Genomic DNA, 72089 nt, shown 5'->3' with positions numbered 1-72089 from the left:
AACCCTCGTACTCCTCTACGCGTGGGCATCCACTGCCGCGTCTTCCCCGGCTCCGCGTCATCCCCTTCCTAGGCCTCGCCGTCGTCCACCGCCCTGGTGCTCTCGGCGCGGCGTGGTTAACGTGGTCAAGGAACGGCTTCCATCGGATGTGGACTGTACATGGAGAGGCTGATAGCTGGGTCCACGGCTGCAGCAAGGAAGTGCCTCCTTATTATGCGCAAAATAATTATTCCTCCACCTGACAGCGGGGACCCACCAGACGGGCGACCATATTTCGCAAAAAAATGTTTCCCCCTGACTGCTGGGACCCACCAGCTACATCTTCGCATGCAAGGAAGTGCGTTCGGGCAAAAAAAACGATTCGCCTCCCTAACTGTTGGGACCCACCAGCTACATCTTCGCACGCAAGGAAGTGCCTGACAGTCGGGACCCACCTGGTCGGAGCGTACGTAGCGTTGTCATTCTGGTTGCGAACGTGTACGTACATACTGGTCGATGTAGAGGCGCGCACGTGTCGTAGTAGAGGCGCGCACGTAGCATGTACACGTATGTCCAGCGGCCAGTGTGCAAGAAAGAAAATACGGCCACGTACGTACATACGGGCAGGGTCTCGAATGCCTGCTCGCGCATACGTACGGCCAGGGCTCGTGTACATGCCTGGGTCAGAACAGAGAAACAGCTTCGTCGTCGTGTTCATGGGGAGCCAACCGGCTCGGTCGGAACGGAATGCGTCGTCGTGTTGATCGGGAGGGCTTGAACGGAACAGCCGATGGAAATGAGGCCTGGCGTACCGCAGAACAAAGGAAACAGCCTTGTGTTCGACCGGCCACGTTCGATACGGGATCCTGTTCATCGGGAGGGGTCTGGCATAACGAAACGTAGGAAACGGACCTCCTACGGTCGAAACGGGGGTCCTGTTGATCGGGAGGGGTGTGCGTACCGTAAAACGGAGGAAACGGACTTGTGTTGGAGCGCTATGGTCGAAATGGGGGTCCTGTTCATCGGGAGGGGTGTGGCGTACCGCAAAATGGGACTCCACGGGATACTGTTCATCTCCACCGTCGACCCCCTCCAGCCTCCACGGGCTACTGTTCATCCACCGTCGACCTCCTCCAGCCTCCACCTGCGACTGTTCATCCACGGGCTCCTATTCATCCAGCCTCCACTGCGCGCTACTCCACCGGCTACTGTTCAACCAGCCCTCTCCACGGGCTCCTGTTCAACCACCCCTCCACGGGCTACTGTTCATCCTGCCCTCCACGGGGTGGTCCTGTTCATCCTACCCTCCACGGGGTCCTGTTCATCCAACCCCAACCGGCTCGATCGATCGGGGTCCTGTTCATCCAGAGGCAACACCACGGGGTCCTGTTCATCCACCCCCACCGGGAACTATTCATCCAACCCCCCCCCCAGCAACGCTCACTGTTCATCTAGAGGCAGCATCCATCGGCTTCAGTTAGCAGCAGTAGCGAAGGAATCGCTCGATCGGGTTCAGTTAACAGCCATCGATCGATCACTCGGGTTCAGTAACGCGTAGCCTGCAGTGCAATCGCTCGGGTTCAGTTAGAGCCCAACGCCTCGCACCCACGCGCGTGTGTGTACGAGAGAAACGCGCATCGCTCGGCCCCGACCACCCACCGTAACCGGGAACACCCCGATATTTTCCTCGCCCTCGCTTCTACCATGGTTTTTTCCGTCATGGACGGCCCAAACAATGTCATGCAGCAGCGTCTCCGGCCCGCCCAGGAAGAAAAGCCCATTTTCTGTCATGATTTTTATCATAGAAGTAGGACCCCACCACATCTATGATGATACCTTGTTTTGTCACAATTATCGTCATAGAAGTGTCATAAGTATGACAGAAAAAAATTCGTTCGCCCCAAAATGTCACGGATGTGTCTTTTTTGTAGTGGGAACTACATTCTCGCCTCTTTATGTTTCCAACACGATAAAATTGCAAGAAACTGCTTATGCTATGTATTGGCCTTTACTTGATGTTCATGAATTGTTTTTGTATGACATGCCAATGGATAGGAAGAGAGTTAGACTTCGTCATTGCTTGATATATGTTGCTTTGTGCTCACTACTAAATGCTAAATCATTGTTGATTCAAATTGGCTTTGATATACCTTGGGATCCAGGCGGATCCATTACTTGAGCACTTTATGCCTAGCTTAATGGCTTTAAAGAAAGCCCTGCCAAGGAGACAACCCAGAAGTTTTAGAGAGTCATTTATTTCTGTTGAGTGCTTTTATGAAGTTTAAAAATAAAACAAAAATATAGAGGGGAACCCAAAACTTTTCAAAAAGAAAAGTGAAAGTGAGAGAGACAAGCATTGTTGAAGTGGGGGAGCTCCTTGAACTTTGTTCATGCTCACGGAAACTTTGTGAATCTTAATTACAGAAACTTTTCAACAAAAATAATTATCCCCTTGTACAATTCCATTGTATTATAAAAATAATGTGCCAAGATTTGCCTTTAGGATGTTTAAATTGCTTGTTGGTTTGTGCGGTGCAAAACAGAAACTTTGGCTGTAGTGCTCGATTTTACATTTTTTACTGGAATGTCAACGGTTATGAAACTTTTTACACTATCTTTCTATACAAATTGTTTAGTTTTCCTAATTTTTTCATAATTTTTTTAGTTACAGAAGTATGATGGATGTTCGAATCTTTACAGACTGTCCTGTTTTCACAGATTGCTGTTATAGCTTCATTATTTGCGTATGTTTGAATTCTTGTTGAAGCCTCCTTCACTTGGGGCCATAGAATTGTGATAGCATACAGTGGATAATGTTTGTTTATAGTTATACAATAATGTTACAGCAGTACATGATGGGATTTCATTGCCATATTCACTAACCCCGCCACTAAAAGTTCAGTTAAGTTTTGTGTGGATGAAGTGTTTGAAGATCGAGGAGGTCTCGATGTGAGGAGAAGGAGGAGAGGCAAGAGCTCAAGCTTGGGGATGCCCAAGGCACCCCAAGTAAATATTAAAGGAGACTCAAGCGTCTAAGCTTGGGGATGCCCCGGAAGGCATCCCATCTTTCTTCAACAAGTATCGGTATGTTTTCGGTTTCGTTTTGTTCGCGTGATATGTGCAAATCTTGGAGCGTCTTTTGCTTTTAGTTTTTACTTTTCTTTTATGCACCATGTTGGTATGAGATAGTCCATGGTTGATATATAGAATGCTCATTGCACTTCACTTATATCTTTTGAGTGTGGCTTTATAGAATGCTTCACGTGCTTCACTTATATCATTTGAAGTTTGGATTGCCTGTTTATCTTCACATAGAAAACCGATGTTCGTAGAATGCTCTTTTGCTTCACTTATATTTATTAGAGCATGGTCTTTTGTAGAAAGAATTAAACTCTCTTGCTTCACTTATATCTATTTAGAGAGTTAACAAGAATTGGTCAATTGCATGGTTAGTCATAAAATCCTACATAAAACTTATGGATCACTGAATATGATATGTTTGATTCCTTGCAATAGTTTTGCGATATAGAGATGATAATATGTGGGAGGTACTAGTAAAAGGTTGTGGTTAGTAGGAATATTGGTGTTAAGGTTTGTGATTCCCGAAGCATGCATGTATAGTCTCTCGTTATGCTATGAAAGTTGGAGCACAATTTATCCTTGATTGTCTATCTTTGTGTGAAGGTCAGGGGCACGGGATGGTTAACTCCTACCAACCTCCCTCCTCGGAGCATGCGTAGTATTACTTTGCTTCGAGGGCTAATAAACTTTTGCAATAAGTATATGAGTTCTTTATGGCTAATGTGAGTCCATGCATTATACGCACTCTTACCTTTCCGCAATTTGCTAGCCTCTACGGTACCGTGCATTGCCCTTTCTCACCTTGAGACGTGGTGCAAACTTCACCGGTGCATCCAAACCCCGTGATATGATACGCTCTATCACACATAAGCCTTATTATATCTTCCTCAAAACAGCCACCATACCTACCTATTATGGCTTTTCCATGGACATTCCGAGATATATTGCCATGCAACTTCCACCGCTTCCGTTTGATGACTTGAGCATTCATTGTCATATTGCTTTGCATGATCATATAGCTGACATAGCATTTGTGGCTCAGCCACCGTTCATCATTTTTATACACGTTATGCTAGATCATTGCACATCCTGGCACTGCCAGAGGCATTCATATAGAGTCATATTTTGTTATAGGTATTGAGTTTAATTTTTTATTTCTTTTGAGTTATAAGTAAATAGAAGTGTGATGGCCATCATTATTCATTTTTAGAGCAGTGCCCCAGTGAGGAAAGGAAGATGGAGACTATGATTCCCCCACAAGTCGGGATGAGACTCCGGACAATGAGAGAAAAAGAAAAAGACAAAAAATAAAAAAGAAGAAAAAAAGAAAAAATATAAACAAAGAGAGAAGGGGCATTGTTAGTATCCTTTACCACACTTGTGCTTCAAAGTAGAACCATGTTTTTCATATGGAGAGTCTCCTATGTTGTCACTTTCATATACTAGTGGGAATTTTTCATTGTAGAGTTTGATGCACACCCACTTAGTTTCATGTTGAGCTTTCATACACTTATAGCTCTTAGTGCATTCGTTGCATGGCAATCCCTACTCCTCGTATTGATATCGATTGATGGGCATCTCCGTAGCCCCTCGGTTAGCCGCGTCGGTGTGAGACTTTCTACTTTTTTGTCTTCTTTATATTTACCCCTATCATCATACTCTATTCCACCGATAGTGCTATATCCATGGCTTGCGCTCATGTATTGCGTGAGGGTTGAAAATGTTGAAGTGCGTTAAAAAGTATGAACCAATTGCTTGGTTGACACCGGGGTAGTACATGATTTATACTTTGAGCTGAGAAGACAGAGCATGACAAGATTATATGATTTTGTAGGGATAACGTTCTTTAGCATTTGATATTTTGAAAGACATGATTGTTTGTTGGGATGCCGGAGTATTGATGTCTTTATGTCAAATTATAGACTATTGCTTTGAATCACTTATGTCTTAATATTCATGCCATGATTAGATATATGATCAAGTTTATGCTAGGTGGCATTCCACATCAAAAATTATCTTTCTTATCATTTACCTACTCGAGGACGAGCAGGAATTAAGCTTGGGGATGCTGATACGTCTCCGTCGTATCTATAATTTTTGATTGTTTCATGCCAATATTATTCAACTTTTACATAATTTTGGTAACTTTTTATATGATTTATTTGGACTAACTTACTTATCCAGTGCCCAGTGCAAGTTCCTGTTTGTTGCATGTTTTTTTTCACAGAAAATCCATATCAAACAAAGTCCAAACGCGATAAAAATTTATGGAGAATTATTTTGGAATGTATGAGATTTTTAGGAGGTGGAATCAACGCAAACGGGAGCCCATAGTGCCCACAACCCACCAGGGCGCGCCAGGCACCCCCTGGCGTGCTCAGGTGTCTTGTGCCCTCCTCTAAGGTCGGTTGGGGCCCTTCTACTGTCGCAAGAAAGATAATTTATGGAAAAAATCGTGTAAAAATTTCAGTGCAATCGGAGTTACGGATCTCCAGGAATTTAAGAAACCGTGAAGGGCCAGATCTGGGGAACGCGAAACAGAAGAGGACAGAGAGACGGATCGAATCTCGGAGGGGCTCTCGCCCCTCCACAGCCATGGAGGCCATGGACCAGAGGGGGAACCCTCCTCCCATCTAGGGGGGAGGCCAAGGAAGAAGAAGAAGGAGGGGGCTCTCTCCCCCTCACTTCCGGTGGCGCCGGAGTGCCGCCGGGGCAACAATCGGGACGACGATCTACATCAACAATCTTGCTACCGTCAACACCAACTCTCTCCCCCTCTATGCAGCGGTGTAACACCTCTTCTCCCCGCTGTAATCTCTACTTAAACATGGTGCTCAACTCCATATATTATTTCCCAATGATCTATGGTTATCCTATGATGTTTGAGTAGATCCGCTTTGTCCTGTGGGTTAATCGTGATCTTGGTTGGTATGATTATATATTTTATTTATGGTGCTGTCCTACGGTGCCCTCCGTTCTCGCACAAACGTGACGGGCCCCCGCTGTAGGGTGTTGCAATATGTTCATGGTTCTCTTATGGTGGGTTGCGAGAGTGACAGAAGCTTAAATTCGAGTAGGTAGGGTATGACGTATGGGAGTAAAGAGGACTTGATACTTAAAGCTATGGTTGGGTTTCACGACCTTAATGATCTTTAGTAGTTGCGGATGCTTGCTAGGGGTCCAATCATAAGTGCATATGATCCAAGTAGAGAAAGTATATTAGCTCATGCCTCTCCCTCATATAAAATTACAAGCATGATTACCGGTACTTGTTATCGATTTCCTAGGGATAAATAACTTTCTTGTTGACACAAACCCTTTTACTAAACACCGAACTTTTATTATCTTGCAAAGTACTTCTAGTTTTATTCTTGCAAAGTAGTTCTAGCATCACACCTACAAAATAGTTTCATACTTGTTCTAGGTAAAGAAACGTCAAGTGTGCGTAGAGTTGTATCGGTGGTCGATAGAACTTGTGGGAATATTTGTTCTGCCTTTAGCTCCTCGTTGGGTTTGACACTCTTATTTATCGAAGAATGCTACAAACGATCCCCTATACTTGTGGGTTATCAAGGGTTTTTGTGATGTGGGGATGGCGAGATTTTCTTTTTTGAATTGGGTGGTGAGGGTTTTCTGTCCCACAAAGAATTTCGGAGGCAACGGTTTGCTAGAGCCAACCGTGTGTGATTGACTCAACGGGCAAAATGAAAGTCATTGCACACGGTTCCAATTTTGGGAACCGTGTGTGATTGACGTACTACCTTCGTCCTGATTTATTGGTCCCCTTTATAATTTGCACCAAATTTTGACCAAATATTTAACTAAGAAATGTTTATGCATGTCATCAAAAATTATATCATTGAACACTATGTTCAAACACGCATCCAACGATATAATTTTTGCTGACCTGCACTAACATTTTGTCAGTTAAATCTTTGGTCAAAATTTAACACAAATTACAAAGGGGACCAATAAACTAGGACGGAGGTAGATTCCATCAACCGAACTGATTGCATCCATATCCCACATTTAGACCTAAGTAAACATAGATTAAACATACTCAGACATAGATAATAAGCATACACAAGCATAGTTCAACCATAAGTACATAGTTCAACCGTCATTAAGCATACTCAAGCGTGCATAGTTTGATCCCACATCTCATCTCATCTGCCGGCACAATCCCGAAGCTTCTTCAGGTACTCGGCGTACGCGGCGTGCACCACCTTGCGAGAATACTTCTGCTTGAAGGAGCCAACGGCTCGTCCTCTTGCATGCGCTAGAACACTTTCATACGCGTGATGAAGTTTTTGGTTGCAAAATGGGCATCGATAGCCGCCGTCCCAAGTCATAATATGCCTGTTATGCATTTCCGCATAAAGCTCCCTCAGGATTTGCCTCTTGTACCTCCTTTGGCCATCTTCATCCTCGCAATCCACATCATCACACAACGCCTATACAAATAGTAAAAAAATGTGGCGTCAAATTAATATTTACAAACTAATCTCTAGCAAACATTTGGCAGTTGCCAAAATTTGGCATCAAATCAATGTTTACATGCTGTGAAGTAGGATTAGGAATTTATGGCTATTTTTCTATACATATCCAGAGATTATGGATCAATTTTTAAGCACAGTCGTCTATGTACAGACCAATCTTAAAGAAAATAATGGCACAAACATATATGTAGGTCATTCAAAATCAATTTTCAAGTCCTGGCTAGGAATTATTAGCACGAACACTAACCCTAGTCGGATTACTAGCAGAAATCATTTGCAGAGATGATACAACTAATCACTTATCACTTGTACCATTCAAAAAATCAATACACTACACTGATCTAACGAAACTTACTCAGATTTCATGGATTGGGAGAACATAAACATAGGATTTCTATTCCAAAAAGGGGGAGGCAGGAGTAACCAGAGAAACCCTAGGATCTATTTGACACATAAATGGGTATAGATGACTAACCAGCTGTCCGTCGTTGTCGAAGTCGTCGCCGGAGTGGTCGTCGGAGTCGTCGCCCGAGTCGTCACCAGAGTCGGTGTGGAACTCCGCCTCCGGCTGTGGAAGCTCCATGCCGTCAACGACGTCAGGGTGCAGCGATACCTGGCCGGCGGTGACAGCAACCTCTGTCTCCATCTTCACGCCGTGCTCTGGTGCTTCAGCAGCCCCGGCATCGCCACTCCCTCCGATGGGGCGCTTCAGCGGCATCCACATACACTAACGGCTTTGAGGACTGAGAGCGGCGTCGAGGATGAAAGAAGAAGATAGGATTGTGTGTGTGGCGAGGATGGGGGTGCGGCCGCTCGGGCGCAACATTAATATGGAGTAGTGGGAGAGAGGCGGGCGGCGGTCAAACCGCTGACTCGCCTCCCGGTGAGCCTGCGCACCGGACTGCTGGCACGCCCACCGTCGTTTCACACAGATACTCGCACGCCTCCCGATGACAATGCGCAGCGAGCACACCTCCGTTAATTCACACACCTACACGCATGCCTCCCGGTCTGCCTCGCGGCAGACTGCTTGCATGCGTCCCGTCAACTCACGCCTGCTCGCACGACACACGGGTAGCGTGGCGGCACGTATATTGTTTTTCTATTTGGATGATTAATGCTGCCGCTTTATTGCTTAATCGAAGCATGGCATGTATCCATTGTTTGTCTAACGCTTACGGTTCGAATAAATAATCTGTTTGGGATATTGGTTCTCAATTATTAATAGTCTCCCGTTTGTAAGAAGATAAAGATTACATCAAAACTGATTTCAAATTGGACAAAAGAAGTACAATGCCACTTTGTATTGGTGTCCATATGACAACATGATAAGTTTCATGAACTTCAAATAAGTTTTGGATGTACTAGAATTTAAAAATCAAGATTCTCAATGCTTCAAATTTCTTGCATGGGGAGTAAACATGCACCCAGTGAGACACATGTGTTTTTGTAATCCATTTAGGTACACTGTCACTTGTGCGTGCAACTCAAATTTAATTTTTGCACATTATACCCCTAGAAAAATCAATCAATGTACTAAAACGTCTTAATGATCTCTGTTTTTTCTGAAATTAAAACGTCCCTCCATTGGTAACATAAGTTCACCGCGGGATAATTTAACATGCATCGTAGTTGCCGTGGATTCGCGGTGTGTGGGGGGGTGTGCGTCTGGGGGTGGCGGGTGGCTCGCAGTACACTACGAGTTGTGAGCCACCGTGTGGGTTGGCCGTTTTGTTATGCAGGTGCCACATCAGAGTTGTGAATTTGTTATTTAAAACATTACACAACCCTTTCATACATACATGTTTGGGCCACATGCAGTCGATGGTTGTCCTACACGATACTTGATACTCGCGTGTGACGCTTTCTGTGGGCCCGCGAGGTCGTCGTCCATCACTTTGACGAACAGCCGGCAGTGAGGTTAATTTGACCAGCAAGGTAGAATATTTTTTGTTTATGTTATGGTGGGAGTATATATATAGTACGCATCGAAGAGGTGGGAGGGGACTAGCATATATACTATACGTACGTGTCCGTGAACAAGTACACCTCACCCAGTGTCGGGACTTTTTGGTTTCCGAGGCACGTGCCACATCAAAGTTGTGAACTTGACTATTCAAACATCACACAACACCTCTTTGGTCCACATGCATGCAGGCGGTGGTTATCCTAGCTAGGACACTCACGTTTCACGCTTCCATCTTTGGGCCCACGAGGCCATCGTCGATGCATGCATCACTTTGACCTACATCGAGAGAGGTTAATTAATTTCACCATCGAGGAGGATTCTTTTTGGGTTGTATTACGGTAGGAGCATATAGTATGCGTCAAAGAGGGGGAAGGGGACCATCATATGTAGTACGCTTCAAGAACCTTGCTCTGTGTGGGGACTCTATGATTTTTGAGGCATGTGGCACATGAATCTTGTGCATTTTGGGTATTCAACATATGTTTAGCCCACATGCAAAGCCATGGTGGTTGTCCTCTCGCACCCACTTAAGCGGTTATCAGCGATATCGATGCTTTCCATCTGTGGGCCCGCTTGGTCCATCACTACTTTTTTCCTAACAATGAGAGAGGTTAATTTGACTTAGGAGGGGATTATCTTTTTTTTTGTAATATAGTATATATATAGGTCATGCTCTGGGATGACATGATACAGTTTGAGCACACACACATGCATGTGTACGCATGAATCCCTCCCATCGAGTCGAAGTGGCTAGTACAACGACACGTCATGAACAGATCTCGCTCTGTGTGGGGACTGCACGATTTTCGACGCACGCGCCACATCGATGTTGTGAAATGGTATTCAAACATGCATGCACGCATCACCTCCATACATATGCATGTACTGGTTGTCTTCGAATGGTACACTCCCTCACGTGGTTATCGGCGACAAGCCTATATATTTGTGGGCCCGCGTGGACATCCATGATCACCTTGACCGACAACAAGATAGGTTACCATGGCGGATTCTTCCTTTGGTTCGTGTTATCGTAGTATAGGTCATGGTGAGATTCAGACCTAATTAAGTTTTATCGTAGTATAGGTCATGGTGAGGTTCAGACCTAATTAAGTTTGAGCGCATACTATGCGCGCATGCATGCATGTATCCCCGTGATCGGCTTGAAGTGTGGTGTGACATACATATGCATCGTCAACCTAACCCTCACTCAGTGTGGGGATTTCTGGTTCGAAAGCACAGTGCCACATCAAAGTTGCTCCATTGTGTATTCAAAACACACCTCTCCATACATATGCTTGGGCCACACGCATGCAGTGGTTGTCTTTGGGGACTAGCTACTTGCGTGATTATTGGCGAGCTAGCCCATCCCCGGGGTCGCAGGACGGCCATCACTTTGACCAACAACAAGAGAGAGGTTGTACGACCAAGGTGGATTATTCTTGATCCGTTTTACGATCCATGTTGGTGAGATACCTCTCTAGCCCGCCGACTGAAAGTGGGTGTGTGGGGGGGGAGGGGGGCTGCTACTTCGCAGTTTCCTAGGTGAACCTCGGTTGGGGGGCATGCATTCATAGCTTAGGATTCCCTTCGTGCCGACATGAGGGGGAGGGCAAGCAATACTGTGCCCTTTGCTAGATAGGTGCCACATCGAAGCTGCATCTGGTATTTGAACATCAAACCACCCTTTTCATACATAAATTTGGTCCACATGCAAGTGTGTTCGTGTTCTGACCCTCTCCCGCGTTACTTTTCGCCAAATTTATGAACATTAGACAAGTCGGATGACGCAACAGACACGGTTCACTCACACTAACCGTGTGCCACATCGGTGCCCCTGTCACGCACATCCGCATAGTACATTGGGCTCCATGGGGCTTCCCTTCTCAAAAATATCTACCCGCCTGCAGCTTTTTTTGATAACACATGGTTATAATGTTTCGACCGTGTGTGATGTTTCTTGTTCCCAATCCCCCCTGCATCCCTCGAAAATATCTGCCCACCTCGAGGGTTTTTCTGTTTCATAACACACGGTTGTTTTCTCCGGACCGTGTGAAATGCACCATCATCCAAATTTTCAATAGCCCAGGCATTTCACTCCCACGTTTGACTCCCGCGTAGTAAAAAATTCAGTAGCCGCGTCATTTCCTCAAACACACCCCCGCCGCCCCCTCCACACACACACACACCAAAACCTCCTTGGGCGCGGGCGCACACACACACACCCCCTCCCTTGCTCGAAACCCTAGCAAGGTCCCTGCCGCCACCGCTGCAATGCCTTTGTTGTCAACATCTGCCGGTTTGCCCGTGCAGCTTACCCACGATCTCCATACCCAAGCCGCCCTAAGTTTCTTAGATGACGCCTGCCACATGCCCCTTTCCCACAGATCTCCATCCCCATCCCCATCGCCCACTCCAGAGCGTCGCAGCCTAAGCCCGGCTACGCTTCTCGTGGAGCTCGAGGAGCGACTGGCCCAAAAGAGGTGTATCGCGGTCTCTTCGCCCGACGTCGCCGAGGAAGCTGACAACCATTACTGGCCACAGGCACTCAATCAGCAGGCTAGAGTATGCGGGTATGTTGCGGACGCCCGCTACAACATCGTGGTCGTCGACAGCGACGGCCTGAGGCGGGCTATGTCATACGTTAAGTGGCCCACCCCCAACCCCTCGGGTTCAACCGTTGTCGATCTCATCCATGGCCCCGCCGCTGATCTCCTCTGGCTCGCTGTCAAGAATTTGCCATCCTACATCGTCATCGAGCCCCTTTTGTCATTTCTGAAGGACACGTTCTGCGACGCTGGCTTGGGATCCACAGCTTCCAAGTCGACCTCATCGACGACGACCACGAGGAGGGCACCCTCTCCGGCTCTTCCAAGGGGAAAGAGCCCATCTGCTATTCCAAGGGGAAAGAGCCCATCTGTGACATTAGGGAGGGCACCCTACAGCCGCGCTCTTCTGAGGGGAGGGAGCCCATCTGTGACAACATGGAGCGCATCCAGGGTCCGTGCTCTTCCCACGGGAACGAGCCCATCTGTGACAAGTGAGGAAACCCATGATTTGTTTTGTCGTGCCTCTTCACAGGGGGAACCCATGATTTCTTTTGTCGAGTCCCTTTTGTACTTTAGTAAGAATATGTCCAGTTTTAATTGCTATATTTGGTTGTTTGCAGTATGCCTTGTTTATTTCAGTTGTTCACAATGTGATGCTCTATATGTGCAATTATTTACTGTGCGATACATTTCATCAATCCAGTTTTAAACATACCGATAGGAATGCATATATTTGCTTGCTGTTAAGCCTGTTATAGCTAGCATATGCCTCTTTTAAACATACCGATTGTTTGTAGTTAGCATATGTCCAGTTTCAAATGCTATCTTTGGTTGTTCATAGTATGCCTTGTTTGTTCCAGTTGTTCACAACGTGATGTTCTATATGTGCAAGTATGAACTGTGCAGTTCAATTTCATCAATACCAATTTCAACAATACCTCTATGAATGACTACATTTGGTTGTTGCATCTTGTAGTTAACACAACTTTCCATTTTTATTTAACAATAACCAGTGTACTTAGACCGGCACAATACCAGTTTGAATGACTATGTTTGCTTGTTGTTAAATGTTAGGCATGTTGCAGTTAACACACCTTTCCACTTGTTTTGCTTTATTGGCATGCATAAACCTGCACACTGAAGCTATCTTTTGGAGATTATTTTGTCTGCCTTGGATAATTTTGGTTGATGTTTAGCCTGTTGTGCTTAACATGCCTCTCGATGTACCTATACAGGACAATTTTGGGAACGACTGCAGTTTTCATCGAGGTTAGTTTCATTCCATGGCTTATATATACTCACTGTTCAGGATATCGGTAGCTGGTACCATATAGGCCGGGGGCTGATAAGGGACTAATCGGTGAATCGGACTTTTAACTGAATATATCTGTAACCCATTTATCGTTAGGTTAACTAGGGCCATATGTAATATATCTGAGGCTACATAGCAACATGCAATGTACTTAATGTCTAAATATGCAATCCTCGGCTACGTAGCAACAAGGAAGAGTGTTACCTTAATGTTCTGATGATGTCTAGATATACATAGAAGAGCAGCAGCGGCAACAACAACAACACTGCCCTGTTTGGATACTCAACTTAGCTAGAGGTTAAAGTTAGTTTCTAGTTCATGACTAACCCTGAACTAACTCCATCCAAAGAGGTGTTTGGATGACAGGGTTAGATTGACAATAAATGCACTAGGAGAACTAGCTCCAATTAGCACCTCTTGGGTTGGATAGTTTTTTGGGTGGGTTAGATGCAACTAGCTCAAACTAGCCCTCATGTTTGGATACACTTTAGGGCTATTTGAGCCTGAACTAGATCAAACTAACTCTAGCCCATGGATACAGCAGCAGTTAATCAGCCGATAATTTGTAATAATGCAATAAACTCCTTCCGTCCCATAATATAATATGTTAATTCATCTAATATGTGAGTATATTGGGTGTTATAAGATATTATAAAAGAGTGTTGCACTACATCATTGTGCAATTGTTGTTTAGCTTCTAATATTTACTTGGTGCTTTTAGGTACATAAGGCATTGGTAAAGATCCGCGCTTTGACCTTTCTGCGTATGGCGCAATGAGATATCGATGAACCAGCATCAAGTGAGGAAGCTGATAAAGATTGTTAGTAAAATGGGTCAAAAGATGGCAATTAAACTATTTATTTACACTTTATCCAAGACAACGGCGAACTGCAGGATGGTAAGTAAGAACTCTGCAGCCTTCTTTTTACTGTCCATAATGAGTTGTGTTAGATGACAATGTCTGAATCTTTTTCCTTTGCAGTGGTTCACAAAGCAGTTTATTCAAGATTACCTCTCAAACTACATGATTGGTGGGCATGCAAAGGTTAAAGTATTTCTACCAGAACACGATGATTATCTAGATGTTTTCATGAAGACCGTGAAGGATGGGCGGTCGCCCATCACAAGGGGTTGGACTAGAGTCGTGCGTGCCTTCTGCATGGAGGAAGGCACAATATGGGCATTCCGCTTCACCTTGTTCAGCAACTAGAATGTATTTCGCCTCTTTCTTTACCGTCTTTAATAGTACAAGTATACAACTGTGGTTCATCATTCTTTATTTGGTTCTTATGTAATTCTTGAACATATGTACCTATGAATCGAATAATGCATTGGTTGTTTGAACCTGATGGATATGAATAAAGCTATAGCATACATTCAAATTCAAATTCAAATCCGGTACAATTTGAAATAGCAGCAATTAAATTACGGTGAAATTACGCTCTCCAGGTCGTTACGGCACACACGGTTGGTAAAACACAAACATTTGCGATATACACCATAATCCGACACGGTTCACAAAGACGAAACGTGTGCAAGCATGCACACAATTGCCATTTGCAAAGCGTGTGCGATGTTAGACAATATCACAAACGGTGCGGGTAAACTAAACGTTTGTGATAGTTTCCTTATCGTACACGATTCGCAACCATGAACTGTTTCTGATGAAGTATGCGCCGTAAACGTTGCACCACAGAATAGTGTGTGCGATACTTGTCGTGTACGACGATGTTACGACGGTCCGACGTTTCGTAATCTTGTCCGACACTCGTACGACGATTAACTAATCTTCTTAATTAGTTATCACATACGGTTTAGGAAAAGCGAATGTGTGCAATTGTCTGCTTACCATACACGTTCTATAATAGTGAACCGTTTGTGATGGGCCGCGCATCTTAAACGTAGCACCACAGAATACCAACTGTGATGGCAATGCGAGCACAAACAAGTAGGAGTACTGTATATGCATCTCGGCTCTCTATCCCCGACGGTTTCTGGGTCGTGTGGGAAGGACCCCCTATCGCCCACACTCACTTGGTGACGGTTCCAAATGCCGTCGTGGAAAGGGGTTAAAAATCGTTTGTATAGCACCTCACTGTACCAGTGCTAATTGGAAAACTTATGCAAGGCTTATGGATTTGATGAAGGTATGATTATAACCTTTGATATTAGCATCCCTCAAGACACCTTTCCTCATTTTGATCAAGACATTTGGGTGGAAATAGACATGATTCCTATTTTACCTCCACGTGAATTTCTTAAACACATTTTTTATGTAATCTATCATAAAATATTTGTTATTCACTCATAACTTAACATTTTAATAAAAATATATAGCTTATTTTCTATCTCGAAGAAAAATGTGTAGTATAGTAGACGAGACCTATTACACTGCTGGACCCGAACTTACTTCGGAGGAGAGGAATTATCTTGTGTCCTTTGTTAACGATGTTGAGTCGTTACGGGCACTTACGGAGCTGGTCCAAATTCTACACCATACGTGCCACTAGTCCACAAGCTGAGCAATACCAACATTCATAAAAATTGCATGGTATGATTTTGTACTATTACTGTGCCACTAGTCCATCTTAAATAAACTACACTTATTACTATGTTACTATGTTGTTCTTCAACAGAAGCTCCCAAGAGTTGTTGTGCATGCAACGATGGATGCGACAGGTGAGATGACATTTATTTTCCATTAGAAGACAAATTTCAAAGGCACCTACTCGACTGCAAACCCACGGGATGGACGCCCCAAAATTGATGAATGACGGCAAATATTGAATGAGTGCAGACCAGAAACTAGAGATCGGTGGATCTCTGTGATTCACCTGGAGATGCAGGGGCATTCTTATTTTTTTCAATTTATCCTAAAAGAGAGGAGTAGGTCGTAGTCCTTTGTCATTATCACGACTAATTAACTGATGGATGTTTGTATCGTCAATCGTGTTTTACCTACTATGTGTTGGTTGCTACCTAGCTATGAATACTTACACTACTAGAAAAGGGCTATAGGCAGATTCTTAGTAGTAGCGCGGTTTAAAAACAGGTGTTGTTGTTAAGTAACAATAGCGTCTATTCTGAACAGGCGCTACAGGTAGTATTTAACAGTAGCGCGGGTGCCCAGAAATGCGTTGCTGCTAAGTGGGCTCCGCAGTGCCCCCACGGGCTGGCCGCAGCGGTGGTCACCTGACCGCACTACTGCTAAGCCTGTTAGTAGTAGCGCGGTTCTGCCACCCCTGCTGCTACTGTGGCCAGCCCATGGGGCACTAAGTAGCCCACTTAGCAGCAACATGTGTTCTGGCCACGCGCTACAACTAGTGGGATTAGCAGTAGCGCAGGCCGAGACCCCGCACTAATACTAACCAAGCCCTATCTTCTTCCCCGTGGCCCGTTCCACTACCTCTCTCTACCTCACTATCCCCTCACACTCTCTCGCTCGCTCTCTGTGCCATGCCGCCGTCGCCCGTACGCCATCGCACCCAAGGTATCTCCTTCTCCCTCCCTTCCTCCCTCCTCTCGCCACCCTCGCCGCCCGCCGTCCGCCGTCCACGCCCTCCTCCCTCCTCCTCTCGCCGTCATCCTTCTCCCTCCCTCTCTCCTCTCTCCTTCTCTCCCCCCATCTCGGCCTCCTCCCTCCCTCCTGCATGCCTCCCTCCCTCCTACCTCCCTCCCTCTCCTCCCTCCCTCATGCCTCCCTCCCTTCCTCCCTTCCTCCCTCCCCAATCTACGTTTTTTTTGAATAAAATAGAACATATAGGTTATATGAACAGAATGTCGTATTTTGGATAGAATAAAATGGAAAATAAATTAGAATGGAGGTTTTATGAATAGAATAGATAGGTAGAATTTTGTTGTAGAATGTAGCTAGGCACGTAGAATGGTATTTTGAATAGAATAGAAAACCAGTGAATAGGTTTTTTGAATATAAAAAAGTTTAAATAATAGAATTTTTTAGGTATAGAAAATTTCCAATTATAGAAATGTATTGGAATGCTATATGAGAAATTTTTAGGTATCAAATTTAGTAATAAAATGTTTTAGTAAGAAAATTAGGTATAGAAATTTTTAGTAATTTTATTTTTAATATAGAAATGTATTGGACAATTTAATTATTTTTATGTCATTGTCACTTTGTCATCAAAGAATGCTATATGAGATTTAATGATCTAAAATTTTCACTCGGTGGAATATGCAGGCATTATAGAGTCGCATCTCCCTGGAGTGATCGTTATCGGAGCTACCTCTACTTCCTCTACACCCGAGTCAGTGAGCTAAAAGTCCACCTCCTCCTTCTCCACTCCTCGGTGTTGAATAGAACCATTGAGAAATGCAATGAGCACCAGTTTGAATGCTCATGTGCTAATGCTTGTGATAATTGATCCGGATAGAATTTCAAGTTTAAAAATTGTTGTGTGTATGGACATCTTTGTATCGCAGGGAAAATCCGAGTGGCCTATGTTTTGCCGGAGTGTTGATTCATGCTTTCAATTTTCATTTTTGGTCATTCCTATTGATACATGATGACTTTTCTTGGAGAACAAAAAACGAGTTGAAGAGAAGATTAATGGTGAAGAATCGGCCAAAACCATTTCTAAGAATCAAAATATCCAATAGAAAGAGAAAGGACGATAGACAGGAAGAGGAAGAAGAACAAATGTTGATCCATGAAATTTTTAACCTGGACATGGGTTTCTACACACACCAAAAAAGACGACCTGTTGTAGAAGATGTACGGAAGACTGTCTATAGGGGACGTGGAGAGTCACTATATAGCTGGCTGTCTGTACCTTCGTACATGCCCTAAGGCCTAATCTTGCAGAATAACAGAGGCCGTTGAGGGAATGTGAGAGATTGCGCCTATTAATAACTGCCTGTGTTAATTACGGGATTAATTTTCTTCCGAAAATAGCTGAAAAAGAAAACTGTTTCACACCCGTGAGAATAGGAAGGAAAAGGAAACCGTGAGGACGGCAGAGGAAATTGCTCGGGAGGGGAAGGGGAGGAAATCACGTCTTGATTACTCCATAATAAGTTAAATACATTGCAGGTGGCCTAACTGAAGGAAATATGCCCTAGAGGCAATAATAAAGTTATTATTTATTTCCTTATATCATGATAAATGTTTACTATTCATGCTAGAATTGTATTAACCGGAAACATGATACATGTGTGAATACATAGACAAACAGAGTGTCACTAGTATGCCTCTACTTGACTAGCTCGTTGATCAAAGATGGTTATGTTTCCTAGCCATAGACATGAGTTGTCATTTGATTAACGGTATCACATCATTAGGAGAATGATGTGATTGACTTGACCCATTCCGTTAGCTTAGCACTTGATCGTTTAGTATGTTGCTATTGCTTTCTCATGACTTATACATGTTCCTATGACTATGAGATTATGCAACTCCCGTTTACCGGAGGAACACTTTGTGTGCTACCAAACGTCACAACGTAACTGGGTGATTATAAAGGCGCTCTACAGGTGTCACCGAAGGTACTTGTTGGGTTGGCATATTTCGAGATTAGGATTTGTCACTCCGATTGTCGGAGAGGTATCTCTGGGCCCACTCGGTAATGCACATCACTATAAGCCTTGCAAGCATTGTAACTAACGAGTTAGTTGCGGGATGATGTATTACGGAACGAGTAAATAGACTTTCCGGTAACGAGATTGAACTAGGTATTGAGATACCGACGATCCAATCTCGGGCAAGTAACATACCGATGACAAAGGGAACAACGTATGTTGTTATGCGGTTTGACCAATAAAGATCTTCGTAGAGTATGTAGGAGCCAATATGAGCATCCAGGTTCCGCTATTGGTTATTGACCGGAGACGTGTCTCGGTCATGTCTACATAATTCTCGAACCCGTAGGGTCCGCACGCTTAAAGTTCGATGACGATTTGTATTATGAGTTATGTGATTTGATGTACCAAAGGTAGTTGGGAGTCCCGGATGAGATCGGGGACATGACGAGGAGTCTCGAAATGGTCGAGACGTAAAGATCGATATATTGGACGACTATATTCGGACATCGGAAAGGTTCTGAGCGATTCGGGTATTATCGGAGTACCGGGGAGTTACGGGAATTCACCGGGAGAAGTATTGGGCCTTATTGGGCCATACGGGAAAGAGGAGAGAGGCCAAAAGGAAGGAGGCGCCCCCCCCCCCCTCTGGTCCGAATTGGACAAGGGGTGCATCCCCCTTTTCCTTCTCCCTCTCCCCCTCTTTCCTTCTCTCCTATTCCGGAAAGGAAAGGGGAATCCTACTAGGACTTGGGTGTCCTAGTAGGACTACCCACACTTGGCGCGCCCCCTCTAGGGCCAGCCTCTCCCTTGCTCCTTTATATACGGGGGCAGGGGGCACCCCATAGACACAACAATTGATCTCTTGATCTCTTAGCCGTGTGCGGTGCCCCCCTCCACCATAATCCACCTCGATCATATCGTAGCGGTGCTTAGGCGAAGCCCTGCGTTGGTAGCAACATCATCACCGTCACCATGTCGTCGTGCTGAAGGAACACTCCCTCAAAGCTCGGCTGGATCGGAGGTCGAGGGACGTCATCGAGTTGAACGTGTGCAGAACTCGGAGGTGACGTACGTTCGGTACTTGATCGGTCGGATCGTGAAGGCGTACGACTACATCAACCGCGTTGTGCTAACGCTTCCGCTTTCAGTCTACAAGGGTACGTGGACACACTCTCCCCTCTCGTTGCTATGCATCACCATGATCTTGCGTGTGCGTAGGAAATTTTTTGAAATTACTACGTTCCCCAACAGTGGTATCAGAGCCTGGTTTTATGTGTAGATGTTATATGCACGAGTAGAGCACAAGTGAGTTGTCGGCGATATAAGTCATACTGCTTATCAGCATCTCATACTTTGGTTCGGCGGTATTGTTGGATGAAGCGGACCGGACCGTCATTACGCGTACGCTTACGCGAGACTGGTTCTACCGACATGCTTTGCACACAGGTAGCTGGCGGGTGTCAGTTTCTCCAACTTTAGTTGAACCGAGTATGGCTATGCCCGGTCCTTGAGAAGGTTAAAACAGCACTAACTTGACGAACTATCGTTGTGGTTTTGATGCGTAGGTAAGAAAGGTTATTGCTCAGCCCGTAGCAGCCACGTAAAACTTGCAACAACAAAGTAGAGGACGTCTAACTTGTTTTTGCTGGGCATGTTGTGATGTGATATGGTCAAGACGTGATGAGATATAAGTTGTTGTATGAGATGATCATGTTTTGTTGAAGTTATCGGCAACTGGCAAAAGCCTTATGGTTGTCTCTCTATTGCATAAGATGCAAGCGCCAAATAATTGCTTTACTTTATCGCTATGCGATAGCAATAGTTGCAAGAGCAATAGTTGGCGAGATGACCATGTGACGACACATTGATATAGATCAAGATGATGGAGATCATGGTGTCATGCCGGTGACGATGGAGATCATGACGATGCTTTGGAGATGAAGATCAAAGGCACAAGATGATGATGGCCGTATCATGTCACATATTATGATTGCATGTGATGTTTATATTTTATACATCTTATTTTGCTTAGTTCGGCGGTAGCTTTATAAGATGATCTCTCACTAAATTTCAAGGTATAAGTGTTCTCCCTGAGTATGCACCGTTGCGAAAGTTCTTCGTGCTGAGACACCACGTGATGATCGGGTGTGATAAGCTCTACGTTCAAATACAACGGGTGCAAAACAGTTGCACACGCGGAATACTCAGGTTAAACTTGACGAGCCCAGCATATGCAGATATGGCCTCGGAACACTGAGACCGAAAGGTCGAGCGTGAATCATATAGTAGATATGATCAACATAGTGATGTTCACCATTGAAACTACTCCATCTCACGTGATGATCGAACATGGTTTAGTTGATACGGATCAGGTGACCACTTAGAGGATTAGAGGGATGTCTATCTAAGTGGGAGTTCTTAAGTAATATGATTAATTGAACTTTAATTTATCATGAACTTAGTCCTGGTAGTATTTGCATATCTATGTTGTAGATCAATAGCTCGCGATATTGTTCCCCGTTTATTTTTGATATGTTCCTCGAGAAATATAAGTTGAAAGATGATAGTAGCAATGATGCGGACTTGGTCCGTGATCTGAGGATTTTCCTCATTGCTGCACAGAAGAATTATGTCTTTGATGCACCGCTAGGTGACAGAACTATTGCAGGAGCAAATGCAGATGTTATGAGCGTTTGGCAAAGCTCGATATGATGACTACTTGATAGTTTAAGTGCACCATGCTTTACGGCTTAGAACCGGGACTTCAAAAATTGTTTTGAACGCCACAGAGCATATAAGATGTTCCAAGAGTTGAAATTGGTATTTCATACTCATGCCGGTGTCGAGAGGTATGAGACCTCTGACGGTACTTTGCCTACAAGATGGAGGAGAATAGCTCAACCAGTGAGCATATACTCAGATTGTCTGGGTACTACAATTACTTGAATCAAGTGGGAGTTAAACTTCCAGATAAGATAGTAATTGACAAAGTTCTCTAGTCACTAGCACCAAGTTACTAGAACTTCGTGATGAACTATAATATGCAAGGGATGACGAAAGTAATTCCCGAGCTCTTTGCAATGCTGAAATTGGCGAAGGTAGAAATCAAGAAAAACATCAAGTGTTGATGGTTGACAAGACCACTAGTTTCAAGAAAAAGGGCAAAGGGAAGAAGGGGAACTTCAAGAAGAACGGCAAGCAAGTTGCTGCTCAAGTGAAGAAGCCCAAGTCTGGACCTAGGCCTGAGACTAAGTGCTTCTACTGCAAAGGACTGGTTACTAGAAGCGGAACTACCCCAAGTATTTGGTGGATAAGAAGGATGGCAAAGTGAACAAAGGTATATTTGATATACATGTTATTGATGTGTGCTTTACTAGTGTTTATAGCAACCCCTCGGTATTTGATACTGGTTCAGTTGCTAAAAGTAGTAACTCGAAACGGGAGTTGCAGAATGACCAGAGACTAGTCAAGGGTGAAGTGACGATGTGTATTGGAAGTGGTTCCAAGATTGATATGATCATCATCGCACACTCCCTATACTTTCGGGATTAGTGTTGAACCTAAAATAAATTTTATTTAGTGTTTGCGTTGAGCATGAATATGATTGGATCATGTTTATTGCAATACGGTTATTCATGTAGGCTAGAGAATAATTGTTGTTCTGTTTGCATGAATAAAACCTTCTATGGTCATACACCCAATGAAAATGGTTTGTTGGATCTCGATCGTGGTGATACACATTTTCATAATATTGAAGCCAAAAGATGCAAAGTTAATAATGATAGTGCAACTTATTTGTGGCACTGTCGTTTAAGTCATATTGGTGTAAAGCGCTTGAAGAAACTCCATGCTAATGGACTTTTGGAATCACTTGATTATGAATCACTTGATGCTTGCGAACCATGCCTCATGGGCAAGATGACTAAGCTCCGTTCTCCGGAACAATGGAGCGAGCAACAGATTTGTTGGAAATCATACATACTGATGTATGTGGTCCGATGAATATTAAGGCTCGCGGCAGGTATCATTATTTTCTGACCTTCACAGATGATTTGAGCAGATATGGGTATATCTACTTGATGAAACACATGTCTGAAACATTTGAAAAGTTCAAAGAATTTCAGAGTGAAGTGGAGAATCATCGTAACAAAAATAAAAGGTTTCTACGATATGATCGCAGAGGTAAAATATTTGAGTTACTAGTTTGGCCTTCAGTTAAAACAATGTGAAATAGTTTCACTACTCACGCCACCTGGAACACCACAGTGTAATGGTGTGTCCGAACATCGTAACCGTACTTTATTAGATATGGTGCGATCTATGATGTCTCTTACCGATCTACCACTATCGTTTTGGGGTTATGCATTAGAGACAGCTACATTCACGTTAAATAGGGCACCATCTAAATCCGTTGAGACGACACCGTATGAACTATGGTTTGGCAAGAAACCTAAGCTGTCGTTTCTTAAAGTTTGAGGTTGCAATGCTTGTGTGAAAAAGTTTCAACCTGATAAGCTCAAACCCAAATCGGAGAAGTGCGTCTTCATAGGATACCCAAACTGTTGGGTACACCTCCTATCACAGATCCGAAGGCAAAATCTTTGTTGCTAAGAATGGATCCTTTCTAGAGAAGGAGTTTCTCTCGAAAGAAGTGAGTGGGAGGAAAGTAGAACTTGATGAGGTAACTATACCTGCTCCCTTATTGGAAAGTAGTTCATCACAGAAATCTGTTCCTGTGACTCCTACACCAATTAGTGAGGAACATAATGATGATGATCATGTAACTTCAGATCAAGTTACTACCAAACCTCATAGGTAAACCAGAGTGAGATCCGCACCAGAGTGGTATGGTAATCCTGTTCTGGAGGTCATGTTACTTGACCATGACGAACCTACGAACTATGAGGAACCGATGATGAGCCCAGATTCCGCGAAATGGTTTGAGGCCATGAAATCTGAGATAGGATCCATGTATGAGAACAAAGTGTGGACTTTGGTTGACTTGCCCGATGATCGGCAAGCCATAGAAAATAAAAGGATCTTCAAGAGGAAGACGGACGCTGATAGTAGTATTACTATCTACAAAGCAAGATTTGTTGAAAAAGGTTTTGACAAAGTTCAAAGGTGTTGACTACGATGAGATTTTCTCACTCGTAGTGATGCTTAAGTCTGTCCGAATCATGTTAGCAAATTGCCACATTTTATGAAATCTGGCAAATGGATGTCAAAACTACATTCCTTAACGGATTTCTTAAAGAAGAGTTGAATATGATGCAACCAGAAGGTTTTGCCGATCCTAAAGGTGCGAACAAAATATGCAAGCTCCAGCGATCCATCTATGGACTGGTGCGAGCATCTCGGAGTTGGAATATACGCTTTGATAAGTTGATCAAAGCATATAGTTTTATACAGACTTGCCGTGAAGCCTGTATTTAGAAGAAAGTGAGTGGGAGCACTACAGCATTTCTAATAAGTATATGTGAATGACATATTGTTGATCGGAAATAATGTAGAATTATTCTGCAAAGCATAAAGGAGTGTTTGAAAGGAGTTTTTTCAAAGAAAGACCTCGGTGAAGCTGCTTACATATTGAGCATCAAGATCCATAGAGATAGATCAAGACGCTTGATAAGTTTTTTCAATGAGTACATACCTTGACAAGATTTTGAAGTAGTTCAAAATGGAACAGTCAAAGAAAGAGTTCTTGCCTGTGTTGCAAGGTGTGAAATTGAGTAAGACTCAAAGCCCGACCACGGCAGAAGATAGAAAGAGAATGAAAGTCATTCCCTATGCCTCAGCCATAGGTTATATAAAGTATGCCATGCTGTGTACCAAATCTGTTGTATACCCTACACTGATTTTGGCAAGGGAGTACAATAGTGATCTAGGAGTAGATCACTGGACAGCGGTCAAAATTATCCTTAGTGGAATAAGGGTATGTTTCTCGATTATGGAGGTGACAAAAAGGTTCGTCGTAAAGACGTCGATGCAAGTTTTGACACTGATCCAGATGACTCTAAGTCTCCATCTGGATACATATTGAAAGTGGGAGCAATTAGCTAGAGTAGCTCCGTGCAGAGCATTGTTGACATAGAAATTTGCAAAATACATACGGATCTGAATGTGACAGTCCCGTTGACTAAACTTCTCTCACAAGCAAAACATGATCACACCTTAGTACTCTTTGGGTGTTAATCACATAGCGATGTGAACTAGATTATTGACTCTAGTAAACCTTTTGGGAGTTGGTCACACGACGATGTTAACTATGGGTGCTAATCACATGGTGATGTGAACTATTGGTGTTAAATCACATGGTGATGTGAACTAGATTATTGACTCTAGTGCAAGTGGGAGACTGAAGGAAATATGCCCTAGAGGCAATAATAAAGTTATTATTTATTTCCTTATATCATGATAAATGTTTATTATTCATGCTAGAATTGTATTAACCGGAAACATGATACATGTGTGAATACATAGACAAACAGAGTGTCACTAGTATGCCTCTACTTGACTAGCTCGTTGATCAAAGATGGTTATGTTTCCTAGCCATAGACATGAGTTGTCATTTGATTAACGGGATCACATCATTAGAAGAATGATGTGATTGACTTGACCCATTCCATTAGCTTAGCACTTGATCGTTTAGTATGTTGCTATTGCTTTCTTCATGACTTATACATGTTCCTATGACTATGAGATTATGCAACTCCCGTTTACCGGAGGAACACTTTGTGTGCTACCAAACGTCACAACGTAACTGGGTGATTATAAAGGTGCTCTACAGGTGTCTCCGAAGGTACTTGTTGGGTTGGCGTATTTCGAGATTAGGATTTGTCACTCCAATTGTTTGAAAGGTATCTCTGGGCCCACTTGGCAATGCACATCACTATAAGCCTTGCAAGCATTGTACCTAATGAGTTAGTTGCGGGATGATGTATTACGGAACGAGTAAAGAGACTTGCCGGTAACAAGATTGAACTAGGTATTGAGATACCGACGATCGAATCTCGGGCAAGTAACATACCGATTACAAAGGGAACAACGTATGTTGTTATGCGGTTTGACCAATAAAGATCTTCGTAGAGTATGTAGGAGCCAATATGAGCATCCAGGTTCCGCTATTGGTTATTGACCGGAGACGTGTCTCGGTCATGTCTACATAATTCTCGAACCCGTAGGGTCCGCACGCTTAAAGTTCGATGACGATTTGTATTATGAGTTATGTGATTTGATGTACCAAAGGTAGTTGGGAGTCCCGGATGAGATCGGGGACATGACGAGGAGTCTCGAAATGGTCGAGACGTAAAGATCGATATATTGGACGACTATATTCGGACATCGGAAAGATTCCGAGTGATTCGGGTATTTTCGGAGTACCGGGGAGTTACGGAAATTCACCGGGAGAAGTATTGGGCCTTATTGGGCCATACGGGAATAGAGGAGAGAGGCCAAACGGAAGGGGGCGCCCCCCCCCCCTCTAGTCCGAATGGACAAGGGGTGCAGCCCCCTTTTCCTTCTCCCTCTCCCCCTCTTTCCTTCTCTCCTATTCCGGAAAGGAAAGGGGAATCCTACTAGGACTTGGGAGTCCTAGTAGGACTCCCCACACTTGGCGCACCCCCTCTAGGGCCGGCCTCTCCCTTGCTCCTTTATATACGGGGGCATGGGGGCACCCCTTAGACACAACAATTGATCTCTTGATCTTTTAGCCGTGTGCGGTGCCCCCTCCATCATAATCCACCTCGATCATATCGTAGCGGTGCTTGGGCGAAGCCCTGCGTCGGTAGCAACATCATCACCGTCACCACGCCGTCGTGCTGACGGAACTCTCCCTCAAAGCTCGGCTGGATCGGAGTTCAAGGGACGTCATCGAGTTGAACGTGTGCAGAATTCGGAGGTGCCGTACGTTCGGTACTTGATCGGTCGGATCGTGAAGTCGTACGACTACATAAACCGCGTTGTGCTAACGCTTCCGCTTTCGGTCTACGAGGGTACGTGGACACACTCTCCCTCTCGTTGGTATGCATCACCATGATCTTGCGTGTGCGTAGAAATTTTTTTGAAATTACTACGTTCCCAACACTAACTTGTCCAGCACGGGTGCCAAAACTTGAAAAATACACAAAATCCCCCGACTATAATTAATTGTCGCGGAGGAAATTGCTCGGGAGGGGAAGAAGAGGAAATCACGCCCTGATTACTCCGTAATGATTAAATAGACTGCAGGTGCCCTAACTTGTCCGACACGGATGCCAAAACCTGAAAAATACACAAAAGCCCACAGACAATACTTAATTGTCGCAAAATATAATGACGGAACTAGCATGGAGTGAATTCGAACCAAAGACCTCCTCTCTACCGACAAACGAGTGGACCAAATGCCCAAGCATTGTTATGTGTTTAACTCCAAGCAAGCTGTTTATATAGACGATTCCACATGTCGCTTTGCCAATGTTTTCTACAAGTTTCTTTTTGTTTCCAAGTTCCTATCTAGCATGATACATAAATTTTCTCATAAAAAATAAAATGATTATTAATATGCAATTATTGTTCGTTTTATATCTTTATTTTATTTTCATTATTGTGTACTTTGAAGATATAAACATGAACTTTTATATTAATGTGGATTTGAAAAGGTTGAATGTATATTAAAAACACAGTGAGCATTTTTTGAAATATTCGTCCAGTTTCATGTTCATTTTTTAATTTCATGTTATTTTAGAAAATGCTCACCGTGTGTTTAGAAAATGTTGAACGTGTATTAAAATATATTGTGTAAAATTATTCTTACAATTCTACAAACACTCTTGACATGTTAGTACATTTCTAGAATCTTTTATTATTACACAATAATTTTTAATACACAATGAACTGTTTTTAAAACACAATATGATCAATTTTTAATAATTGTGTATTGTGAAAATACAATGATGGTACACAATAATTGTGCGTGTTTGTGGTCCGGCATGAAAACACAGTGAGCAATATAAAATAAGATAGAATAAAGTACAATACCATCATTTTTCACGATACACCATATTTTTAATATATGTTCAACTTTTTAAATCCACATGAGTTTTAGGAAAAGTTCATGTTTATCTATTCAAGATACACAATAATGAAAATAGAATAAATATGTAAAATAAACAATAATTAAATATTGATAATCAAATTATTTTTTCCGTACGAGAAAACTTATGTATCATGAAAACTAAACAGAAACTTCACTAAAAAAAGAAAGCGGTACTTGAAAAAAAAACTGGTACGTGGAAAACATGTGCAGAGCAATACGTGGAATTGCCCATATAAATTGCCAGTAGCTTGTATTTAAACGCAAACCAAAGCATGGCCTGGTTGTCCGCTCATTTGTCAGGCAGGCGAGGAAAGTCGGGCAGGCGAAGAAAGTCGCTTGAAAAAAAAAACTGGTACGTGCAAAACTTGTTGGGTATTTTTTTGGGACAATTAATTAAAGTCCAGGGGCTTTCTCATAAAAAATACTGTGCTCAAAGCTCACAGCGCACGTTCGGCGTCACAGCTTCGGGCATGCCACGCAGACACTCTGTACGGCGGTATACATTCAGAGGCACCATATTTGAACCTTCTAACAAGTTACGACACTAATTCCATGTATTTTTTAAGTTTGGGCATCAAACTGACCGCGCCGGACAAGTTAAGGCATCTGCAGTGTATTTAACTCCTCCGTAATTAATGATAATTATGCCTTATGAATCATGACGGAGTGAGTATATAGGTTCATACAATCATATCTGCCAAATATGATCACCCAATAATATCTTTGCCATTAATATTTCATTAATTTACCATTAGGTCACATCATCCATGGCTAAAAGAGATGGCATAGACTATTTGGATGTGCATCAGTTTTGTTGTCACTTACATTTCTTCGTGTCTTCAGAATCGTTGAGAGATGGGAGTCTTCAAGGTTCCAAACCTGCTATGCTTGCTATTTCTCATGCTACTCGTCTTGGCTCCTGGTAAGTTTTGTATCAAAATATCATTTAAAGAACAAGGAACTTCCTCAATGCATCATCTATACATTTGCTAGTCATATGTGAAGTTTATACTCCGTGCCTCATATATTATCTTGTATCTTTGTAGAACACTATAGGATAAATTTTTTCATACGCCATATTGTGTTATTTGTTTTGTAGGCTTTGATGCCAAGACTTGCTACAAGGACAGCACGACCTATACCACTAATATTTGCAGTCCTGATCCATGTGTTGAGGCATGTCACAAGGAGGGATTTACTGATGGGACGTGTGTCCTATTCTTGCCAAGACCCATTATCGAGAGATGTTTATGCAAAACATGTTGAAACTACCGCATGATGATCCATGTCTTGCTGAATAAAAACATGTTTAAACTACCGCATGATGATCCATGTCTTGCTGAATAAAATATGTTTAAACTACCGCGTGATGTGTGATGCAAAACATAATAAGATTCTTTTTAAAAATTACTGGAGATGAGCAATTGCAAAAGTGTGGCTCTGCAAGATATTCCTTATTTCTTTCGGCAGAAATTAAATTTGAAGCAGAACATTGCTCTTCATACAGAAATATAGTAACTCATGTCCATGTGCTACAAATTCATAAGCTAGAAATATCACATGGATGATACCATTGATCCTAGTTTGCCTACCTAGTAAAGTGCATGTTCATAGGCATACTTTTCAGATTCAGTTGGGATATCTATAAAAAACTGGCGAGTCTTAGATCAGTGGAGATTTGCTTAAGCGGGAACCACTAGGCATCAGACTACCGAAATATTGTTTCCCATCAGACCAGTCATAAGTTGTCGTATCAGAATCATCGTGGCCGTCTGATTTATAGTAAGGCTCCACATGGGGTTTCCTTGATTTAATTTGTTTATTGATTGTTTCCTGTCGGACCCGTAATCCCTTAAATTCCGGCTCATTTCATTGTAGGTTTACAAAACAAATTAACCACATTTTAAGAGAGCAACTAGTTAATGAGCGCTCCTTCGGGAGCCTCGCAACGATCAGCACCACTTGGCGCGCTCTTAGCCATTCGCCACGTGTCGCGCTCTGGACGCTCCCTATGGATTTTGTTCTTTTATTTTTTCGCACGCGTTTTCGGCTTTTTAAACGGTTTTTTTCTCCTTTTTTCGATGTTTCAGTTTTTCACCGGTCTTCCTTAGCTTTTCAATCAAAAAATTTGAAAAAAAAATTGCGCGAAAAAACGCGTTTTCTTTTTTTTTCTTTTCGCGAGAGTCACGGCTCTCGAAAACGAAAAAAACCGTTTTCTGGTTTTTTTGCTTTCGCGAGAGTCATGGTTTTGCTTTCGCGAGAGGCACGGGTGTGCTTTCGCAAGAGTCACGGCCGTGCCTCTCGGAAATGAAAAAGCGTGTTTTCTGTTTTTTTTCTTTCGCGAGAGTCACGGTTTTGCTTCCACGAGAGTCACGGCCGTGCCTCTCGGAAAAGGAAAAAACGCGTTTTCCGTTTTTTCCTTTCCCGAGAGTCACGGTTTTGCTTCTGCAAAAGGCACGGTTGTGCTTTCACAAGAGTGACGGCCGTGCCTCCTCGAAAAAGGGGAAAAAGGGCTTTCTCTTTTTTTTCCTTCCGCGAGAAGCACGGTTGTGATTTCGTGAGAGGCATGGGCGTGCCTCTTTCGGAAAGGGAAAAAACCCGTGCTCCCGGTTCGTTTTTTTGTTCTTTTTTTGTGAAAAAAAGTTCGTCAAAACCTATCAACACAAGATCTAGTTTTGAAGATCTCAGCGCGAGGAATCCAACGGTGAAAGCGGTTCGAGATTTGGATGCACGGTTTGAGAGATAAAACATTTTGAATAAATGGATGTACGAAAAAAGGGAAAACTCGCAGGTTGCGACAAGTGGCGCGCTGCATGTGCACCAATTGTCGCAATCAGGGGAGTTGGAGTGATCTTTGCAACGAGTACTCCTTAATTAGTGATTTCGACATTTTAATCACGTTCCGATCTTCATGCCAGATCCAAATGAGATTCGCTATAATCACGTTTACTTCCATAGGAGGTGATATCACGCTAGTTTCCTTAATTGCCAGGCACAATGCTTCCTTTATATTACGTATTTGTTTCCATCATATAAAACTCGTGCTTCCAAATCCGCAAAAAAGGTCATGGGTCCAAACACTTGAAATCGTGCTTCCGATATATGTATTTGTATCCATTATATGAAATTCATGCTTCCAGGACTAGAAACCATGTTTCATAAATCACAATCAATTTTCTCTCTGAAGCACTACATGTGGTGTGCTTCCTTTATTTTTCACTAGCAAAAGGGCCCCTGAATTGCAATGGCAGAAAAAAATCATAGTCCTCTATCGCCATGACCACATTTTATTGCATCGCCGAGATACACTATCTCTCTCAATTTCGTGAATTCATGAACATTTCCTTAAACTCGTACACATAATTGACATCATGAATATTTTCCAAGTTTGCGAACACTATTACAAATTTCTGAAAATTTCTAAAATCAAGAACATTTTTTGATTTCATGAATATTTTATACTATTTGCAAAAAAAATTGTGAAGTTCTTTTTAAACAATTTTCTTGAATCGGCGAACATTTCTAGAATCGACGAATTTTTTTTTGAAATTGGTGGAACAATTTGTGAAACTCACGAATATTTTTTGATTTATTAAACATTTTTTGAAATGCTTGATCAATTTTCGAGTCAGCAAACATTTTATGAATGAATAAATTATTTTGTAAGTCATGAATAGTTTTTGGATTTTTATCATATTTTTCCATTCATGAACAATCTTTATATTTCCAAAATTTTGTTCAATTTCATTAACATTTTTAATTCACAATATTTTTCAAAAAATCATGAACATTTTTTGATTTCCCAAACATTTATTTTCAAAATTTTGAATATTTTTGAAATACGAAAAGTTCTTTTTTTTTACAAAATTACGAACATTTTTTAAAAACAAAAACGGAAAAGAAGAAGGAAAAAATAAAAAAAAAGTTGAAAAACAGGCTGCCCGGACATTGGCCGGCCCAAACGGGCGCGCAGCGTCTTCTCCCAGCACGCAGAGCACAATATAGGAGGTCTCTACTGTATGGGCCAGCCCAGGCGGGGGATTCGACTGTGGGAATCTTTTTTTTTATCACTTACAGATGGCATTGGTGGGTAAAATTTTGCAACTTTGGGGGCAATTTCCGTGACGTACCGCCAGAAGCAATAGCCCCTCTATTATTAGGCATAGATATATGAATCTAGGTGATATGCTTGCAGTTTACTTAAATACATTATAACTGAGCACTTTTTTAGCCCTCTCAGACAATTAAATTTTCAGCCGTTGGATCCTCAGTTTGGTGCATTTCTGGCCATCAGATTTGCTCTCAAACGCCCATAATCAGCCTCAGTTCATATAGGCCGCTGCTCCGGTCGCATTTTTCCGCGTATGTGGTAAACTTCGGCCTAATGGGTCTTTGCAACCTTCCGAACCTGCACCAGCGTAAGTGCCTCTTTTTCAAAAAAGGGCAGTAATCTGCGCCGGTGCGCCGGCCGAAAGTTTCGGCCGGTCGCACCGCAGCCGCCCGATTTACCTCTGTATTAACCGTCAGATCTAATCCTCACCAAGTCAAACGCAGCTCATTCTCTTCCTCCGCGGGTGTACACATCTAGCCGCCATGGATGAGCGAGGCACCCAGACTCGAAGCACCACCGGGCTTGGCCGCCCCCGGCGCCGGTCACCGCCCTCGCCACCGGTTGCCGCCCTCGCCGCCGGTGGCCACCTGTGTTTCATGCTGGCTCGGCGCATGCAGCAGCGTGTGCGCCGGTTGCAGCTCCCCCGGCGATGGTCGCAATTCCACTGCGACGGTCGGAGCTGCGGCGGCGAAGATCACCGGACGCGCGCCCTCGAAGACGAGCTCACGTCTGAACCGAGGCAAGGCTTGAACCGTCGCACACCCTCTGTGTTGCAAACGTTGTTAAAAAAGCTTCAACCCCTGGATGGAAAAGCTTCAAGCCCTAGATGAAAAAGCTTCAACTGGCACTGCGATTCACGAGGAGATACAACCGCTGACGCAAAATGCTTTAACCTTAGATGAAAAAAGTTTCAACCAGATGATGAAGAGAGCTTTAACCAAGGGCTGCTCAAAACAAAACAAAAAAGTTTCAATCGTTTACACAAAAGCTTCAACCGTGGACGGAAAAAGCTTCAACCGTGTATGTAGCAAAAAATGAAAACAGTTGTAGCAAAATGCGACACTGGTTGTAACAAAAACGCGACCGACTTGTGCATTGTAGCAAAACATGACGCCGGTGGCAGCAGTATGTGATGCCGTTTGTAGCAAATTCAAACGCTGGTTGAAGCATGTAGCAAAAACTGCGACATCGGTTTTCCTCGGAGGAGCGGAGGAGCGTTGCCCCATCCTCGCCGTCCTGCGGTGACCATGCTCGCCATCTCATGGTCGGTCGCAGCCTCCTCCAGCACTGGTTGCAGCCTCTTTCCCGGACCGTGCGTCGCCATGAACTGTGGCTTATTTGAGAGAGAGAAGAAGAGATGTGTTTTGAGGAAGAAGATGTGTGGAGGAGGACGAGTCAAAGTAGATAAGGCAGGCTACGGGGACGTGGGGCCACCAAAAAGCGTGGTTTCTACGCGAGGGACGCGAGACATGAGGCGTACGATCTAAACGATCGAGTGACGCGCGTTGGACCGGCGGAGCATTCCGCCGGCCTGCCGTCCAGAAACGTTTCCCTCCAAAAAAACATTGTCTCGAGCTGCAGAGTCGCGTGCCTCCCATACCTTTGCCTGTCGCCTCTCTCCAGAGGCGAACGAGTGATGACCGATGCTGGGCCGGGGCAACAAATCCATGGCAACCGCGCTGGTTCGAGCAGCGCCTCGCCGGACGATGAGGCACGAGTTCGGCTGGATTTACTCGATTCGTTCGGTTGCACGCTTTGGCAGGATGGTCTGTGGCGGCAAACAAGCATGCGTCCTTTCAAGTTGTATCACCAATCCAAGGATGATTGATTGGGAGTTTAACCAACCATTACTCACAGTCGATGCGCTGGATGCCAATTGTTGCAGGTCAGTTACAATTGACGATTCATAATTTTCATTCAATTCATGCAAGCCCATATAATCCCAACCTTGCCGTTACTCGTTCCCCACTCTCCTCACTTCTGCAAATCATCCCGCATCAACTATGGGTGATTCTTAGGTCTGCAATTAGTTTCAATTCTTCCTCGTTCCTGCATCTCCTCTTACCCCAATTATTCCTCCATCTGTGGAGTTTGTTTTGTTCACTGATGTTGTTCTTTGTGCCAACAAAAAAAATGCAGATTGTGTGCAAGGGCGAATTCAAGCAACATACTGCTCTGGGTCAAGCAGCACATCAAGTAAGTTATCTTGGCAAGCTAGCAAGGTCTGTACTTTTGCTTTTACGATATACATTTTTTTTACCTAATGTATAATTTCACTGTTCATGATTGTCAGCCTGTATCCAACTCAATCTTTGGTGCTCCTGCGGATGGCAGCAATGTAATCACTCAAAAAATAGAACTAAATAGTTTCACTTGTCCTTGCTCAATTTGTACTACACTAAACTATCACTATATGTATTTGATAGGTAAACACAAGCAGTAACAACTAAGAACTCAGGACAAGGAGATGGATAACACCGACGAAAATGACAACTGTGGAGTGCAGATTTCTCCTATACTTGATACAACGGTACAACCATTTCTTACTTTGTTATACCACTGACTAAAATTATTTACTTCGTTATCACCATGATTTTTCTTTGAATAACTAAAGGAACACACAACACCATCTTCTGCCAAGGAACAAGAAGCACCATCTTCTGAAATTGGTACTGCAACCAAAAATGATTCACCCAGCACTAGCAAGAAGTCCTACAAAAGGTCTAAACTCCAAACTGCAACTTTGAACCTAAAATTTTACATGTCCACTTAATATTTATTTGCAAACAATCCCGCGGATTACAGTACTGGAACTGAAGCCAACAAATCACCATCAGCAAAGAAGAAGATGCACTAATCCAAAAAGAGCTTGGATCAACATTTGAAGCGCTAATTAAAGGAATGGTGACGTTCTGCATACGTTCATCTTTTTGAGTGATTTAGTTTGCACTAATAAATATATTGCCTGCGTGCAAATACTACTGCATGATCAGATGATCAGCAACTTTGCCTTCACAAGTAACTGTGTTTTGGTAATATGTTTGCAAAAACTACTCTTGTGTGCCCTGAATAATTAAGCATGCAATTCTATACATATGGTTACTCTATCTATAAATAATTTTTGTTTTGAAAGCCCTGGTGTCTATTCCTATAAGAAAATGAAATGATCAGATATTCTACTATTCTGCCAAGAATGTTTAAGTCTCCATGCTATATTATCACAAATTGTATTAGCATAACAAAATTAACCTTTTCAGTTTCCAAGTTAAACTTTCTCCTCACATGAGCATAAGCTAACATCTGACCTAACCATATTAGGCTCTGTTTGGTTCAGCTTTTATCGACGGATTCCGCTGCCGTGCAGCAGAATCTGAACCAAAGGGCGAACCCAGCAGAATCCGGTTCCAGAAATCCGCTGCCAAAATCTGAACCAAAAGCGGAAGCAGCCCAGGACGTGCTTTCCAAAATCTGATTCCGCTGCGGGCCAAAATCTGAAAAGGCTGTATCAGCTGGTTTGCCAAATGACCTACATCTTTTTCACATCAATTTTCCACAGCTGTTTTTCCACAGCAGATTTTTCGCAGCTGCTTTTAGAAATCCACAGCCGAACCAAACAGGGCCTTAGTCTCTAAATTCATATATAGAATCAGAATTCTTGCCGAGAATTCAGCAGTGCAAGCAGCAGACCTGTAGTGTCCACCACTAAAAAAAATTCAGTCTGGAGCTTCTTCTTCCTGTCCTGTATCATCGGTTCTCCTCTTCTTTTCCGGGCGAAAGTGGGTGGAGTCACAGTAAATAGAGACAACTTTATTCATCAGTTACCACAAATTTATTTATTAGGTATCAAAAAATATTTACTAATTTACAGATACATGGGGCAAAATGATAACTAAATTATAAGTGCTTGAATAATGCACACCAATTAAACACCATATAATGACCAATAAGCTAACCTCTCTGACACCATTCTTAAGTATAGGACATCTCCAATACAAGGTAAAATTCCAATACAAAATTCATCAACAAAATGTCTATATATATCTTCATATATTTTTATTATTGCCTAACATTAGACCGCAACAATAGACGGGCGCAGCAACCCGCGCTGGCATGATCTAGTTGGCACAATGTTCAAGCATGATACATGAGTATCTCTATTCCTAATGGACGAGTTGGTTGAATAGTATCCCGGTTTATTTTCGTCCTGTTTATTTTCGTCTGGTTTATTTTCGTCTCACCTCCCACCACCCCTCCCATGCTAAAACCGAATCGCGTCTGATACTCCTTCCATTTATTCGTAATGTATTTATGTGAAAAAATCAATTATGATTAATCTGTAATCAATCTCTAAAAATCAAATCTAAATTAATCAACTATACCATAAGTTCCTCAATCACATTAATTAATTTGTCCATACGTCTCGAAAATTACATTAATTAACGTTACCATACCTTGCCCAAAAAACAAAGTACATGCCCTCCTATGGCACACCACCGTCGCGACTGCCCTCCTCCCCTCGACCCGCCTGCCACGCGACGTCATGGCGCCTCTGCATCCTCGTCGAGCTCCTCCTCCTCATGCCCCAGTCCTACATGCAACTCCAAGGACCACACCGGTCTCGTCGGTGCCGTACTCCGATGCGCCTCGTTCTAATCAACATCGGGGCCTCCGCCGCGTCCAGGCTCGTGGCGGCGCACAGTCGTCGAGGCCATGGCCGGTACCGCGACCACATCAGCTTTCGTCTTACTCTAGGTCATCGTCCTCGTCGACTTCGCCTTCGCCATGGTGCTGGCGTCCTCCTCCGAGGATTCCTGCATCGGAGCTGGCAAGCAGCAAGCTACCAGGCGAGCATGGGGAACTACCTGATAGCAGCAGCGGCCGTTGAGAGCCACGTGAAGCAACAGCTAAAGCTCGATAGCCACATCCTCCTCCAGATCCCATCTCTTTTTTCCTCACCTGACGCCCAAGCGCCACCATCCGCGTTGGACCTCCGTCGTCCGCTAGCATCCTCGTGGTATTGAAGATCCTCCGCATGCTGTACTCTCCATCTCTCACCTCTTTTGGGTGGCAATGACTGTAGATCGAGGGCAACGGCGGTGGGACCTAGGCCAGCACCGGTGGCGACCCAGGTATTTTTCATGTAGATGCAAAGTAAAATTAGTTGTCTTGATCAGATTTTTTTAGAAAACTAATTAGGCACACTTTCTACTCGAGGTCTGGCAGAAGGCCAAGTACTCCTATTGTAATTTGTAATTGGTGCACACAAGATGACGATAATGGCCACCAACGACACAAGCACATCAGAGCATCTCTAGCAGACCCCGCATAAGTGGTCAAACCCGCAAAATTTTGGCGTTTTACAGTTTTGGGCGAAAAAGTGTTCAGAACAGAAACCGTAAAAGTGGTCCAACCCGTAAAAATTTTAAGGGCCACAGCAAATGCACACCCGAAACCCTTATCTTTAAAGGTTGGAAGGCCGAATTTAGGGGCCCCCGTATACCGGTCAAACTTCGTCGGAGCAAACACGCCGCCGCGGAGTTTGCCAGAATCCGCCCTAAACTCGCCGGAATTCATCACCGCACATCGGAAAAGGCCGCTAGACGCCGCAATCGCTCGCCGCCGGTTCGAATTGGACGACCTCGACATCGTCGTGGCCTCCTATGACCTCAGCATGGCCGCGGGAATCCTCCCGACGCGGCAAGCAAAGGGGCACAGCTCGCCTGGCAATAGAGCAAGGCGCGAACGACGGAGGCGACGGGGCGTGGCCGGCAAGGCTAGGGACGACGGAGGCGACGGGGCGTGGCCGGCAAGGCTACGGACGACGGAGGCGACGGGGCGTGGCCGGCGAGGCTGGGCGCGACCGGCACGGTGATGGGGCGCGACCGGCAGGGACGGGGCGTGACCGATGGACGATGGGGCGCGGCTGACGGGCGACGGGGCGCGGCCGACGAGGTTGGGCGCGGCCGGCTGGAGGAAGGGGCGTCAACAGCCGGACTGGAGAAAGGAGCTCTTTATTTCAGTTTTGCAGTTTGTTTTACAATATCTGTTCTGGCGCGCTAGTTTTCGACCCGCAAACGTGATCTTCGTGAAACTGCAAATGCGTTTTGCGGGTCAAGTTTTTGCGGGCTCTGCTAGAGTTGCTCTTAGATCTGTGAATATATATTGCATTTTGATAAAATTCTACTGCCATACACATCTATGGTTGTGTGCTTGCCTCCTTCAACCAAATGGAACCAAAGTTTGCATTGTGCCGGCTGGCATATGAAATCCTAAGATAACCATAGTTGTGGAAGTCCTATTTTTTTATCCGGCGATGCTGTATAGAAAAGCTGCAGGAGCAAAATCCTCAGCTTCTCACGTAATTTTATAATCTAACAATTCCAACTTGTTGCATGCATCAGGTAATCTGCCACTCAAGCCTCTATGCATCTTTGTTTGCCATTTTATTTGCTCCATTGGAGTTATGACGCTCTCCATGCATACATGTAGCTATCTTTTTCTTGTCTTCCGTCTATGGTTATAAAGGTTTGGTCTGAAGGCGTTGAAGGAGTCCCATGCACGCATGCACAATGCTGACATATACGCATGTTCCTTTTAAACACTTGCATGTTCATCTGCTATTATTCATCTGAAGATGATGATGTAACATGTACTACCTTTAATTTTGCTTCACTTTCACTGAATTATTGAAAACTAAGCACTGACATTCTCTGTAAATCGCTATAGTGTTCTCCTAAGATGATGAGGTTGTGAATCTGAAAATTTTGACTCCTCAGACGCGAAACACATTTATGGGAAGCCATCAGATACCCGAAGCCAAGAATCCGATGGGTTTTCTCCTTGAAATGCAAAAAATATGGGTTAGCGTTTAATCTACCATGTTCACTGTAATTGTGTGTCTAATCTGTTGTCTTCCCTAAATAGTTTGATTGAAATATTAGCAGCACATTTATTCTCAAGATTGTCAATGACATGGTTGTGCTGTTTGTCAAACAAGCAATATTCCAGTGCCTCGAGCACACAAAAATGGTAAAATGCGGTCAAGGGGCTGTTCGTCTCCTGGTAAGCTTTCAAAACCCAAAAGGATCCACATTTTATCCATTTTTACCATCTCTGTGCAGTTTGACACGATCCACTGATTTATCATATATATTTTTCTAAGTGATGTACTGCACAGTTCATTGTTAGTCTGAAATTTCGAATGCTTTAGCACCTACATCAGAGATGTTCATCATGCACATTCTTGACCCTGCAAACATGTGGGTCCAGTGTGAAGGCCCATCCTATAGCGCCTTCCAACTTTAAACTCCATCTGGATATAGCTACACTCTTATTTGATTCATAGTTATGTGGAATGGTTGCAGATAGAAGGTCTCATTTGTGATGTTCTGGAATTATAGGTATGTAGGTCATTGTGTCCATGGTTCTTTTGAGTGAGCACTTACCTGCTGAGAATACAATATGACTTCTTATGGATTTAGGTGAAACTTATGTATGTACCCGTGTGTTATTGTAGTATATTGTAGCACTTATCTACTAGAAAAACATGTTCTTGTTGAGTTGCTTCTTTGGCAGGTGTGTCTTTTTAATAAATTTTCTGTCAGATTTTATTGTGATCATTAATATTTTAGAGGTGTATCGTTCATATTGGCTAGCTAGCAAAGCATCTGATTTGTTATTTTCTTGTCATTTTTGGGGCAACTCTTATGACTGTCTCCAGCAGTACAAGGATAAACCTACATAGGTGGTATTCGTTATTCTTTATGTTCCATGTAGGTAACTGATGGTGTACATCTCCTGTTGCAAAGAAAAAATTTAAGGGGTGGCTTCATTGACAATGGCACTTCAAGTATACATCTCTTGTTGTCAAGGAAAAATTAAAAGGATTGAATACTCGATACCTGTACAACACCGGGATGACAATGGCACTTCGCTGATCTTTAAGGTTCGTCTTCACGTTTTATTTTTTAAATGGAATTTTAATGCCAATTCTGTAGGAAATGTCTTTATGAGTACAGAGACATTACAAACAAATATATGTAAAGTCCATCATGGAACAATGGATGTGAATGGGATTTCAGTAGAATATTTTTACTAAGATGGAATTGAGTGTTCTTGACCACTCCATTTTGAATATAAATTGTATTCCATTTTGATTAATTGACTGTGCCTTGCAATCTGGGAGATATATTCTTCCCATTTATGCATGTTCTTGCTGGGAGAGAAAAACAAAGTATTGATTAAGTTATGTATAACTTGTGTCTTGCAAACTGGAAATGGAAACAATCGTTGTTTTGTTTTCTGACTCGAAATGCAGAATGTGAAATCTTGCTACCATCTAGGTGAAATGTCTCGGAAGTACTATCCAACAGCTCGAGATCTTGGTCAACAGGGAGGAGCCCCGCCGCGGCATGACGTCCTATGTCAGCGCTTATAGCTACGACATGATTACGCAATATCTTTTCTTATAGGAAGCATCAAATAAAAGTCAGTGCACATTTGATCATTCCATTCTACCTAGCTTCTGATTTCTATTATCAGAAAGACATTGTTTGTTATTACAGGAAACATCTATAAATAGAAGATTGACCAAAAAATATTGAATCCCCGATGCATACTAACTACAGTAATAAAACTACCTATTTTATGCATGATAACATCTGGAAAACTGCTCCAGAAAATAACACTTAAAAAGGTAAAATAACAAAAAGTAAGAGTTCCATTCTGAATTCTGAAAGAATCCTTCAAAGTATGTAGTAAATTGCTTCCTCTATGATCTGATGAAACCTTGGGCTCACCTCCCATGTTGTGTGTTACGTCTGTTCAATTACGTCTTAAAATAAACTCTGGATGGGGTTGGGGTTGGTCTATTGAGTTACGTTTGAGCAGAATAATTTCTCTACTTTAGAAAATAAAAAAATTGTATTTCATTAGAGATGGTTGAGCGGTTCTTTTTTTCCATCGAGCTGTGCAATTTTTTTGTTAGGATAGAAGGGTAAATACATTGATTTCTTTAAGAGTTAATAAGTACATTACAATGTTGAAATAGTTTAACAGACATCAGATCTACATTCTTGGCTTGGGGGTGTCACGGGCGACGCACTCCTCCTCCCCCTTGATGGCGGTGGCGAATCAGCCCAAAACACGGGCGGAGGGTATTAGGGCAGAAAGCGGGCCGGTTGGCGGGGGGACTCCTTCTTGGCGGTCTGTGTGGAAGTCAGTGGCGAATCTAGCAGAACATTGGAGGGTAGGCTTAAAACACAAATTTCCTAAGTCTAATTAGCAAATGCATTGCAATTGTTGCATGTAAAGCACCAGAATATACTTGTCAAGTGGTATGTTTAGATTAAATAGGATTTTGGAGGGTAGGCTTAAGCCTATTGAAGCCTCCCTAGTGGAATCGCCACTGGTGGAAGTACGGTGTGAAGAAGAGATGGTGCCATGTTGAAGGTGAGGTGGACATCATCCGGTTTTAAAGGAGAGGGCTCTAGCGAGAAATGTCCTGCTACGGCGTGAAACTGAGAGGGAAGGGGAGGGTTCGCCACGAGAAAGAAAGGATGCATCATGGGGTGGGGTTTTTGCGTTGGGCCCGCCAGTTGAAGATAACATGGCGGATAGTCCGGACAATCACATATCTCTCTCACATGGTCTGGCTTTCAGGGTGCCCGGACTGTCTAGACCGTTGACTTTTTTGAATTTTCACGGGGGGAGTTTTCCCCACCTGAATTTTATCACTGATGGGGCCAAACGCCTAGATGAGCAACAGATGAGCAACATGTACAATATGGGAAGCCATGGAGGAGGGGTAGAGAGAGGTGGGGGACGCAAGATTAGACCTAAACTAGGAAGGCGGAGAGCATGCAAACCAGACAAACCACGTATCAGACGATTGAATTCTGAGGAGCCTGCTGGGCACCCATTTGATGTTCGAACACGCTCGAACGTACGAGGGAGAAATAAGCTTCGACCTTGGAGACAACCTTAGTTATTTGTTTGATCATTTATACGCATTGTAGCCCGTAGCAACGCACGGGCGTTCTACTGTACATGGTAGGAAGCAACTAGTAGCGCTACATGTACTAACGAAGCAGGAAATCATATGTAAGGAAGCAAAGTTGTTTCCATCTAGAGATTTTATTTCCAGAGTGAATGAAATTTGTTTGATTAGTACAAAAATATGTAGGACAGATATTTTAACTTGAAAGCATTGCATCTTGTTTCCATTGATTAGAGAATTTCTTCCAATTGAATAGCAGTTTCCTTTTGTGAAGTAGAAAAATAATTCCAACTTTTTCAAAAGCATCACTTCTTGTTTCCATCGACTAGAAAATTCCTAATCAAATAGTAGTTTGCTTCCATCGTAGAGAAAAGAAATTCAGAAGCATCTCTCTCTTGTTTCCATCGACTAGAGAATTGCTTCCAATACAATAGTAATTTGTTTGCTTTAAAAGGGGAAGAATAGTAACCTGATTACAATTACATATGCTTCAAAGGAATTATGGAGTAGTCTGCAAAGAAGAGCAAATGGCCACTGACAATTCTTTTTGCAACAAAAAAATAAGAAAAAGGCATGCAACGTTATTTTCACTCTAATCTAGCAGCATCGTATCAATGTCATGGAAGAGATCCATATATTTTCTTGTTTGTCACCAATAAGGAATCCGCTCGACAAAGAGTGGCGCCTCATCTCCGCCACAGTGCTCTAGACATCATTACAATATCCTTGATGTGTGCCAGCTACAATTTCCTACTGCAAAAATGGACATATAACAAAAACATCATTCAGACATACTGAAGCATGGTCAGGACTCAAGAAAATTTGAATATGCAATTCATGAACCAGAAAATTCACAACAGCCACATCTCTAAGAAGCATCCAAATCATACATGAATATATGGAGCAGAACCCATACCTGCTTGTGTTGTGGATGGTGATCGGAGCAGTTTCCCTTGGTAGAAAACTAGGAAAGGATTAGGAGAAGGCATGTGTAGCTGCTCTCGATCTGTTGCTCTTTCCAGGAGATGGAAGAGGAAACAATTACCTGCGTGAAGATGCATGGACAAGGCGAGCTCAGCAGCTCCATAGCCTTAGCCTGGTATAACACCGTTCCGCCTGCTTCACCTCTCTGACTGGTTCTCCTCGATTGAATCTTGGAATGATGGGAAAGGGGATGCGAAATCAGGGGATTGCGGGCGAATTATTAGGGAGGGGGTTACTGCAGAGGGCGCTGATGGTTGGTTGAGCCGACGAGATTTTTTTCCAGGAAAACTATTGTTTTGAACCGACAGATCTTTGCTTGGCGTCAACCGCGTCCTGAGCCGTCGGATCAAGTTGAATCGTGCGGTTTTTCAGAACGATGCATGCGGTTATTTTATTGATAAAAAAAAGTTCAACAAAGTTTTCAGGTCTCAAAAAGGTTAAAAAATGGCTCCCAAAGAGCGAGATAAACATGGAACGGGATAGCCACAACCGGCGGAATAAAAATAAACAGGCAACTAAACATCTATCCTATTACATGACCGCCATTCAAACCAGTTGAAGATAGCCCGTGCTACCGTCTCCCACCAGATAGACCCAGTAACTATACGCTCCCTGGCATCCATCGGAGTGAGTAGCGACCACATACAGAGCAGTGTAGTCGGATAGACCCAGTAACCATACGCTCCCTGGCATCCATCGGAGTGAGTAGCGACCACATACAGAGCAGTGTAGTGGCCCGAAATATAACCTGCAAGAAATGAATATGTGTTGTTCCGTTAAAAACCAAATCGTTCCTGCAGTCCATACTGCCCAAAATAAAGCACATACTCCTACACGGATATGTTTCGCTATTGCTGACTCTACTCCATTAAGCCACGTCCCAAATAACGTGTGTATATTAGTCATAGGAGTAATGTTAAATGCTATGTGAACTGTCCGCCATAAATTTTTTGCCATTGGGCAATCAAGAAGAGGTGTTTGATTAGATTCATTATGATCACAGAAGCTACATTTTCGAGATCCTCTCCAGTTTCGTTTTGCCAAATTGTCCTTGGTAAGAATAACTTGTTTATGGATGAACCACATAAACACTTTAATTTTTAAGACACTTTGACTTTCCAGATATGCATCGATCGCGGGATAGAGCCAGAGTTGATAATATCCAAGTACATGAATTTTACCGAAAACACTCCATTCTTGGTTAGTTTCTAGTGCAACTGGTCTGGCTGTTGAGAGAGTTGAACATCCATCAATCTTCTCACAAGATGGAGCCAAGCTTCCCAACGGTTTCCCGCTAAAGTCCTCCTGAATTGAACATTGAGAGGATTGGACTGTAATACTGTTGCAACATAAGCATCTCTACGCTGAACAATATTATAGAGAGAAGGATATTGGATAGCTAGAGGCGTGTCCCCTAACCATGTATCCTCCCAGAATCTCATGGTAGTACCATTTCCAACGATAAATTTTGTCCTTTGGAAGAAGGTTGATTTCACTCTTATCAATCATTTCCAAAACGGTGAATCAGTTGGTCTGACCATCACCTGGGATAGGGTCTTAGAGTGTAGGTACTTATTACGCTGAATCTGGACTCATGTGGCATCGGTCTTTACAGATAGCTTATACAGCCACTTGCTGAGAAGACATCTGTTCTTCACCTATAGATTTTCAATACCAAGCCCCCCTTTCGCGAGTCTGTACTTGCATTTTAACTCATTGCTCTGCCAGAAGAAGCGCGATCGATAGAAGTACAGTCTTTTCCGAACTCCAACTAGTACCTTGAAAAAGGACAAGAGAAACATTGGCATACTCGTGAGCACCGAATTAATGAGAATTAGTCGGCCTCCGTATGACATGAGCTTGCCCTTCCAGCAGCTTAGTTTCTTTTCAAATCGATCCTCAATGCACTTCCATTCTTTGTTTGACAGCTTACGATGATGAATCGGTATGCCCAAATACGTAAAAGGCAAAGAACCTAATTCACATCCGAACAGTTGTTTGTAAGCTTTTTGTTCGTCTTTAGCTTTTCCAAAGCAGAACAATTCACTTTTATGGAAATTAATCTTTAACCCCGACAACTATTCGAATAAGCATAAGACAAGCTTCATGTTTCTTGCTTTTGCCAGATCATGCTCCATGAAGATGATAGTATCATCAGTGTACTATAAAATGGACACCCCTCCGTCCACTAAATGCGGAACGAGCCCACCTGCCTGAAAATTTTCCTTAGCTCTCCCTATTAGTATCGTCAACATGTCTACTACTATGTTGAACAAAATAAGTGACATCGGGTCTCCTTGCCTCAGACCCTTGTGTCTGGAAATAATGACCTATGTCATCATTCACTTTGATTCCGACATTCCCTTTTTGCATGAAAGAATCTACTTGCTTTCTCCAGGACTGATCAAATCCTTTCATCTGCAGAGCCTGTTGGAGAAATGGCCATTTAACCTTATCATACGCTTTCTCAAAATCCACCTTAAAAGTCACCCAATCTAGTTTTTTTGTGTGGATTTCATGGAGCATTCCATGTAGGACCACAACCCCTTCTAGGATGTTTCTGTCCGGCATGAAAGCAGTTTGAGATGGCTGCACTACAGAATGTGCAATCTGCGTAAGCCTATTAGTTCTCACCTTGGTTAAGATTTTAAAGCTGACATTAAGAAGACATGTCGGTCTAAACTGCTCAATTCACACCGCTTCTGTTTTCTTCAGAAGTAACGTAATCGTTCTGAAGTTTAGGTGAAATAGTTGCAAATGTCCAGAAAACAAATCATGGAACATTGGAAGCAAATCACCCTTAATGATGTGCCAACAATTTTTATAAAACTCTGCCGGAAAATCACCTGGCCCAGGAGCTTTATTATTCTTCATCTGCGATATTGCCTCAAACACCTCTTTCTCTGAAAATGGGGCGGTTAAAATATCATTCTCATCCGTTGAAAGTTGAGGGATATCCTGAACCCGAGACTCATCTAGGGCTACAAAGTTATCCTCAGGAGCCCCAAAAAGCTGCTTGTAATAATTCGTTATGTAAAGTTTTAGGTTCTCCAGTCCTATAATCGTCCCCTCATCTTGTTCGAGCTGAAAGATTTTCTTCTTTCGATGTTTGCCATTCGCAATCATATGAAAGAATTGAGTATTATCGCCCCCTTGGACGACTTGTCGTACTTTAGCTCTTAGCGCCCACTTCAGTTCCTCCTCTCGGAGCAGTTCTTTCAGTCGCATTTCCGCCTCCATCTTAGCTTCCAGCTCCCTGGAATCTAAGATACCGGACTCGGCTTTTAATTCGAAGGAATTAATAAGGTCAAGGAGCCTTTCCTTTTCAACCTTATAAATCCCGCTCAAATGTTTGGCCCAACCACGTAAGAATTGTTGTAAGTGCCAAATCTTATTCTGCCATCTTTCTACACTCGATCTCCCTCCTGAATCTTTAGCCCACTCGCGTGCTATCAGATCCAAGAAACCTTCTCTTTCAAACCATGCTAATTCAAAAGTGCAGATGTTTTTATTTCCCACATGAGTTGCCTGCCCCGAGTCAACCAGCAACGGGGTATGGTCGGAGATCGCGCGCGACAATGCTTGGACCGTCACCAGAGGAAACTTCTGCTCCCATTCGAAGCTGGTGAGGACACAATCCAACTTCTCATATGTTGCATTTGGTAGCGTGTTGGCCCAAGTAAATTTTCTACCTGAAAGGTCGATTTCTCTAAGATGCAGGCTTTCAATAATTGTATTAAACATGAACGACCACCTGCCGTCAAAGTTATCATTGTTTTTTCATCCCGTCTTTGAATGATGTTAAAATCGCCCCGACCAGAATTGGGAGCTGCTCACTTCCACAAATAGGAACTAAGTCCGCCAAAAATTCTGGTTTATGCTCAGGCTGTGCAGCACCATATACTGCCACTAGCGCCCATTGGAAGCCATCAACCTTCGACTTAACCCGAAACTTAACCGCAAAATCTCCCATGACAACATTGCGAACTTCCAAACGTGTCGCATTTAAACCCTAGTAAAATCCCACCGGATCTTCCTCTTGGGGTAGGCAGTGCCAATCAAATTCTACTCCTCCCGATAAGGTGCTAAGAAACTGAAAAGTAAAATTGTCCAGTCCCGTCTGAAAGAGGGCAATAAAATCTAACTTGTGCTCAATAGAAGCATCCGCTAGAAACCTTCGTTTAGCCAAGTCAGTCAGACCTATGCTATTCCAAAAGATTCCTTTCATATTTCATATTTCATGCTGAAATTTTTTAGTGGTCCGGATCATAACACTTCTGCGCACAGCTGAAGCTGGGAAAATCTTTCGGTTCCACTTGCGCTTAGGCTTAGTTTGGTCCGCTCCCCGGTCCACACAACCGGGCTCAGTGAGCCTAACCGCCTGAGAATGTGGTGCTTGCTTCCAGTGCGTGCGACGTTAACCGGCTTTAAGCTTGACACGCTGTCCTATGGGCCCGCGCACCGTCCCAACCTTATCCTTGTCCCCTCTCTCTTCCCCAAAGAAGGAGTCAATTGTAGAAAACTACCACATCTGTGGCTAGCTTTGCAGAAAACCACCAAGTCGCTAATCCGGTGCAAAAAACACCACATTAGCAGTAAACTTGTTGCAAAAAGCATTGATCGCTCACTTTGCTTCATTTAATCGCGTTTCTGACAAGTGGGGCCCGCTCGTCAGGAGCTGACTTGGCAAAAATCGCCACGTGTGTGCATTGACTGAGTCTTCTTCCTTCTTTTCTCTTCCCCTTCTATCACACATTGATGCCATGGCGATGCCGGGAGATGCCCTCAACATGTTTGATAAAATGTGTGATAGAAGGGAAAGAGAGGAGAGGGAAGACGACTCAGTCAACACGCACACGTGGTGATTTTTGCCAAGCTCCCGACGAGCAGGCCCCATTTGTCGGAAACACGATTAAATGAAGCAAATTGAGTGATCAGTTCTTTTTGCAACAAATTTAGTGCTAATGTGGTGTTTTTGCAACGGCTTAGCGACCCGGTGATTTTCTGCAAAGCTAGACGCAAATGTGGTAGTTTTCTGCAATTGACTTCCAAAGAAGACGTGATTCCGTTTCTTCTCTAACCTGTCCGTGGTCCTCTCATATTCTTTTCCTCCATGAGCGGTGTAGCCCAAGTCTGCACTACTCCACTCAACGATGCAAAGCCCACGGTTGTGTTACACAATACAACACACATCGGCGCCGCGTTGTAGCGCTCACGATGCTTCATATAAACAACGGTGCTTCGATGCAGCACCCGGCGAGGACCGCCGGTGATGCGACGCACCACTCGCCGGTGCTATGGGGCGTGACGCTGCAATGCAACAGTCACGACGCTGCAGAGAGGAACCTGCCGGCGGCTGTCGGTGCTGCAACGCAGTGCTCGTTGGCGCTGCTGGAGCTGCTACTGCTATGCAGCGGCCTCGACGCCACAGAGAGGGACCGGTGCTCCAATGCAGAGCTTTCCGGCCGCTGCCCTGCTGCAACGCATCGCCCGTTGGCACTGTCGGAGCTGCGATGCAGCGGCCGTGACACCGCAGAGTGGAGCCGTGCTCCGATGCAACGGCTGTGCCTCCGAAGAGAGGGACCGGTGCTTCGATGCAGAGCTTCTCGGCGGCTTCGATGGTGCAACCGGACGACTGGCTAATCGGATGATTTTTTTCCCGCGTAGGAAGCAATCAGATAAGACGTCTCTATTACCGGGAGATTAAAATAGAATTGATGGCAGTCCACAGGTCTGATGATAGCCCTGGTATCAGACTACAGATAGAAAGGTTTTCCCTCTGCTTATTAACAAACATGTGTATAGAATGAAAGCATGATCCCAGTTAATACTGATCTATACTAGTACTAGCAAACGTGCCCATGCATTGCTATGGGAAGAAAAAAACCGTGTCGGAGAGATGTACAAGGATGTTTTCGCAGGACACAATCATGATGTAGTTTTGCATAAAATACCATAGTTGCGGGTTAGTAGTTACAAAAGACATAATTTTTGCCATCAATATCTTGTACCTGAATTAGGCACGTCAGTCCTACCCGAGAGCTACGGCACGCTTGTCTGCCTTCTTGCTCGGAATTTTTTTCGGGCTTGTCGCTCCCGATAGCTGAATCTACGGGTTTTAGTCAATATTGATGTTGAGCTTGAGCCTTGGGAGAAGCCGCCCGCTTAAGACAGGATGCCGCTCCATAGCGCTGTCAGTTTTCTAAGGCGTGGCCTACTTTCTTTCTCACTACTAGATGACCCGTTGTGTCAAATGGTGCGTAGTCCTATTTGAAACCATGTGCGCGTTGAAAATATTTGCTTTTTTTCAATAATCTTATGTTTAAGCAAACACAAAGACCATGTCACTACTGGAATTTTCGTTACGCCGGGTGTTTGGCTCTTCGCTGAGAGCCAAATCACGGGCACTCGGCGAACGTACATATGTCGAGAGCCACACTCGACAATCATGGGTTCACGGCAACTACCTAATGTTGCCAACACAGAATCACAGCGAACAGATTACGGATGACAAATAGCACAGATGCCGAGGCACCATACACAAAGAGTAGCCACATGGCATGCCCATTCGCAACAGACGGCTCCGTCAGTTTCTGTTATCTATGCCGAGAACCATGAGGTACCGCTTGGTAATCACAGAAACATTCTAACCTGACATGTGGACCCACTCGACCCAGTTATCAGTGAAACATTCAAATTACTTGTTAAATTATCAAAAATAATAATATGACGCGCTTTCTTTACCGAGAGCTGCCGCTCGGCATACAACCGTTGACTGGAGCGTTTGGACCTGACATGTGGGCCCCAGTGTCCCACATGTCAGCGGTACTTTTACCGAGTGTCGTCGCCCTTGGAAAAGAATGGCACTACTGGAGTGGCTTTTTTTCTGAGAGTGTCCCTAGGAAAAGAATGCCACTTTTGTAGTTAAAGTGCTCAGACGACCCCTTCTCCGAGAGCCACTGTCGTTAAATTGAGTTTTTCCACTTGTTGCTCTCGGAAATATGTCCCATTGCTCCTATTGTGAATCTATTACTTTCCTAATCCCTGCAATTGAAAACAACTAGATACATTTTCTGTCTATATCTTTAGTGCATAAAATGTTATCATATAAAATGAATGTGGGAGCTCCTAGCTCCCTAGAAATTCCTTGAGCACATCACACACATCGACATAATTCAAACTAGTTCACATAAGCACAACTCAAACTAGTTCACATAGTCCAATGTTTCATACAAGTTCACAGAGCAAAAAAAATGCTTGAGCACATCACACAGAAGTTCACATATTCATACATAGGGTTAATTCATGCAAGTTCACATATTGCAAAACACATGCACATCACACACAAGTTCACATCTTCATACACCGCCTTGAGGAGGAGGAGGGGCATCATTTCCATAGGATTAAGCTGAGGAGGAGGAGGAGGGACATCATTTCCACCGCCTTGAGAATGCATTAGGGCCGATAAGAGTAGAGTCATGTGAGTATTGTTCATTGCTATATAATGAACGGAGCCAAATTAAGAGAATGTTCTACCTCTAGTTTTTGCTCCAACATCTTGAACCTTTCGTTCGTTTCTGCTCATTCATTATCTCTTCACTTTGCCTCAGCCTGCTGCCGTTGCTCCTCTTCAACATTCCGCTTGTCCAATAAAGCATGTAATATGGCATTAGGGTCATATAGGTTGCAAGGGTGCTATTTTGAGGCATCGACATAAATGAATGGTTATGGTGCTAACCTTGAGACGCGTGATCTTACGCGACGCGCCAGTCGGGCGACTTCGTATGGACGAAGTTGAGCTTGTGCTCGACGCCCGTATCTCATGGAGCTTGCGATGCGAGGAGGTGGCGATGACCCCATTGCAAAGGAGGTGGCGGCCATGGCTCTTCCCCTCACCAGCAATGAGGATTAGCTCAGGATCAAGTGGCTGGTGTTGGAGATATGCCCTAGAGGCAATCATGTATGTCTCTCTCCCTCATGAGGGCATTGTTTTGGAGCAGTTGCTGGACGGAGGACGCAAGGAGTGGAGCGGTGTACATCCACTGCGACGACGACGGTGAGTCCCGGCGGTGTGGCGCGGGAGGGTCTCGGTGACGGACGTGAGTTGATGGAATCGCGCGGGGCGGGGGGGGGGGCTGTCTGGCGTCGTGGGGGTGTCGACGGCAGGCCTGACAAGGCCGATGCTTTAGTCTAGCTCTAAAGAAGTTAGTTTTTTCCTAATTTCAATAGGAAAGGGGTATAAAGACATCAGCAACAAAGGAATATTGGTGAAACAACATTGTACTAGAATCACTCTACCAGCAATATTCAGTAATTTTCCTTGCTAACAAGCACACATGTTCTCAATTTTCTCAGTAACCATTTTCCACTATTTATTTATAGTTATGATATTAGAGGAAGGAAGCGCCACATATTTTAAAGACACATCTCCCAGTTCACAAGTAAAAAATCTCCTGGGATATGTGGGTCGTATGAACAACATCCCCAAATAGGAAAATCTCTCTCTTGTGAAAACTTATCGTAAGTCCATACATTTGCTCATGCACATAATATAAATTTTAAATTTCTAGGACCACTTTCATCATGTTGTATCATGAAAATAGTATCATCTACATATTGGAGCATCCGAACTCCTTTATTTAAACTTTCACTCGACACCCCTTTTACAAAGTCATTCATTGTAGTTTTTTTCTAAAATAATAGGGAAGGCATCCACAGCTAAATAAAATAACACGCGAGACAATGGATTCCCCTGTCTCAATCCTTTATATGTCTCAAAATAAGGACCAATCACATCATTAACTTTGATACACAAAGGGCCATTTAATCTTATCATAAGCTTTTTCAAAGTCAACTTTAAAGAGCAAAGCACTCAACTTCTTATGATGTATAGAATTCAAGGATTCATGTAAAACAACAACACTTTCCACGATATATCTACCTTTAACAAAGGAAGTTTGGGTCTATGATATGATGGCACTACCTTACTAAGTTTGTTCCTCAAAACTTAGTACTCCCTCCGATCGATATTGTACTAAATCAGCGGCAATTAATATGGATCAGAGGGAGTAATGATTTTAAAGCTCACATTCAGTAGACAGATGGATCTGAATTTTTGGATCGGCTTAGCATCTTTGGTTTTCAGGACCAAAGTAATAATCCCGTAATTTAATATAGCCATATCCAAAAACTACTTATGAAAATCATCTAATAGATCTTTCAAATCTCCCTTAACAACCTCCCAGAAGTGTTGATAAAAATCAACATGGAGTCCATGAGGTCGAGGGATCTTATTTTTTTCCATAGGAAAAACTACAGATTTTAGCTCTTCCATAGAGAAGGGCTCAATCAACATCTCAGCCAACCTCCTAGATATCTTTTGAGCTTCTTGTAAGAAATAGTAGATTCATAAGCATGTCCAAACAATTTCTTAAAGAAATCAGTGATATATTTTAAAAGATTAACCTCTCCCTCAATAACACCATCTTCTTGCTCTAATGAAACAATTATGTTCTTCCTTTTCCTCCCATTCCCGTTGGCCTATCATGATAGTACCAAGTGATTACCCCCCCCCCCCCCCTCTCTAATCTCTTATCATTATTTCTCTGGAGCCATTTCATCTCTTCCTTTTTCAGAATCATCCCTAGTTGTTCTCTAAGCTCTCTTTTGTTCAGTCCTATCTTGTGAATAGCATATAACTTTGCAAGAATCTCATTTTCAAATTTTCTATACCAGGCATTAGCATTTTTGGTCCACCCTTTGATTTTCTTCCATAGAACCCTTAATCTATTTTGCCATTTTTCTATATTAGACCCCTCATAATTATTGGTCCAGATCTTAGTAACAAATTCTTTAAAGCCATCTCTAAGCATCTAGGATTTTTCAAGTCTAAAAATGGGTTGAGATATATTATGTGAGCCCGTGTCCAACAATAAAGGAGTGTGATCAGAGACTTCTCTTTCTAAAGCTTCATGAAAGGCCATGGGGTAATGTTCCTCCAGATCAGGGCAAAATGAAACTCCATCCAACTTCTCAAAGGTGTGATCCGTCAAGTTATCAGAACAAGCATTGGAGACAAAGCTCCAATGGTCAGTTTTAGTGGGATTTTCTTTCCAGAGCTATTTCTAATAAGGTTGAAATCACCACCCACCACACAAGGTAGAGATTATCTTGATGAACTCTTGACAATGTTGATAAATCTTAATGAACATAATTATACTTTTCTAATTAGAATGACAAAAATCAAGGATGCGGTCATCTTCGGTGACTATTGGTCCATTATATTCACTTTCTTCTCAATCTATCTGAATGGACGTTTGAACAACTCCTACGTGAACGATAGATGTGACGTGGGGGGCGAACTTAGCCATGCATCCACCTATATTCAGCATCTTGAGAATGGTCTCATGATCTCCCAAAAATATCTTTCGCCATAGAAGAAAAGAAATACGTGCCACACAATACTACTTTTCCATGTTGATCAGTTGGGGCATTTGGCGCGAGAGGAGTGAAAGGGTGTTTAACAGTCGCTTCATGCCGTTGCAAAGTGTCGTTGATCAAATCAAGAATGGGAAATGCCAAGCTTAGGACGTCTTATCCTTGAAGCTTATTAGTGATGGTCATCATGTTAACCTTTTGTGTCTTGTCTTGTCGTTTTAGCCGGTTTGTAGCTTTGATTTGTTGGACTTGTAGCTGCTGAACTGGTCGTGCTTCCGTTCCTCTCTCTTTAATGCATGAAGCTCTCCTGAATGATTCGAAGAAGAAAAGGCCACACGTGCTTTGACAGTAGTACGCAACGATGACTTGAACACCTAGTCCGAATGTGTAATTTTGGTCAGCGTGTAAGAAGATTGGCGCAGGCTCGCCTGGTGGATTACGTCAGCGTGACGAGGTGCTGCAGCGCCCGCGGCACCGGCGGCGCGTTGACCTGAACGGCGCCCTCCAGCGCCTGCACAACCTGCGCCATGGTCGGCCGCTGCGCCTCCTGGTCCTGGATGCACCAACACGCCACCCAGCACGCCCGCTCCACCTCCTCCGGCCTCACGTTGCCGCGCAGCCGCGGGTCTGCCACGGCGGCCACCTCCCCTTCCACCACCTTCCCCGCAGCCCATACGGGGAAGAAGGTCCACGAATCACTGCTCCAGCTCCCTATCGCCTCCACCTCGCTGTATCCGTCGGAGTTTCGTCGGCCCGAGATGAGCTCGAATAGCACCATCCCGAAGCTGTACACGTCCGCCTTAGCGCTGATGGGCTGCCCGGAGATCCACTCCGGCGCCAGGTACCCGATGGTGCCCCGCATCGTCGTCAGCGCGCGGCTAAAGTCCCTCCCCACCAGCTTCGCCATCCCGAAGTCGGCGATCCTCGGGGACATGTCATTGTCCAAAAGGATGTTCTCCGGCTTGATGTCGCAGTGTATGATGCACTCATGACAACCGTGGTGCAGGTATGCCAACCCTCTCGCCACGCCAACCATGATGCAGTACCGTTCGGGCCAGGTCAGGGTTGCGCCCCCGCCAAAGAGGGAGCGGTCGAGGGAGCCCCTAGGCATGTACTCGTACACGAGCATCTTCTCGACGTCCGACGAGTAGAACCCAAGGAGCCGGACGAGGTTCACGTGCTGGATGCAGCCCAACGTGCTCACCTCTGTCCGGAACTGCTTGTCGCCCTGCTGCCCAAGGCTCTCCAGCTTCTTGACTGCCACCTGGAGCTGGGTTGTGTTGTCTCTCTTCTGCTGCTTCAGGACGCCGCGGTACACCGAGCCAAAACCGCCGCCGCCCAGCCACTCCGAGAAGTTCTTCGTGGCGGCACGGAGGTCGCCATAACTGTACACGACCAAGGAGGATCCCTTCTCGTTTGCTAGTCGTCTTCTCCTAGCAAGGAGAATCCTCCAGGCCAGTATTACCGACACGCCGAATGCTGCAACACCAGCCAATGGGATGCCAAGAACAAGCCATAATGTTCTCCCCCGTTTCTTCCCGTCTGTGCCGAAGACGCCAAGATCTTGCAATCCTGCTTCTGAAAGCCGGAGATGGAGCTCTGAGCCAGAGACGCCGGAATCAGCGTAGAGCTGCTCAAGGTTGCGGATCTCTCCGTGCCAGACAGTACATCCCCCGCCCCCGGCAGAGAAGGCGTAGGCCTGGCAAGAGCAGTTGCTTTGGCAAGTCGATTCGCACTGTGCTTTGCTCTGGGCGGTGGCCACGGCGAGTGAGTCGTCGGGGAGCTTCACATCCGTCAGCGCTAGGAACCCGTCTGTCGTGGATCTGTTGTGCGCGCACATGAGCGGCGATCTCCGTCGGCAGCCACTGCTCCAATCGCTAAGCGCCCAGTCCCCCTCCGACACCGGAGCGAACCCGGGCGGGCACCGGCATGGCAGCTGGCTCCTCTGATCGCAGACGCCGAACGCGCCGCAGAGCGCGTACACGTCGCACTGCACGGCGGGTGCAGTCCAGAAGGGTTGCCAGCTCTGCCTCGCGTGCACCCACACGTACACCTTCACCTGGCCGGTGAGATCGAGCACGATGCGCGTGATGGTCGCGTTGTCGTAGACGACGTTGGTGAGGCGCCGGTACGCCGGCGTCTCGACGTACGTCGTGTTGTAGAGCATGGTCCTCGTCGCCTCCGTCGCGGTTGCGAAGATGCGCCCCGTCCAGATGCCGCTCCGAAAGTACGTGCGGGACTTGTTCCACATCAAGAAGAATTCGCTGGTGCCGTTGGGGTCCACCGTGTCGTAGAACATCCCCGGCGCGGGGTCTTGAGCGTTCCGCCACGACGTCAGCGCCTGATACTCGCCGGTGAGCTTGTTCTCCCCGACCCACGCTTCGGGCACCAGCGTGTCCGCTGGATGGTCGAAGCTCTGCCACAACACGTTGGAGGAGTTGCCGCCGTCAACAAGGACAAGGTTGCCGTTGTCGCGGATCTCCGCTGTGTTCCTGCCGGGCGATGAAGACATAGACGAAGAAGACAGGTTCGAAGACCACACGACGACCGGCAAGGCAGAGGCTCCGGTGGGACCGACGAGCTCAAGGTTGCCGTCGGCGGCGGACACCCGGAGCTCGGCGGAGGCGACGGCAGAGAGGGGAGTCGCGCGGTTGCCCACCCAGACAACGGTCTGGACGGGGATGTTCTTGTACCAGATCCCGAGGTAGAACCTGTCGCCGAGGCTGCCGGCAGGGCTGAACAGGCCGAGCTCGAACTTGCCCTGTGCCGAAACCAGCGTGTGGTTGCCACGCAGCGGACGCGGCGCCGAGACTGTCGCCGCTGCACCAGGAGCAGGGGCGACGCACGAAGCAAGGGCCACGAAGGTGGCCATGATCAACCACATGGTGGTTGGCGGAGCCCTTCCGTTTGGCAGTAAATTCTCAGGGGGCGCAGTCGAATTTGCGGTGAACAACGGAGACGGGTCGCAAGAAATATCATCTCGCCAGAGACACGTGCGTGTATTCCTCAGTCAAAGCGGCCACGGTGTGGAGTAGAGTAAAATGCGTGTATGGCTCTTATGGCTTCGATGGTTTGGTCTGTGCCGTTGATTTTATTTTTCAGTGGCTGGAGAGTCCGACATGGCCTGTGACCTACAAAGCAGGTCAAAAGTAAAAGCAGCAACCCCCGCCAGGAAATAGTAACAGCAGCACGCTTGAGATTACTTTACTCATCGCTTAGTTTATTCAAAGTCGAAATTGATTTGATGACACTTAGGAAAAGGTTTCCCTGGGACAATAGGATGGAAGACGTGATAACGTAGTTTTCTGTGGCGGGTCTTTCTTCTATTCCTAAAGTTTTTTTTTACGAGACCTTGAGACCATTCTCAAGACATGAATAAAATGGTGAGTGGCTCAGCACCGTTTGCGCGACAGCTATAGTGTCTTCTGAGAAGTTGTTTGAAAAGTCCAAAGACGAGTGAACAAAATGCACCAATAGTCAATGAATTTAGCCATATTTAGATACATTATAACTGAGCACTTTTCTGTCCTCTCAGATCATTAGCATTTTTATCCGTTGGATCGTCATTTTTAGAGTTTTTTGGCCGTCCGATCTGCTCTCAATCCCACCTAAATCGCGGGTACAGGCTGCGCTTGCCTCTCGGGCCGCTGCTCCGGTGGCTTTTTTGGGCATCTGACATTCAATTGGGCCTACTGGCTTAATGGCCTGTACTAGGACCTGTCGAACGCGAAACCCTAAAACAAGGACGGCCGCGACCCTGGGTCTGTTTCGCTCGCAGCGTCGCGTTGCGCTGCCTCATCATGGTTGACCACCGTGGGGTCTCGGATTGCAACGGCGGCTGCAATGGATTTGCACCGACACGGCGGACAGCGCCTCCCTGGTTCGTTCGATCGCAAGGACGTCGTTCTGTTGCACGGACGGCGAGCGATGCGGCCAGATGGGGCACGGAAGCGAGCGGTAACATGGAGCAGTAACAAATCATGGCTGCCAGCGACGCGCCGGCGTCCCGTCTTCCGTGAGCTGATCCAGCGTGCAGAACCAGCGGACGCGGGATGCGGGTGCCCGATCCTCTCACGGGATGCGGCGTGGAGTCTCGGCGCCCTCCCTGCTCCGAGTAAATTGCATAAAACCATCACTTTGAGGGCTAGGTTTGCAGAAAACACTACGCTACACTTTTGTTGCAGAAAACACCGCACCTTGTGTAATCTTTTTGCAAAAATCACTGGTTGACGGATTTGGCTCGATAGAGCGCAATTATGACATATGGGGTCCGCCAGTCAGGCTGATGTGGCATCCATATCTCACACCGTTACATTGAACCGTTTTGTAGGACGTGGGACCCACTTGTCAGCATTTCCTCCTACCTTTTCTCTAGTTCTTCACTTCTTCCTAATTTCTCTCTCTCCTCGAACCAGCAGTAGCCTATCACCATGGCACCCGAGCTCCAGAAATTCGCTACCATCAGCCCGCGCTCGCCTGGATCCGGCAAGAACCGAGCCGGTGCCGCCTTCTGCACCTCACATTTGTGTTCCCTGCTCCAATCCGAGCCCGGATCCGGCAAGAACCTGGATGGGGCGGCGCCCAAGGTCAACCTCCGCGCCCATCTGACCATCGACGTCGAGCACGACACGGAGTGCCCGGCCCTCTCGGCGGTGTGGTGACAGGTGGGCCTCGAAGTCGAGCTCCGCGGCGTCGCCCCCACACAGCGCGGCCACGACGACGACGAAGGGGGTTGGCCCGAGGAAGAGCTTGCCTCGGCCTGGTGCGGCACGGCCAGCGGCCTCCTGCCTTGGCCTAGCGCGGGACGAGCAGCGGTCTCCTGCCTCGGCCCCTGCCATGGTCTCCGCGCGGCAGCAGCGACCGCCTCAACCTCGACGTGATAACGGCGGCGGCGGCTTCTGTCGTGGCTGGGGGTGGGACGGGCGGCGGTGGGTTCGTGAAGATAAGGCGAGCACGACCGGATTATTTTTTTTCCTTTTTCTTTTCTTTCAATGGAAGGTGGACCCCACGGGGCTTCAGACGTGATGACAATGTTACCAAACGTCGCCATTACATGTGTGATGTTAAGCGGCGCCACGTCAGCCTGACTGAGGGGCCCATTTGTTATAAACATGCTTAACCGAGCCAAATCCGCCAATCAGTGATTTTTGCAAAAAGATTACACAAGGTGTGGTGTTTTTTGCAACAAAAGTGTAGCGTAGTGCTTTCTGCAAACCTAGCCCTCAAAATGGTGGTTTTATGCAATTTACTCGCCTGCTCCCGGCCGCACCAGCACCTCCGCTCGGGATGCGACGGAGTCTCCGGTGCCCTCCCTGCTCGCTGCTCTGTCGCTTCGCCCATCGTGCAGCTGCCCCCGCGCTCCACTCCCTCCAACAGCGCGTAGCACTGCCCTCTCCTAGAAACGCTCTACCGCCTCCTTGCCTAGCCTCCTCCATTGGCCATGCATGTCTTGGCCACAAGCGCCCCGCCCCGCCGTCTTCCTGGTCTGTCCACACTCCTGAGTCCTGAGCCCTTCCACCCTTCACGCCCACGGTGCCGGACACGCTAACCTGAAAGTCGTACATTACTACACGGCATGGCATAGTTAAAACCGATATGCAAACAAATGTATTGGAACAAGGTCTTAGCTATGGAGTAAGCACATTCCTGAAATAATGAGTTTTCTGAACCATGAAAATTAATGAACACGAATCGGTCTTGTTCCCCTTTTCCTTTCCCTGCAGCAGGCGGTGACAGAGATTGGCGTTTGCCGGTGGCGACAAAGAGGAGGAGGCAACTTCAATGATGACATATGGTGGATGTGGCGGCGGTGTGTGTGAGGGGAATGAGGCCACGACAACGGATCCAGCATGATAAGTTCCTTCTCAGCCGGCGGAGAAGGCGTAGGCCTGGCAAGAGCAGTTCCTTTGGCAAGTCGATTCACACTCTGCTTTGCTCTGGGCAACGGCCACGGCGAGCGACTCGTCAGGGAGCTTCATGCCCGACAGCGCTAAGAACCCGTCCTTCGTCGACCCGTTGTGCGTGCACGTGAGCGGCGAGCTAAGGTTGGAGCCACCTCTCCAGTCACGGAGCTTCCAGTCCTCCTCCGACACCGGAGCGAACCCGGATGGAGACCGACACGGCAGCTGGCTCCCCTGTTCGCAGACGCCGAACGCGCTACACTTCGCACTGCATTGTGGGCGCGGTCCAGAACAGTTGCCAGCTCTGTCTCGCGGGCACCCAGATGTACAGCTTCGCTTGGCCGGTGAGATCGAGCACCAAGCGCGTGATGGTCGTGTTGTCCGTGATGACGTTGGTGAGTCGCCGATACGCCGGTGTCTCCTCGTACGACGTGATGCTCCCCGTCGCGTCCGGCAGCCTCTCGAAGACTTCCCCTGTCCAGAAGAACTCACTGGTGCCGTTGGGGTCTATCATGTCGGTGAACATCCCCGGCGCGGGGTCTTCGGAGTTCCGCCACGACCCAGATGACGGTCTGGCCGGGGATGTTCTTGTACCAGATCCCGAGGTAGAACCTGCCATCGGAGCTGCCAGCGGGGCTGAAGAGGCCGAGCTCGAACTTGCGCTGTGATGAGACCAGCGTGTCGCTGCCCCGCAGCGGACGCCGCGCCGAGACTGTCGCCGCTGCACATGGAGCAGGGGCGAAGCACATGGCTAGCGAACTTTACGTGAGTCTAACATCGCTCAATAACAATAATGCTACACCTATAAACGAGTTTACGAAGACTTACGTAACATTTCCTCAATAACTCTCTCGGCCCCCTTGATTTTAACTGATTGGCCCCAGCCACTAATAATTAACTACCACCAAGTCAGCTTTTACGTAAAAATCTCACGTAACTTTACGTGGGTCTAGCATCGCTCAATAACAATAATATTAAACCTACGAACGAGCTTACGAAGACTTACGTAACTTTCCCTCAATAACTCTCTCGCCCCCTGATTTTAACTGGTAGGCCCCAGCCACTAATCCTAATCCAATTAACCACCACCAAGTCAGCCTTTACGTAAAAATCTCACGTAACTTTACACGGGTCTACCATCGCTCAATAACAATAATGCTACACCTACGAACGAGCTTACGAAGACTTACGTAACTTTCCCTCAATAACTCTCTCGCCCCCTGATTTTAACTGGGTGGGCCCCATCCACTAATCCTAATCCAATTAACTACCACCAAGTCAGACTTTACGTAAAAATCTCACATAACTTTACGTGGGTCTAGCATCGCTCAATAACAATAATGCTACACCTACGAACGAGCTTTCGAAGACTTACATAACTTTCCCTCAATAACTCTAACTAGGTGGGCCCCAGCCACTAATCCTAATCCAATTAACAACCACCAAGTCAGCCTTTACGTAAAAATCTCACGTAACTTTACGTGGGTATAGCATCGCTCAAAAACAATAATGCTACACCTACGAACGAGCTTACGAAGACTTACGTAACTTTCCCTCAATAACTCTCTCGCCCTCCTGATTTTAACTGGGTGGGCCCCAGCTACTAATCCTAATCCAATTAACTACCACCAAGTCAGCCTTTACGTAAAAATCTCACGTAACTTTACGTGGGTCGAGCATCGCTCAATAACAATAATGCTACACCTACGAACGAGCTTGCGAAGACTTACGTAACTTTCCCTCAATAACTCTCTCGCCCCCCTATTTTAACTGGGTGGGCCCCAGCCACTAATCCTAATCCAATTAACTACCACCAAGTCAGCCTTTACGAAAAAATCTCACGTAACTTTACGTGGGTCTAGCATCCCTCAATAACAATAATGCTACACCTACGAACGAGCTTACGAAGACTTACGTAACTTTCCCTCAATAACTCTCACGCCCCCCTGATTTTAACTGGGTGGGCCCAGCCACTAATCCTAATCCAATTAACTACCACCAAGTCAACCTTTACGTAAAAATCTCACGTAACTTTACGTGGGTCTAGCATCGCTCAATAACAATAATGCTACACCTACGAACGAGCTTACGAAACTTTTCCTCGATAATTCTCTCGCCCCCCCTTATTTTAACTGGGTGGGCCCAGCCACTAATTTTAATTCAATTAACTACCACCAAGTCAACCTTTACGTAAAAATCTCACGTAAATTTACGTGTGGGTCTAGCATCGCTCAATAACAATAATGGTACACCTACGAACAAGCTTACGAAGACTTACGTAACTTTCCCTCAATAACTCTCTCGCCCCCCTGATTTTAACTGGGTGGGCCCCAGCCAGTAATCCTAATCCAATTAACTACCACCAAGTCAGCCTTTACGTAAAAATCTCACGTAACTTTACGTGGGTCTAGCATCGCTCAATAACAATAATGCTACACCTATGAACGAGCTTACGAAGACTTACGTAACTTTTCCTCAATAACTCTCTCGCCCCCCTGATTTTTACTGGGTGGCCCCAGCCACTAATCCTAATCCAATTAACTACCACCAAGTCAGCCTTTACGTAAAAATCTCACGTAACTTTACGTGGGTCTACTATCGCTCAATAACAATAATGCTACACCTACGAACGAGCTTACAAAGACTTACGTAACTTTCCCTCAATAACTCTCACGCCCCCTGATTTTAACTGGGTGGGCCCCAGCCACTAATCCTAATCCAATTAACTACCACCAAGTCAGACTTTACGTAAAAATCTCACATAACTTTACGTGGGTCTAGCATCGCTCAATAACAATAATGCTACACCTACAAATGAGCTTTCGAAGACTTACGTAACTTTCCCTCAATAACTCTAACTAGGTGGGCCCCAGCCACTAATCCTAATCCAATTAACTACCACCAAGTCAGCCTTTACGTAAAAATCTCACGTAACTTTACGTGGGTCTAGCATCGCTCAATAACAATAATGCTACACCTACGAACGAGCTTACGAAGACTTACGTAACTTTCCCTCAATAACTCTCTCGCCCTCCTGATTTTAACTGGGTGGGCCCCAGCCACTAATCCTAATCCAATTAACTACCACCAAGTCAGACTTTACGTAAAAATCTCACATAACTTTACGTGGGTCTAGCATCGCTCAATAACAATAATGCTACACCTACGAACGAGCTTTCGAAGACTTACGGAACTTTCCCTCAATAACTCTAACTAGGTGGGCCCCAGCCACTAATCCTAATCCAATTAACTACCACCAAGTCAGCCTTTACGTAAAATCTCACGTAACTTTACGTGGGTCTAGCATCGCTCAATAACAATAATGCTACACCTACGAACGAGCTTACGAAGACTTACGTAACTTTCCCTCAATAACTCTCTCGCCCTCCTGATTTTAACTGGGTGGGCCCTAGCCACTAATCCTAATCCAATTAACTACCACCAAGTCAGCCTTTACGTAAAAATCTCACGTAACTTTACGTGGGTCGAGCATCGCTCAATAACAATAATGCTACACCTACGAACGAGCTTGCGAAGACTTACGTAACTTTCCCTCAATAACTCTCTCGCCCCCCTGATTTTAACTGGGTGGGCCCCAGCCACTAATCCTAATCCAATTAACTACCACCAAGTCAGCCTTTACGAAAAAATCTCACGTAACTTTACGTGGGTCTAGCATCCCTCAATAACAATAATGCTACACCTACGAACGAGCTTACGAAGACTTACGTAACTTTCCCTCAGTAACTCTCACGCCCCCCTGATTTTAACTGGGTGGGCCCAGCCACTAATCCTAATCCAATTAACTACCACCAAGTCAGCCTTTACGTAAAAATCTCACGTAACTTTACGTGGGTCTAGCATCGCTCAATAACAATAATGCTACATCTACGAACGAGCTTACGAAGACTTTCGTAACTTTCCGTCAATAACTCTCTCGCCAACCCTGATTTTAACTGGGTAGTCCCCAGCCACTAATCCTAGTCCAATTAACTACCACCAAGTCAGCCTTTAAGTAAAATTCTCACGTTACTTTACGTCGGTCTAGCATCACTCAGTAACAATAATGCTACACCTACGAACGAGATTGTCAGGACCCCGATTCCAAGTCACATCGATCTAGCCGGTAACATCTCATATCACTTTGCAGCCTCATGCACGGTATTCCCACGGGTGTCGCCTTACCATGGCCCGGGACCGTTTGCGTCTTTTGGCTCACGTATATGATAGTGTCGCTAGCATCCATATGACAGAGAACCCGGGCCGACATGACTAGTCGTGAACCCAAAGTGGCACTAACTTACGGGGACAGGCATACATGAATCAACATCGAGCATGTCGGTCAGCAGCGTGCGAATCCGAGCTGTAGCACTGGGCTAACAGGACTCCGGTGAACCGGGCTGTAGCAGGCTAGGCAGGACTCCAGATGTCACCGCGTGACATTTCCCCGAAGGGACAGACACAGGAACGAATTGAATCACATGCCGGCCAGTCAAGTGTTCCGGAGCAGTAATGCTGGGCTAGCACGACTCCGGTGAACCGAGTTGTAGCGGACTACTGTGGCTCATGGAAGCACAAGACTACATTTCCCCATAAGAGAGGCTGCCAAGGATAAACAACTAGGTTGTCGGATCCCACACATACCAAGCATTTCAATCATACACACAATATGCTCGATATGTGCAAATACAACATGGCATCACAACAAGACTCTACGACTCAGAGTATTTATTCATTAGGCTCCGAAGAGCCAGATATTACAAACATGGGTCTCATGACCCAACATTCAGAGCATACAAGTCAAAGCACATGCGGAAGCTTAACATGTCTGAGTACAGACATCTACAAATGAAAAAGGCTGAGAAGCCTGACTATTTACTAGATCCTGCCGAGGGCACAAGATCGTAGCTGAGGTATCAACCTAAACGTCGAAGTCCACACGGAACTACTAGTGAGACTGACGTCTCTCTGCAAAACATAAAATAAGCAAACGTGAGTACAAATGTACCCAGCAAGACTTACATCAGAACTATCTACATATGCATCGGTATCAACAAAGGGGGTGGTGGAGTTTAACTATAGCAAGCCAGCTTTGAATCGGTGGCTATCCTAAACTACGACTGCAAGTAACCCTTTCGAGGTGGCGCGCACGAGTCCACATATTCACCATATCAATACTCCACTATGGATCCGCTCCCGTCTCCCTACGAGAACGCCATCCATAGCACTCACGCCTATCTTGCGCATTTTAGAGTATCCACTTTCACTTGTCTATGAACTGTTATAGGCAACCCAGAAGTCCTTTACCGCGGACACGGCTATTCGAATAGATGATGTTAACCCTGCAGGGGTGTACTTCGACACACACGCTCTCACCACTTACCGCCGTTTACACGACATGTACTCGGCAACCTTCAAGCGGAAGCCCAGCGAGGGTGTCGGCCACAGCCTACCTAAACACTCAAGTCTCTAGTCCATGTTTATCGCCTATTCAGGTTCCATCCGCAGGGAGTCCGGCCGAGGTTTCCGCATACGGCCCCAAAGGATGTGTGCAGGGTTCCCGAGACACCAAACGGGCGACTCGGTACACCGTGCCACGAGCCTACCGCATCACAGCCCACCCCTCGGGTCAGCGCTGTCCACGGCCTCCAGCTTACTACAAACACCAGAAACTATGTGCAACTCCTGGACAGAGGACAAGGGTGATTAAGAAGCCGAGAGGGTCCATTGGTTTCGGGCCCAATGCGTGGTAGTAACTGTATCATGGATCACAAACACAGAACTCAGTTCCTGAGGACGGCTTCAATGAGACAACCCACCATGTACTCCTACATGGCCTCTCACCGCTACCTTTACCAAATCGTGTTCACACACTTAGCTCACACACAGTAGGACATGTTCATCACCATTCCAATTCATCCCCGATGAATCAGACCTGACACAACTCTAAGCATAGCAGGCATGACAACAATCATGAATGAGTAGGCACATCAGGGCTCAAACAACTCCTACTCATGCTAGTGGGTTTCATCTATTTACTGTGGCAATGACAGGTCATGCAGAGGATAAAGGGGTTCAGCTACCGCAGCAAGTAACAGATGAATCGTTGTTGTCCTAATGCAGTAAAAGAGAGCAGGAGCGAGAGAGTGGGATTGTATCGGAATGAACACAGGGGTTTTGCTTGCCTGGCACTTCTGAAGATATTATAGTTCTTCATCGGTGTCATCGATCACGTCATCGGAGCATCGGCTACTGAGAGGGGACGGTTATCGGCAAACAGAGAAGGACACAATCAATGCAATGTGACAATATGATGCATGGTCATGACATGTCAAGAATGTTATGATTTACACTAATGCATCTAGCAACAGTTTAAATGAGGTCCATATGAACTAAGGGTTCATATGCAAACTCCATATTTAGCATTTATAATGTCATTATCATGTTTTCACCTATACAGCAGGTATAAATTCGTTTGACATGCATGAAAATGATACAGATGGATAGATTGCATTTTTCTGATAATTTTTCATATATAAATTATTTCATTCTGAGCTACGGTTGATTTTATATGATTTTTAGAAGTTTATACTATTTTCTGGAATTTTCTGAATTATTTTAAATCCAGAAAATACTTTACTGCGTCAGCATGACATCAACATGACGTCAGCGGGTTAACGGTGCTAGTCTAGGTCAAACCTGACCAATAGGGCCCACTGGTCTGTGGCACAGAGTAATCTACAGAGGCTGACACGTGGTACCGGGTCAATGCTGACATGGCTAGGTCAAACTGACCTGTGGGGCCACGGGCATTAGCTTAATCTAAGCAGGGGATAAACCTGTGATTAATTAAGGGCGCGGGGCCCATTTGTCAGTGGCAGAGGACGTTAGTTAGCCCCGTTATTAGTACTAATGACGATGCCTCGTGGGCTGCCGCCGGGGTTGGTCGCCGGCGAGCACGCAGCACGGCGGAGGGCTTCGGGTTCGCGCTATAGGGCACGGATCGACGAGCGGTTTGCGGCTACGGGTTGATGGCGCTTGCGCGCATCCATCGGAGTAGGCGGTTGGGCGAGAGGAGGCCGGAAACAACGGCTGCAACGATGGCAGGCGGCGGCCGGAGTTCGGTTGCGCTCGGAACCGGCGTTGTGGTGCACGGCAGGTCGAGCGGTGGGGTGCTAGGTGCTCCTGCAAACGTGCTGAGAACGGTGACTCTCTCAGACGCGGCGGAGGTGGGCTCTAGCCACGGCGGCGACGAAGCACAACGGCGGCGAGCTTCGGTCGGGGTGGCCAAAGGAGCTAGAGGAGGAAATCGACAGAGGGGAGAGAGGGGTTGGGAGCAGGGGCTCACGGCGATGCCGAAGAGGAGGTCAGCGAGCCCGGGGAGGTCTTGGCGGCGCCGAATCGACCGGAGGCGAGCTCGGGTGCCCGAGGTTGAAGATGAGGCAAAAACGTCGCTGTGGTGCTCCCGCGGTCGAACGAACTGGTGTAGACGACGAAGGAGACGACGCCAGTCCTTCTGGATGCTTTGGCAAGGCGATGGGTGGATGGTGGCCACGGTGGCAGTGAACGGCGGCGACGGGCTCGCTTGGGTGGCTGCGGGCGCGAGCGCTGGGGGAGAGGGAGGAACCAGAGAGGGGGGTAGATGCAGGGGGTGTCGTGGTGCTCTTGGCGCCCTCCAGCAGGAGCGGCGACAAGCAGGAGGTGGCCAGGCGCGTGCCGGCGCGCGGTGGGCACACGCCCTCGCGTCCTTCTGTCAAGAGGAGGACGACGACTGGCAGATGGCTGCGTGGGCTGGGCTTCACAGCAACTGGGCCGAGGTGGGACGCCAGGTAAGTGGGCCTGAGGCCTATCTCCCTCTCTCTGTTAATAATTTGTTCTGTTTTCTATTTCTCTGTAACTTCTGGGCTTTATTAAAAATACCAGAACGTTTCTAAAAATCCTGAAAATAATTGTGGGCTCTGGTTGGAATATTCCCAACAGCCCTCACTTAAGTTCAGAATTAATTGAGCATTTAAAATATTATATAGCATTTAAATGCCCAATTACAAATAGCATATGATTTATTTCAGTGAACTTATGTGTCCTAGAAAAATGTGCACCATTTTTGTCAGGGGTTCTAGACCAAGGCAAAGATGATGAACATTTTAGAAGGGCATTTTGGGTTCAATGAAAATAATTTTAGTAAACCCTAGTTGGTTTCGGGGGGGTGCTGGGGGTTCTGTCATCCCCATTTCAACTTTCGATGAAAGGTAAACATGATGCAACACCAGAAGCTAGGGATGTGACAACTCACCCCCACTAAACAAGAATCTCGTCCCGAGATTCAAGCGTAGGGTAAGAGGGAAAAGGGGACACAAAAGCTAACACAGTCTTCTCGGTCCAATACCCTCATCGAAGATGTTGACTCATTGCTTCAGATTGATCTTGTCGTCTTTGCTTTCGGGATCTTCATCCAACATGATGACGACAGAAGAAACTCTATAGGAATCGATCTTCTTAAAGATCGAGCAACTCACGATCAACTCACGGAATGAGATGTTGAAACATCTCGAGTTGAGACACAAAACACATCGAGAGGGATGGAAGAACAAACGATGAGGTTTGATTTGGTGGGCAACAATCCCACGCTTAGATAATATGGTGCATGGGTTCCAAAGCAGCGAGGAGTTAATTGCCATGACTCCATAACGGGGCACCTTAGGAAAGGTGACTCGTTGAATTATTCCCTTAAGCGGCAAAAAGAATTACTTTTGATACAAAGATCATTGAAACCCTTTATACCAGCCTAAGGCAATCACAAACGATCGTGTGAACGAATTCTAAAGAATGGCATACTCGGACCAGAATGGATGATATGAACTACCTTGTTGAAGACAACGCAAGGGATGATTTTGCTTGCGTGTGCTCTCAAGAACTTGAGCATTTCCATATACATCAAGGTTTTACCATTATCCGTGCCGAGGATCCTGGCAACACAACATACTACCATGATGAACGGTGATGGAGGATGCAGGGGCAGAGGAGGACAACACTTTATCAGGTTTCACCTTAGCGAAGCCAAGGGAGCAAAATCTGGATGATCGACCGAGAGACATTTAGCACTCCGCTTCTAATGTTCTCCTTGATGTTCTAGCGTAACCCATTAGATGTGGTTTGGAATCTTGAACATCAAGTAGTAGGTCGGACTTCGGGAGCGCAGGAATCCATAAGGAATAACTACTGGAATAAATCCTAAGAAATCCTTATGGGGAGGTGGCCAACTTCCTCAATCAAGATACTACAATAATAGGCCTTCCGGCTGGATGTGTTGGCCACGACATCCACTTTACCGGTTATCGAGAGGGCAATATTATAATTCTTGGGAAATGTTCCAACCATCATATCTGCCCGAGATTCAGATCTGGTTGGTGTCAGGATATTCCAGGCTCATCAAGTCTAGAAGGAAAAATGAAAGTTTGCAACACAAATCGACGAGATGACGTTGCGAGATTCTCAGGGGATGAACTACGATAGCAAGCTCCAAAACATGAGCTGGTTCTGCTACATACATGTGAGCACGTTGTCCTAGACAAGCATGATCACATGGTAGTCTTATAATAAAACACTACCGAGTTCAGGAGGGGAACCATCATCTAGGGTAACGAAGTCTTGTGCATGACCTAGGATTTGCACAACAACTCCTTTTCCTTGAACAAATTAATCAGTGGCTTGGTGTGCTAGGAACACATATAGATCGAAGGTTGCAAGTCTCCGAACCACAGAATACTTCGCACGTATGCATGACTGACTTGGGATGATTCCAGAGGAAGCGAAGCAAACTTTCTCAAGTTCACGGCGCCAACTTGCATTATATGCACGTGAACTAGAGGAAGTCACTACTTTCATCCAAACATATGCTTCATGAACGGAACATGAAGGCATTGTTTACAAAGTTTCCAACACTAGCTTAATGTTTAACACGAATCATGGGGAAAACAAGATGCTGCTGATGGGCTCAACAGCAACTCATCGGAATTTCCATATCACTGGACTTCCACCATCGTGTGAACACGGTGATAGCATTGGTCAGACCTAAAAGATATAATGGTGTATGCTCGAGGGATCAACCACGAGTAAGAAAACATTACGAGCATCGTTGGTTCTAATTTGACTTGACGATAGCCCATACTCAAATCAAAGATTGGTAAGATAATAGATCCAACAACTGATCACGAGGGTCAATCAATGAAGATATCATCTTTCTTCAACACACAACACAAGATATCCCTTTGGAAATGAACTAAGTTAGACAAGTTTTTATCTTCCAACTCTTCAAGTTGTTGTTTAGCTCAACCAACTAGCTCAGGGGTATCCAACACAGGTTCTTGGAGAAGGGGTGGTTTATAGGAAACCAACTTGATCACGAATTCAACATAGCGGTCAGGTGACAACCTGGTGATACTTCCGAGAAGATATTCGGAAAATCACGTGCCACCGATATGTTGCTAAGCTCGAGAACAATCTTGCTTTTCAGGGCAAGACGATATGACCGAATAAGCAAGGACTGACACTATCCTAACTCATTGAACGAAAAGTGCACCGGAAATAAGGACTAGGTAGCACGATCAACCTTAGGATGTGATTCAGTAACCAACACGCTAAGGATGAAATTATTGTCCTTTAACTACCAAGCAACGGAGTTGCTAGGAGTATTGATTTCACACATCATAGTTCACTTTTCGGCATTCCGGTTGCAACAACACGGGACCAAGAAATGAGTGATGATGGCGAGGAGTATCACTGCGTCAAGAATTCATAAGAGGTGGTGCAATTCCTATGATATTCTCGACATAAAGGGGGTAATACTCAAAGGTAGAACAGAACAAAAGCTGGTTAGGCATTTGATCTGCGGAATACAACTACTTTGACCCAATCCCAGAGATGGACGAGGTACTGGAGTTTGTTTCTCCTAGTCATTCCGGATTAGAATGGCTTGACAGACCACAAGAATAATATGCATCGATAACACAAATGCACAATTACTCCTGACTATCAATTGATAGACGAAGGTCGGAATACGACTGAAGAGGGACAACTCAAAGGAACATATAACTTTCTGAGTTGTGGATGCATAGATTAGTATGTCGAACCAAGTTCAACAAGTTTCTTCTAGATAACCCATGCAGAAAGGTAGGACTGGCAGAGTCACAATATAGAATGGAGTACTCCTCAAGAGCGCCCTGGTTGTGATCTTTTGGTTAAAAGAACTTCTGCCATGATGGTTCATGGTATTGGAAGAATGAAATACCACGGACCTCGAGGACTAATGCAAAGGTTACTAATAACCTAAAGGAACGAGCAAACACTATCAACAGGAGGTAAGTGGAGTGAATCTTGGGCTCAAGAACCCAGAAATAGAATGCCTACTAACTAAATGGCATCACGGGATGCTTTCGAGAATAATGGCCAGAATCATCACACTGGGGATGCAAGCATTGCTAGATTACTAAGTGGTCCTCTAAGACACCTAGGGTCATAATAATAACTCCAACATATATGTCAAGGCAACAGAGTACCTCAACTCAACGATTAGTGTGGTTAATCTGGCCCAAAGGAACATCGAGAACGGAAAGAAGGGATTTGCAAATGCATCAGATTATTTAGAAGCCTGGGATGACTCGGACAGCATAACGGCTGTAAATGCTCAAAGGATTTGAGACATCCTACAAAATGGTGGCATAACCACTCAACATCACAATATAAACTTCCGGGATCAATGGTCAACATACGGAAGTAGTAGGAACTGAACTGAGGCTTAAATCCATCAATCCTATGAGTCTACGGATTAGTAACACGTGATCCTGATAGAAAGATGAGAAGGCCTAGTTCTTAATCCCCGTAGAAGAGAAGAGAGTGACTCAGATCAGAAGGGCATAAGGTAAAGGAGTAAAAAGAGCCTTACGTTCCCTTCCACAATCAATTCCCTTATATAACTAAAGCATTTCTAGACTCAACTTCGACCAGTTTGGCTTGGTAAATCTACAGGCAGTCAGGCTCTGATACCAACGCTGTCAGGACCCCGATTCCAAGTCACATTGATCAAGCCGGTAACACCTCATATCACTTTGCAGCCTCACGCACGGTATTCCCGCGGGTGTCGCCTTACCATGGCCCGGGACCGTTTGCGTCTTTTGGCTCACGTATATGATAGTGTCGCTAGCATCCATATGACAGAGAACCCGGGCTGACATGACTAGTCGTGAACCCAAAGTGGCACTAACTTATGGGGACAGGCATACATGAATCAACATCGAGCATGTCGGTCAGCAGCGTGCGAATCCGAGCTGTAGCACTGGGCTAACAGGACTCCGGTGAACCGGGCTGTAGCAGGCTAGGCAGGACTCCGGATGTCACCGCGTGACATTTCCCCGAAGGGACAGACACAGGAACGAAGTGAATCACATGCCGGCCAGTCAAGTGTTCCGGAGCAGTAGTGCTGGGCTAGCAGGACTCCGGTGAACCGGGCTGTAGCGGACTACTGTGGCTCATGGAAGCACAAGACTACATTTCCCCATAAGAGAGGCTACCAAGGATAAACAACTAGGTTGTCGGATCCCACACATACCAAGCATTTCAATCATACACACAATATGCTCGATATGTGCAAATACAACATG

General features: G+C 45.2%; 2 protein-coding genes across 2 annotated transcripts; one reads left to right on the top strand and one right to left on the bottom strand.

Annotated features, from left to right (window-relative positions):
* Positions 1–33698: 33698 nt before the first annotated feature.
* Positions 33699–35174, top strand: LOC123163822 (uncharacterized). The gene is made up of 4 exons (XM_044581208.1): positions 33699–34000; positions 34255–34311; positions 34409–34453; positions 34542–35174. The coding sequence occupies exons 1-4, from the start codon at positions 33759–33761 to the stop codon at positions 34543–34545; spliced, it is 348 nt and encodes a 115-aa protein (XP_044437143.1). The 5' UTR covers positions 33699–33758; the 3' UTR covers positions 34546–35174.
* Positions 35175–53619: 18445 nt separating this feature from the next.
* Positions 53620–56417, bottom strand: LOC123169754 (G-type lectin S-receptor-like serine/threonine-protein kinase At2g19130). The gene has a single exon (XM_044587622.1). The coding sequence runs from the start codon at positions 56415–56417 to the stop codon at positions 53970–53972; it is 2448 nt and encodes an 815-aa protein (XP_044443557.1). The 3' UTR covers positions 53620–53969.
* Between the last annotated feature and the right edge of the window lie 15672 nt (positions 56418–72089).

This window comes from Triticum aestivum, chromosome 7D, assembly GCF_018294505.1.
Source record: "Triticum aestivum cultivar Chinese Spring chromosome 7D, IWGSC CS RefSeq v2.1, whole genome shotgun sequence".
NCBI classification, from domain to species: domain Eukaryota; kingdom Viridiplantae; phylum Streptophyta; class Magnoliopsida; order Poales; family Poaceae; genus Triticum; species Triticum aestivum.
Note: the sequence above shows the minus strand (reverse complement) of the source record. Positions and strands in the feature narration are given on the sequence as shown.

What these genes read in the sequence shown, in the direction of transcription:
- LOC123163822 (XM_044581208.1), top strand. Translation starts at nt 33,759, where the DNA reads ATGCTGGGCCGGGGCAACAAATCCATGGCAACCGCGCTGGTTCGAGCA. An exon ending in CTGGATGCCAATTGTTGCAG is followed by an intron (nt 34,001 to 34,254) that starts GTCAGTTACAAT and finishes AAAAAAATGCAG; the next exon opens with ATTGTGTGCAAGGGCGAATT. An exon ending in TGGGTCAAGCAGCACATCAA is followed by an intron (nt 34,312 to 34,408) that starts GTAAGTTATCTT and finishes CATGATTGTCAG; the next exon opens with CCTGTATCCAACTCAATCTT.
- LOC123169754 (XM_044587622.1), bottom strand. Translation starts at nt 56,417, where the DNA reads ATGTGGTTGATCATGGCCACCTTCGTGGCCCTTGCTTCGTGCGTCGCC.